At 37.0% G+C, this 72,089-nt stretch overlaps 1 protein-coding gene and 3 long non-coding RNA genes across 6 annotated transcripts; all 4 read right to left on the reverse strand.

The window, feature by feature from the left end:
• Nucleotides 1-19,772: 19,772 nt before the first annotated feature.
• Nucleotides 19,773-26,207, reverse strand: LOC133823048 (uncharacterized). Of its 3 annotated transcripts, none has more exons than XR_009888115.1 (8): nucleotides 25,877-26,207; nucleotides 25,128-25,196; nucleotides 23,106-23,162; nucleotides 21,930-22,024; nucleotides 20,864-20,989; nucleotides 20,471-20,614; nucleotides 19,895-20,062; nucleotides 19,773-19,815 (listed from the first exon to the last, which is right to left on the reverse strand). It is a non-coding gene; the product is annotated as an uncharacterized LOC133823048 (long non-coding RNA). The 3 variants fall into 3 exon arrangements; XR_009888116.1 differs by having other exon boundaries at nucleotides 20,471-20,578; nucleotides 25,155-25,196; nucleotides 25,877-26,206; XR_009888114.1 differs by having other exon boundaries at nucleotides 20,471-20,578; nucleotides 25,877-26,206.
• Nucleotides 26,208-46,172: 19,965 nt separating this feature from the next.
• LOC133821302 (uncharacterized) lies at nucleotides 46,173-46,720 on the reverse strand. Its single transcript, XR_009887457.1, has 2 exons — nucleotides 46,657-46,720; nucleotides 46,173-46,564 (listed from the first exon to the last, which is right to left on the reverse strand). It is a non-coding gene; the product is annotated as an uncharacterized LOC133821302 (long non-coding RNA).
• A 1,756-nt stretch (nucleotides 46,721-48,476) lies between these two features.
• Nucleotides 48,477-49,568, reverse strand: LOC133824909 (glycine--tRNA ligase, mitochondrial 1-like). The gene is made up of 3 exons (XM_062257927.1): nucleotides 49,288-49,568; nucleotides 49,067-49,183; nucleotides 48,477-48,695 (listed from the first exon to the last, which is right to left on the reverse strand). Exons 1-3 carry the CDS (start codon nucleotides 49,566-49,568, stop codon nucleotides 48,629-48,631), a joined length of 465 nt encoding a protein of 154 aa, XP_062113911.1. The 3' UTR covers nucleotides 48,477-48,628.
• Nucleotides 49,569-52,466: 2,898 nt separating this feature from the next.
• Nucleotides 52,467-53,398, reverse strand: LOC133821303 (uncharacterized). Its single transcript, XR_009887458.1, has 3 exons — nucleotides 53,057-53,398; nucleotides 52,857-52,961; nucleotides 52,467-52,502 (listed from the first exon to the last, which is right to left on the reverse strand). It is a non-coding gene; the product is annotated as an uncharacterized LOC133821303 (long non-coding RNA).
• Nucleotides 53,399-72,089: the final 18,691 nt, after the last annotated feature.

The raw sequence follows: 72,089 nt of genomic DNA on the forward strand, positions 1-72,089 counted from the left end.
ACTGCTAAAATGGATCTACACATGCTGAAATCCACAATAAAATCCACATAATAAAGTGGTCTCAAGCGCATAAAACATGATAATTACAAACATACCCTCAACATGTCAAAATTAGGAAAATGGCCCTTTCTAAGAAAACTGGGTATTTAAACACATTTAATACACATAATCATGCATACTGAATCATATAAAAATATGAATAAATTAATTCACATAATTTTACACGTGTCCTCCCGGCACGTGAATCAAAGTAATTAATCCTATTAGAAGTTTCAGGACATTATAGTGACAATAAAGGTACTATAGCGAATTCAAAAGAACCTCGAAGCCATAAAAGAGGAAAATGTGGCCAGGGGTGACATCAACGTGATGAAGGTAGCGTCAGAAGATATTGTGGCAGACCTTTTTACCAAGACTTTGGGAGAGAATATTTTCAGGAGGCGTATAGAGGGAATGGTTTTGCATGTCCCATTTGTTTTAAAAGGGAAAGTGGGAGGTTGTTTGGTTTTATGCCCTTAATAAAACCATATTTCTCATGTAACACGTTTTTGTTATCAATAAAAGAAGAATCACTTTGTTCATTCAATTGCATTGTTCACTTGTTTTATTACATGTTTATTATTAATACAAACATTCATAAAATCCTGAACATATGGATAGTTTTAATTATAGTGACTAGGTCACATTGGATTATAGTTGTAATTATATGTTCAAAAGAACGAGTCCCAAGATTAAATTAGTGTAGTGGATTTTCACTTATTTGGTAGTCTACGATATGATCTACTTATACATTCGGGGTGTGCTGTATTGTCCAAGGCATTGACCAAGTAGATAAGATTGGATGTATTTGGTTACATCGAAATAGGACCGATATTGATTATTGATGGATAAATAAGTGTTGTACCCTAAAAACACAAGCTCAATTATCTTGCTCAGAGTACAGCTGGAACGAAACAAATAAAGGAGGCAAGACTTCAGCGATATCTTGCAAGCTCCAGGACAAACCGATCGAGGCTATTTCACTTAATCCGGGATGGCCCAGGATCCTTCAGATCATTTGAAGCGTGGATGACATGAACAAGTATCCACTGTTCAGTGTCCAAATCGCCTTCACTAAGCCTGAGTATTATCTAAGTCAATCCGTCCTGATCTAGTTACATCCAGTTCAAGGATGGCATTTAGCTCGAGGTACTTCAACATCGCACATGGGAAAATCCCTACAGATTCAAATGCCCAATATGCGCAATAAATGCACACAATCGTTATATACATTTATTGACTGTTGTAAATGGCAATAGGCTTAATTAGGACATTTACATATCAATTCATTTGGGAAGTTACCCAATATTGTATGTTGCAATTTATAGTATGGTTACCCAAAACTTTCCATCATAATTCCCTATAAATATGAGCGAAATTGACAGTAAAAGAGACTGACATCTTGTATGCCAAAGCTCTGCTAAAATTTTCATAAGAAATTTCTTCAAGAGTTCCAAAGCAAGAATAAGAGTGACTCGTGGACTAAGTAGATTTTAACCATTGAACCATGTAAAAGAATTGTGAGCTTATATTTATGGCTTATTATCAAGCTTAATCTCTCTAATTGGATTTCTTCATGCCCTAATGGAAAAAAACCACGTCAATAGAATGGTGCTTTCATTGAGAGTAGATTAAGTTTGAAATTCGTCAGAAAATATTCGTCACAATATTGAGGGCTTCGTATCGGTTTGTTCTCTCCCATGGCGAAGAAGAAGAAGCTGATACGTAAGTCAGTTTCTCGGGTAGGTGAGCCAGATTTACAGCTGAATCCAGAAGAGAAGACTCTTATTCGTTCTTTGGACAAGGATCGGGTGCCTGAAGATCATGAGATTGCTGTAACTGTTGAAGAAGATGAGGTTAGTGCTGCAGATCTGATTCACAAAATCGAAGAGGTCCGTGGGTCGGGGGAAAAAGGATCTCAGGATTTTAACACTGTAGGAAATGGAAATGTTGCTTCGACTTCTACGATGGCCTCCTGGGAAGATAAGGTGGATGACAGAGATTTTCAAGCTTCAGCTCAGAGACAATGGCAAAATTTCTCGACTAGTAAAGTTTCTTTCTTTGACCAGAAACTTGAATTCACAAAACTGTTATGTAGGGAGGGACAGAAATTTGCTAGGATAGATGTAGAAGAGGTCAAATTACAATCAGCAAATTGGAGCTCGGCAGTCATTTGCATGGTGCTAGGTGCTAACCCCCCGATGGCTGTTTTTGAAGGGTTTATCAAAAGAGTTTGGGGTCATCTAGGGATTGCTCAGATAGCAAGAATGACAATGGGTCTGACTATGGTCAAACTCAATGATGATGCAACAAGGGATCATGTTCTAGAAAATGGCATTCTCCATTTTGATAGGAAGCCTGTAATCATTCGCCCATGGACAACGGATCTGAGTGTTATCCAACTTGTGCGATCAGTTCCTCTTTGGATTCGTCTACAAGATTTGGGGCTTCTGTATTGGGGAAGCAAGTGTCTCAATGCCCTAGTGAGTATAATTGGTAAACCAATAATGGTGGACAAATTCACAAGGGAGCGTTCTCAAATTCAGTATGCAAGGATTCTTGTAGAAATGGAGGTAACCGATAACCCCCGAAGAAGTATACCATATATCAATGAGCATGGCCAAATCATGGAGCAGGGGGTTGAGTATGAATGGTTACCTGTTAAGTGTAAGACTTGTGCTGGTTTTGGTCACTCCATGTCAGAATGCAGGAAAGACCAGAAAGCTCAATGGGTCATGAAGGAGTCTATAGCTAAAACAGAGAGGAAGGACCAGAGGAATGAAGGAATAAAAGATCTAGAGCTGGAGGAGCCTACAGTTCAGGCTAGTTCAGAGGTAGGAAAGGTTCAGGTCAGGCCAGTAGAGACTTCACAGCCAAACAGTGAGGAAATAGCTGCTAATGACAAAGGTGCTCAGGCAAGCCAACCTTGGCTTACCCCTAAACGGGTTGCTACTCAAGCCAAGCAAGGACAGAGTTCAACAATTATTGCAAAAAATTCAGGGCAAAAGCTTAATAAATCAAATAAGTTTGTGATGCTTCAAGAGCAAGTGACATGTGGTAAAGAAGGTAACACAACTCTATTGACTGTCGTAATTGCTTAGCGGAACTCTACGCCGACAGTTAAAAACTGTTGGCATAGAGACCAACGCCGATAGCTAATAACTGTCACTGTTGCTTTTGAGTGTCGCTATTGACCCCAACGCCAACAGTTAATTCAAGAGCAATGCCGACATCTAAAATATGTCGCTATTGACACCAATGCCGACAGTTAAAATATGTCGCTATTGACCCCAACGGCCACAGTTAATTCGAGACCAATGCCAACAATTAAAATGTGTCGTTATTGACCCCAACACCGACAATTAATTCAAAACCAATGCCGACAGTTAAAAATTGTCGTTATTGACCTCAACGCCGATAGTTAATAAAAGCCAAATACCGACAGTTATAAAACGTCGTCGAAGTTCAAATAAGAAAATCTAAAAATATAATTAATAAATAATTTAATTTTGAAACTAAACTAAACTTTTTTAAATATATATTTATTAAAAACTTTTAAAACTATTTTTTTTATAAATTTTTCATATTATTAACTTTTGTATTAATAATAATTTTTATATTAAAATTTAAATTTAATTATATAATGAGATAATAGATGGATTTATGTCTCAAATTATGTATTATTTATTGAAATGATTAATAAGTGACATTAAAATTTAGAAATGGAGAATAGATTGAATTTAAAATTTTTTACTTTTGTTAAATGAATAATTACATTTTTTTAAAAAAAACTAAATTATGTAAATATATATTTATAAAAATTATGTATTTATTAAAAACTTTTAAAACTAGATTTTTTTTTGTTTCTAAATTTTTCATATTATTAACTTTTGTATTTTAAATTAATAGTTTTTATATTAGAATTTAAATTAGCTATGATATAAAGAATAATATACTTAAATTTAATTTAACTACATAATTCTTTATCATATTTATAAAATTAGTGTAATATTGAAAATGAGTTGTTCTATTTATTGGTTAAATATTGAAAATAATTTTAAAATTTTATATTATACAAATATATTCATAAAAAAGTATTAATTATTAATTTGCAACATAGAGTAGTTATTAGTTAAAAATAAGTTTTCATTAATTGTCTAATTTTTTTAATTATTAATTCAATTAGTTATTATATATTTAATAAAAGAAGTTTTTTAAATAAAATTTTATTAATAATACTTATTATGGAATAATTTTTTTCGTGTAAAAGTAATTAAAATTATTTTTTATATAATAATGGCCAATTTAATAATATATTATAAAAAAATACAAAGATTATTCAAATCTCATTTAGTTGTTTACAACCAATATAATATCCCCACCCATAATTGATTTCTCGCGAAACCAATAAAAAAACCCCTCCAAATTTTTTATTTCCCTCTATACAAGTCTCTCTCCCTTCACTTTCAGCAAACAAATTTCATTCCCAAACCTCAAAACCCCATATGCATTTCAGACACAAACCCCAAATGCAAAGATTGAAACCCGAACCGTAGAGACTGATACCGAATCGGAAACCCCAAACTCAGAAACCAAATCGAAAACCCTCTCTCAGCTAACGTATAAGGTATATTTCCCTCTTTCAGGTCTTGTCTTTATTTTGTTTTTTGCACTGTTTACCTCTTCTTCTTCTTCTTCTTCTTCCTTAGTCTATGCGTTTTTATTCTTGGGTAGCTGGGTCATTTGGTTCGACCATCTGTGGCTCCTCCAAGCTCCATCGAAGATGGTTCCTCCAAGCTCCATCGAAGACGGTTCTAGAAATTAGATGTGAAATTTTTTCCAAGCTATCATTATTTGTAGGCTGTGTAGCAGCTTTTAGTTTCTAAAGGTTGCTTCAGGTATATGGTTTCATTTAACTTGACTACATTCAGGTCTTACATACAGAATTTATTCTACCCCATAAAAATTAATCAGGCCTGGTCAGTCTATACAGAACGGTTTGTGCATATCTAATGCCCTATATCTCTTCCATCATATTTTTGTTGATTCACTCAACTCTGCCCATTTTGTTTTTTCATGTTAGGAAACAAAAGTTGTTAACAGGGTTTGGTCAAGGGTTGAATTTCTTTATGCGAAGTATATTTTACTGATTACAATGTTTTCTTGCATCATTGGAACCTTTTGTATGTTATTTTCCAATAACACTGTTTCTGACTGATAGAACATTTATCATCCTAATTTTTTTCTTTACTGTGAAATGCTGGTCTCCACCCCACCATTTCTTTTCTCCATGTGTTTTGAAATGGAAATGTATTAAGGCATTTAGTTGAGAGAATTACCTATCATTGACATTAATCTTAAAAAATGTATTGATTTTTGTTTGCAGGTTTTCCATTTCGTCTATACTTATTCTCTTGTCATTGATATCTGCCCATTCACCCTTGATGAGTTTGCTCAAGCATTTCATGACAAGGTTTTATTTCATCTTTAATTTGACTTTACTTTTCGTCTGTGTAACATTTTGTTTTCTCTTTTTGATCTTACCTCCTTTGATTTGAGTTCTTTCAGTGCTATAATATGTTCTCCAACATGCCTTTCAGGATTCCTTGTTGCTTGGGAAAATTCATGTGGCCCTTTTGAAGCATCTTCAATCTGATATTGAAGTGGAGCACAACAACGAATCTTTGCCTCATCAGAGTAAATCTTGCAATTATCTTGCATTGCTTCACATGGTAAGTTAAAAAACACACACACTCACACTCATACTCACATTAGAGGGTTGTAAACTTTAGAAGTGAACTTTTTGCAGTGAGATTGGAAGCTTAGTGTTATTTGATTTGAGTGCTTGTTGACATTGTCAGCATTGGAATCTAAGTATTTACTTTGAAATCCACATGTATATATATATGCTCAAATTATGTCCAACGGCAGCAGAACTTTACACTCTAAAAGATGTGGTTCATTGCCAAGACTACAAAAAACTTTTCATATGAATATTCATGCAAGTTTATTGTTTATCTTTGTTTATGATAAAACCAAATGGAAGCAATCAATATTTAGGCTTCTTGATCAATGATTTTGCAGGTGGAAAATCAAGATTTTTCTTTGGAGTTATGGGGGAGATCAATAAATCCTCTAACCTGGACAGAAATACTACGCCAAATATTGTTTGCTTCTGGTTTTGGTTCAAAACAAAGTTCTATTTGAAGGGAAACCAATGACAAAGTATTCAAACATTTAATGATAGTGGCACTAATAAATCTTCATGATGGATCTAGTAGACTGATATGCATACTTCTATTATTTTTTTATGCTTGCAAATCGATTTTACATGGCATCCCTCATATGCATTATGTGGTATTTTCTCTGTGAATCTAATACTTTGAAAACATAATTTTTCTCCAGTTGACCTAAAGTGTAACTGATTTAGAATCAGTTAATTCTACAATGTTTGATAGATTAATGTTAACTGATTTAGAATCTAATTCTACAATCTAATACTTTTTACATCTAACAATTGCTGTAATGGTGTTTAGATGAGTTCGTTATCTGACTAGACAGTTTTGTACATATAGCAATTGTTATAATTTCTTGGTATAGTGAGAGAGGGAGTCTAGTTTACTGAAAAGAAAACACTAACAAGTATCATATGACACCAATCACAATCCAATTCATATGTCAAAATGGCAGAGGTAAAACCATTCGACAGCAGAGGACTTCAATTCGAATCAAATATGGTGAGTAGTTTTATTGTAAGAGAAGTAAGTAAAGGGACAACAGAAAAAACTATTCAGACCAGCATTTTTTTTAGTAACATTTCAGCTAAAATCCTAGAGCTTATGGTGGTCAAGTTCTCTTTTTTTTTAAGCCTATGATGATGATGATCAAGTTAAACTTAACTATTCCAGTGAATAAATATATATAATTGACAAAAAAAGGGATTGAAACTCATTCTATTCGGAAATCCCACGAGAATATTGATAAGACTCTAAATTCTGCAGAAGTTATATTGGCACAATTTGATCTTGCTCGTCAGGTTGGTACTTAAGTTTTATCTATGTTTTACTTTTCTGTACCTTTGATTATTAAGATCATTTTCTATACCTCTGTACTAACCTGAATCCATTGACTATATACAAATTTTTATTAGTGATTTTGAGGTGTTTGCTTTTTTATTTATTCTGTGTTTGAAATTCAAGTCATGTTGTAGATGTATGGTACATATATACATAAATTTCCCTAAAAAAACACACACACACATATATGTACATATATTTTCTCCCATAATAACCAATTGAATTGGGTATATGAAGTTCATATATATGAGCTCAAGAATTATTAGTTCGTCTTATAGAGATGGCAAGCTTATTAATATTGGGAAGGAATTTATGAATTTTTAATTAATTGATGTTTTTGCATACAAATAGGATATTTGATGTTATTTAGAACTAAAAAAAGAGCCGATTAAGTGTTCACACTGTTAAATGTGTTGACTTTGGAGTTTAATCATATCAAACCACGATTAACATATGCAACTGAATTTTAAGAATTTTGCACAAGCTTCTACAGTACAAATAACAAAAAACTCAAGAATTTTTGGGTTATTAGTAAAGTGGCGATTGGTAGTGTGCTAGTTTACCAAGCAATGTTGGTGTATTAATTAGTAATGAAGTCTTTTTAATAGACATCTCCAACTAAACAATAAGCTCAATCAAATTTAAGTCTTGTTTAAACATGCATAGGACCATTGTAGGATAAATGCTTTACTTCCTCGTGTCTTATTAGGAAAGATGTCAAGTTTTAATTTATTTTTTTTGTGAAGGGATTCTTGTTATTTACTTCTGTTGGTTCCAAATCCCTCTTTTGTTACTGATATTCATCATGTTAATAAAAAAAGAAATGAAATAGGCTTATCAAGGAGATGATCCATATTTGATGCGTATACATTGATAGATGATATCTAAATGCAAGAATGTGACACTGTAGCTTTAATGTGAAGTATATGCCTAAGTTGTACATTAAATGAATGGAAAATAGACAAATTAGTGCAAACATGAAATATGTTAATTAACTTGTTCAATAATGGAATGGAAAATGAACAAATCAGTGCTATATGTTAATTTAGTATATTTATTCATGGATATTAAACACTTAAATGGAAAAATAAATCTTAATTTGTTCAATAGCAAAGGTATTCAAACACTTAATCTTAGTATAATATTATTTTAGCTCATATTTCCTCTTTATTCTCTATTGGTTTATTCTTCTCTGAATTCTTATCTCTATTTCTGATCATCGTGAAATTCTAGTAAGATTATTTCAGAGAAATAACACATAACTAAAGTAATGTGTACATGGTGACTACTTTTAATCCATTATATATTATCTGGATTGTCTTTTGACTACATGACCTGTTACTTGCTTAATATATTATTTTTTTTGTATATATATTTATAGAGTTTGTACTCAAATATTAATTTTCTATTTTATTTAGTATGTGGACATGGTAAATCAAGTTGCAAAATGGTCTTCTGTGTAGGTACCAAGGCAAATGCAAAACCTTAATGTACGATGTTACAAAAATAATTTATGCACTCAAAGGGAAACGTGGAGACCATCGTGCATTTAGGTTGGCTGAAAACTTGTGCATGAACCTTATTTTGTCAGTGAGGGAATTTTTCTGGGTGAAAAGGGAAGGGAAGGTGCTCTCTTTGAACTTGAACTCTCTGTTTCTGTTATGTTTCTGCTATTTGTTTTTTCCCAATTAGATACACTGACAATAGTGTTTTATTACCATTTGGCAGGGTCAAACTGAATTTACAGAAACATTGAAACGAATAACTGTCATTACTTATGCTATTATGATTAAAACACATGGAATTGGTGATGTTGATCACCTGCTTTATCTTCAAACCATGGTAGAACAAATAATGGGAGCTAGTCAGCATACATGGTCTGAGAAAACACTGTGCCATTTCTCATATGTCCTACGTGATGTTGTGATTGGCCGCTTAGATAAGAGGATTCTTGCAATTCAAGCATGGCAACAGGTTCTTTCCCTTCCTTAAAACTCTTACCCACTTAAAAATTGTTCCCTTGTTGCTTGAAAAAGATGGTGTTTTTGTTTTCAAATCAATTTTAAGCTGTAATTTCCTTTTCCTCTAGCTACAATTATTTTCTATTTATAAAAAACTTGAAACTTGGTCATAGTGCTGGAGAGTGTTGATACATTGTTGTAATTTGAAAAGAAATTGGTAGAAGGATTTTAGTGAACTCAAGATTACAACAAAGACCTAAGGAACCTAATCCAATCAATTTTTATCTGGTTTTTTTGTTAAAAAAAAGAAATTCAAAACTAACTAGATAGCTAGGATAAAATCCTCACAGTGTCTATTCTTTATTTAAATATAAAAATAACCAAATTTTGTTTTCCACTCCTTTTAAGCTAGTGCAAAGATGTCCATCAAATACTGTAATTCACAACATCTTTGGTCTCCCAACCTTCTCAAATCTTGTCAATGTCAGTTTTTGTTTAATAATCTCTAAGAGGGATTAATCAACTAATTTTACATATTTATATTGTTGGTGTTCTCAATCATTCTTTAATATATTATGGTAAGATATACTATTTAGTTATAATTTGAAGTCTTTAATTCATTGGTGCAGGGAACATGGAATATCACAGGACTGACTTTTAGGTAGATGTCTAGATTTATTAGGAAGAATATTGAGAAAAGAAACATGATTGAGTTTGTAGTGATTTGGAGAAGAGAATTATGTTGTCTTGTTGAGATTTGTTGTATTAGATATTTTGAAGTTTATGAATTTATAATATTATAATAAATTTGTATTGAGAATTATTTAGTCTCATGGTGATTTGATGTATTATTTACATTTCAATTGTATGAATAAATGTTGTATTTATATGAATTTTTATTATGATAAATATAATTTTTTTTTACAAGTTATGGTAATAATAATTAATTATGTAAGTAATTTTTTATTAGAATTTATATCAAACTTCAATTGTTAAAAATATAATTAAAAGTTTTAAAAAATATCTATCGAAAAATTATTTTTTATATATATAAATTTAATGTTACGGTGAAACGTATTAACTGTCAGCGTTGCCAGCAACGGTGACACGTATTAACTGTCGGCGTTGCCAGCAACAGCGACACGTATTAACTATCGGCGTTGCCAGCAACAGCGACATGTATTAACTGTCGGCGTTGTCAGGAATGGTGACACTTATTAACTGTCGGCGTAGGTACTCCTACGCCGGCATAGGCAAATACGACAGTTAGTCGACTGTCGTCATTGCTCAATAGCGACAGTTAAAAACTGTCGGGAAAGCCCGTTTTTGTAGTAGTGTAATGGGAACGTCACGCCTAACCAAGCTCCAACTTGGAGGGACGATAACCCACATAACGCACAGGATAGGAAGGGAACTAGTAACTAGTACCCAAATAACCTAGAAACAAAGAATCCAACCCTTGAACGACTGGCCTTGATGGAGGAAAAAATGAAGAGACTTTTGTCTGGGAAAAACGTCGACGATTATGATTCTAACGAGGAGCTTGAACCATTTTCCCCTCACATCGCATCCGCTCCCTATCCCATTGGCTTCAAAATGCCAAACAGACCCTCGTACGATGAAACCACCGATCCGTCGAACCTTGTCGAGACCATCAACGTTTTGATTAGAGCCCACAACGTTGGTATTAACTTGTACTAGGTGGATTATGCTTACTGGATTTTGTTAACTCTCAATTGGTAATAATTTGTAAATTAATTGGTAAGAAGGCAAGCTATGACTTAAAATACATATTTAAAAACCAAGACAAGAAACAAAAGTGATTTTCGTAAGTTAATTAAGTATTTTCTTCAATCAAATGCATGCAATTTTTTTATAAAGTTGTGAAAGAAACTATACAATTTTAGTGCTTACAAATTTGATTATTTAAAAAAATTATATAATAAAATGCTTGCTGGAATTTTTGGTTTATTACGAGAAAATGTCTATTAAATAAAGTAAATAAAGCATGTTCTCAAATAAATTAAACCTTAAGTAATTTTCATAAAAATATAAGCTTTGATTCTCTCAGAGAGTTTTCTCTGGAGCCATGGCAAAGAGAACCAAAGCTCAGCGGCAAACCAAGAAATCAGGAAGCAAAATTAAGAAGAAGACTGGTCCGAAATCTTCCGATCTTGCGAAGAAAACCAAAGTGATTGATGAAATACTAGGAGTTTAGGCCATAGAATTCTCTGATGACGAAGGCGAACTTGTTTTGGGTGAGAAGGAATCCTCTAGAACATTCTCATGTCTGAAAACGACAATGCTCTCTAAGCGAGATGCTGAGGCAAACGCAGTAATTTCAGCATTTGTGCATCAGTCGCAGATATGTGAGCAAAAGATACAATCAGGTAAGGAAAAGACTACTCCTCCCATTCTCAATTCCAGCATCAATAGGAATTTAAATGGAAAATTTGGGGACACGAATACTGGAAGGTCAGGTGAGGAAGTAATCAAAATAGAGATGGAAGATATAGAGGATGAGATTTCCTATTGGAACTCTGCAATGGTTTGCTATGTCTTAGGGGTTAACCCTCCACTAGGTGTTTTTGAAGGTTTTGTCAAAAGAATGTGGAAAGAGCAGGTGGATAAGGTGGGGCTGATCAACCACGGCATATTCATTGTTAGATTTCATGATGTGGAGAGTCGAGATCAAGTCATTTCAGGGGGTTTCATGTTTTTTGACAAGAAGCCTATCATTATGAAGCCTTGGGTTGCATCTGTGGATTTTAAAAAAGAGAATGTGGAGTATGCACCTATTTGGATACAGCTCAAAGGTCTAGATCTCAAATATTGGGGGGAGAAGGCATTGTTTAAGATACTTAGCCAATTAGGAACTCTGGTGATGGTGGACCAGATCACTCAGAGGAAAGAACGGCTTAATTTCCCAAGAGTTATGATGGAGGTTCACTTAAAACAGGAGTTTCCTGATCTCCTTTATTACATAAATGAAAGAGATGAGGAAGTCTCGGTTTTTGTTGAGTATGAATGGAAGCCAACGCTTTGTAGAAACTGCCAAGGTTTAGGCCATGAGACAGGGGTGTGTAGGAAACAATCGACACAGAAGAAAACTTGGGTTGTGAAACAGAGTTTAGAGAAGGATACAAGGGAGACTTCTGACAAGGCGTAGGATGAAGATGGGTTTCAAGAAGTGTGGAAAGGTGGGAAAGTCCGGGTTCAGGAAGAAACTGTAACTCCTATTGGAAATAATTTTCAGGACTTGAGGAAGCAAGGGCGAGTAGTTGAGAATGTAGATGAGAATGGAGGTGGGGGAGAGCCACCTCTTGGTAACGGATAGAATTATGGCATGGAACGTCCGAGGCCTCAACAATCCAAACAAACAAAATGAGATTAAACATTTAATCTCGAACAAGAAGATTGGATTGGTTGGGCTCTTGGAAACAAGGGTGAAAAACCAAAAGCTTGGTGAAGTCTATATAAGAATGTTTGCAGGATGGTGTTTTTCTTCGAATAATGCATGGCACAAGGGAGGAAGAATAATAATTAGCTAGAATCCAACTATGTTTCAGGTTGATATTAGGATGTGTTCATGTCAAATGATACATTTGGAGGTTAAGACAGGTGACAGTCAGGAAGGGTTCTTGGTTACTTTTGTCTACGCTTTTAATGATGCAAATGGTCGAGATTTACTATGGAGGGACCTCAAAAGCTTAGCAAGTAGAATTAGTCAACCATGGGTGGTCTTAGGCAACTTTAATGATATTCTAAATGCAGAAGAAAGAGTGGGAAACCGGTCACAGGGAGCTAGGACTTTGGCATTTAAAGATTGTATAGAAGAGTGTAAACTTGAAGATGTGAAATATTTGGGCTGTTTTTTCACTTGGAATAATAAGCAAGACAAAAATAGCAGAATTTACTCCAAGCTTGATCGAGTAATGGCTAATCAAGAGTGGTTCATCAAGTATGAATTGGCGGAAGTGATGTTTTTACCTGAAGGAAATTTGGATCACTCTCCAGTTGTGCTAACAGTATACCCATAATTCAGAGGGGGGAAATGGCCATTTAAGTACTTTCGAATGTGGCATCACGCATCAGACTACAAGCAAAAAGTCCAAGATAGTTGGGACCAGCCATGTCAAGGTACTGCCATGTTTACTTTGGTTCAGAAATTAAAAAGGCTCAGAGTTATTCTTAGGGATATTAATAAGAAGGGGTTGGACAATATCTCAGTTGCTGATACTTTAGCCTTTCAAAAGTTAATCAGGAAGCAACAGTGCTTGCAGGAAGATCCTTTGAATGAGAAACTGATAGAGCAAGACAAATTGGCAAGGCAGGAGTATATGCATGTTCATAAAAGCTATATCTCTTTTCTGCATCAGAAATCAAAAATGGATTGGATTAAAAAAGGAGATGAAAACACTCAGCTCTTTCATTCAAGTATAAGAGCAAGGAGAGTAAGGAATAGAGTCTATACAATACAAGACATGGCTGGACATTGGGTAGAAAACCCTGGAGAGGTAGTCACAGCGTTCTTGAATTATTATCAGCAGCTTTTGGGCTCACAGTTGGTAGGAAGAAGAAAAGTGTGACTTAACATAGTAGGAGCTGGCCCTGTGTTAACTGATGAGAAGGCTAAACTTTTGGTGTCCGACTATACAAGTGAAGAAGTTAAAAGAGCCATGTTTGATATTCCAAGTATTAAAGCCTCTGGACCAGATGGTTACCCAAGCTGTTTTTTTCATGATAATTGGGGGATAGTTGGTGAGGATGTTAGTGCAGCTGTGCTGGATCTTCTTCATTCAAGGCATCTGTTAAAAGAGTTGAATACTACAAGCTTAACTTTGATACCAAAAACAAACTGTCCATCTGGGGTTAGTGATTTTAGACCGATTGCATGTTGCAATGTGTTTTATAAAGTAGCTGCTAAGATGATTTGCTCAAGGCTGCGAAATATTTTACCTGAGTTGATAGCTGAAAATCATGGTGGGTTTATCAAAGGGAGATATATTGCTCACAATATTATGGTTTGTCAGGACCTAGTAAGGCATTATGGTAGGAAGAGATCAAGGCCTAGTTGTATGATTAAGCTAGATCTGAGAAAGGCTTATGATACGGTGGAATGGGATTTTATTGAGGAGATGTTAAGTGCTTTGAGGTTTCCAGATCATTTGGTTAAGCTTGTCATGACCTGTGTACGTACACCCAGATATTCTATAATGCTAAATGGCTCAATGCATGGATATTTTCCAGCAAAAAGAGGTCTCAGGCAAGGAGACCCCATGTCACCTCTACTTTTCGTGCTAGGTATGGAATACCTCACACGTATCCTGAGGAAAGTAGGTAACAAAATAGGTTTTCAATATCATGATAGTTGTGCCCAGCTCAAGTTAAATCACTTATGCTTTGCGGATGATGTTCTCTTATTTTGCCATGGTGATTTTAAATCAATATATTTGTTATTACAAGACCTCAAATTATTCTCTCAGTCATCTGGACTGCACCCAAATGAAGCCAAATCGGCTATCTACTGCTGCGGAATGAGTACCATGGACGTCCAAAGAGTCATGGATGTTTCGGGGTTTGGAAGAAGAACTCTACCATTCAGATATCTAGGTATTCCAATCAGTTCAAAAAAAAATATCAGCTGAAGATTGTGCACTGTTAGTGGAGAAAATGGCTCTTCGAATTAAAACTTGGAGTTCTAGGAATATCTCATATGCTGGTAGAGCAACTCTAATCAACTCAGTCCTGATCACAATTCATTCATACCGGTCCCAGATTATGATATTGCCCAAAGGAATATTGCAGAAGATAAGTGCTATCTGCCGAGCCTTCTTATGGAAAGCAGCACCTAAGTACTCAGAGGCTGGTTTTGTGTGTTGGGAAACACTATGTAAATAAAAAAAGGAGGGGGATTAGGATTCAGAAATGTGTTAGAATGGAATAAGGCAGCTATAGGGAAATATATATGGGTTGTGGCAACAAAACAAGACAATCTTTGGATCAAGTGGGTCCATCATGTTTACTTGGGAACAGCTGATTGGTGGAGTTATGATGCTCCATCAACAAGTAGCTGGTACTGGAAGACAATTGTCAATGTCAAAAACAGCTTCAAGCAGATTTTGGACACCCAGAAATTTGAGTATGAGAAATATCAGATTAAACAGGGGTATCGGCTACTATGTCCAATACAGAATGTGGTTATCTGGCATCATCTGGTGTGGGAAAAATTAACTATACCAAAGCATAGATTCTTGGTTTGGCTAATCATGGTGGGAAGACTACCTATTAGAGAGAGGCTTCAGAGATTTCACATCTGTCAAGAGACAGACTGTTTAGTGTGTGGATCTGGTTTAGAAAATATACAGCACCTGTTCTTTGAGTGCTTGTATAGCAGCAGAGTTTTACAAGAAGTGAAGAATTGGTTACAGTGGAGGACACCAGCTACTTCGATCCATGGTTTAATGAGTAACATCAGACACAGCAAGCACATCAACTTTAAAAAAGGAGTTTTTATTGTCACATTGGCTGCTTTGAGCTATCAGCTTTGGCTCAACAGAAATGAGGTTTTATGGCAATTTAGATGTAAACAAGCAGGTTCAATTATACAAAATATTAAAAATGTGGTCAGATATAAGATTACTGGAATTAAGTACAGGGGTCTAACACCTAGAGATATGACTTGGTTTGATCAATTGTAATTAGAACAGTAAAGAAGCAGGCCTTTTGTGGTGCTGCAGGTTGTAAATTTGTTGGTCTAATATACTACTTTCTGATTTACCAAAAAAAATAAATTAAACCTTAGATTATGTATATGGAAAATGTAATTTTTCACACTCTAAACATTTATTTTACTCATTTATACTTGTGTAGTTTTTTTATTTTATTTACGAAACAATTGAGTAAATTATTTTAAAGGAGATCAAAGAATTTATTTAATTATTTATCAGTAACTACAAAATGTTGTCACTTTATATTAATAGATAATAAATAATAAACCAGAGTATTATTTTATGCAAATTAAATATAAGGAATTATTTTAGTAAATTAAATTTTTGTAATAAAATTTATGAATGGAAATGTGTGATTTAAAGAAATAACGTGGTATTAACTAATGTGATCAATTATTTATGTTTGCTGATTTATTTTTAGAAAGTGGCAATAAAATGAACAAGTATAATCATCAACTTTAACGTTAATTTTAAGAACAGTCTCACGTATGCATGTTACATACAAGTGTATTTTTATGTTCAAGCATATGCCTATTTTTCAAACATATGATTTTTTATATGTAACCATGAAGGACTAATTGGTATTATTCTTTATGATTTGATGTGACGTTGTTGTTTGAATAGAGTTGTAGTGCAACTTGTGCCACATGTGCATGACCCATGCACACATGGGTTATGTATGTTGGTCATGTGTATTCTTACGTGATTTTAAAATGAACGTTTGATTATAATTATAGGCTTATTGTGACGTACCCGCACTTTACTTTTGCTTGGACATTAGGTAAGGAAGTTAGCAAGAATTTTCAATGAATTATGTTACGAAAGATATGAATCGTTATGTTACAAAAGATTAAAGTGTTATGGAAAGCATATGTTATGGTAAGCCAAGTGTTATGAAAAGTATGAGTGCTTATATCATGTTATGAATTTTTGTTATGCTTGCTTGTTGTATGTAAATAAGTAGGTTGTTAGCGTACTGAACGCGACACAACAAATGATTTACTAAGGATATGACATAACTCATAGGGCGGATGCCCAGAGGTTATTCGAGGACCTGAGATCCTGTTTACCTCATAGGGGAGGTCTTACTGGTTTATGCTTTTGCTAGTAACCCCACGACGTGACATGGAGAATAGGGGTGTCATGCTTACATGAAGTATGAAGTATGAATATATGATCATGAATGTGATTTAATATGGTCATGAATATGATATGGATACGAAATGGTTATGTTATATAGTTTTCCTTGTTTTCTTGAATCGGTTGTATTTGTTTCTACTTCCTTATTAGGCTTTTAGCTCAAGCCCTTTACTTTCCCCCCTTTAAGGTAGGCAATGTGATTTCTCTCCTTGGCAGGCATAGTGGTGTGGGAGGTACTGACGTCTAGGCATGTGTGACGTGGGGTGTCCTATGAATGAATAACGATCAAGATGAGCGCCAAGAATAATTTAGAACTTATATAATGGTTTATGTTTCAAACTACGCCAGTGAGACTTACTATTTTATTTTATTTCCAAATACTGCATAAAGACACAACATTTTTATTTTATACTATTGGACCCAAATTGCATGTTTTATCAAGGTTCCACTAAAATTTTCCTTAAAATGGTATTTCTTCTAAAAACATGTGAGTTGAGCGACGTTTTTATAAAGTAATAGAATAGGATGCTCTGTACAAATGGTATCTGAAACAGTGGTTCATGTTTTCTAATGGACCCTACACATACATGCTAAAGATTGTAAAATCTCACCTCACTGTGTCGTAAGTATTTGCTTTAATTGTTATTTACTCTCCTTGTTTTAAAATATTTTGTTTTGTAATTGCAGTATAGAAAATATGCCTCTTACGATTAGGACAACTAAGTAACAGTTACTTAAAGAGATCCACGCTATACCTGAAGTGCAACTCTATTAGGTTAACGAAGATCGGAGGATCCTCTTACTGAAGACGACTGCAGCAGTTTTTTAGCGTATTCAGGGAATGATTAACAATAGAGGATCCTGCTTTGCCCCATTTAGTAATACTGGGTGTTGAGGGAATCATTGTCAATATACCCTGAGGCTCTCCTTCAGTTGACCATAGCGTGGCATGATGTCATCCAGAATGACTTGGATTTCGATACTATCGAGTACACCATTTATGACCATGTGGACAATTATGAATTTAATCGTTTGTAGGCAGTCCTAATTAAGAATGATGGCAGAGAGATGGAGTAACATTTTGAGATGATACACAAAATGGAAGGGGAAATGGCGCTTCAGGAAGCAGTATGGGCCATACCAAAAGTAAGCATTAGGATGAATGCGATGGCTAGCGCCCCTGACTACTTCTACGTCTCAGAAAACATCTTCGATTACAATTCAGGGGACGAGTCCACGATCGAGGACTAGAGTTCATCTCAAATTTCCATCAATAAATTCTACTTAAATAAAATGGGACTTCCCTACATTTTTTTTTTGTATATCATGTTTTCATTTGTGATCTTAGGAGTATGGTAGGTTATGCTCTGGATTTTGGAAAAAAATAAGAGATAGGACCATGCTATGGGTTTCGGCCTAGGCGTTTAAAATGAATAATGAAAATTTTGGTTGCTCCTTGATGTTATTTTAAAAATTCATTTACTATGATGTGTTTATTTGTAATATTTTTTAGGATAAGGCTATGTGGGTTTCAACCTTGTGAGTATAGTAGGATTTAGAGAGGATTCATTTTGTGTTGATTAATTTGCATGCTAAATTATCATATTAAAATGCATAAAGTGTAGAACCATTTTAAGTTAATTTGTTAAATTGTTCTAAGAAATTTTAAGTAATTGTTATTAATCTAGGTGAATTATGCTTGCTGAATTTTGTTAACTCTCAAATTGGTAATTTGCAAATTAATTGGTAAGAATGCAAGTTATGACTTAAAATTCATATTTAAAAACCAAGACAAGAAACAAAAGTGATTTTCATAAGTTAATTAAGTATTTTCTTCAATCAAATGCATGCAAATTTTTTTTTTATAAAGTTGTGAAAGAAACTATAAAATTTTATTCCTTACCAATTTGATTATTTAAAAAAATTATATAATAAAATGCTTGCTGGAATTTTTGGTTTATTAGGAGAAAATGTCTATTAAATAAAGTAAATAAAGCATGTGCTCAAATAAATTAAACCTTAGATTATGTATATGGAAAATGTAATTTTTCACACTGTAAACATTTATTTTTCTCATTTATACGTGTAGTTTTTTTATTTTTATTTACGAAATAATTGAGTAAATTATTTTAAAAGAGATAAAAGAATTTATTTATTTATTATAAGTAACTACAAAATGTTGTCACATTTTATTACACTACTACAAAATTGACATGGGACGATGGTTTTAAACCATCGTATGGACTCTCATAAGTCGGTTATAATACCGTCATCCCATGCAATGTCATGCCATGTAAAGCATAAAACGAAGGTTGAAATAAAAGTGTCATCTCCTGTCGTACATGAGACGATGGTTCCTATACAAACGTTGCCTCTTGTGGAATATGAGACGACAATTTATGTGCAAGCGTCATCCACTGCAGTAAATGAGACAACAGTTCCTACTCAAACGTCTTCCTCCTGCAGTACATGAGATGACAATTTATGTGCAAGCATCGTCCCATGCAATACATAAAGACATTTTTGTGGAGACCGACGTCCCATGTAGAATATGAGAATTTTTTCATTTCTTTATTTTCAACCACTATATTCATTCATAATTTCTGTAAGTACAACATAGTTCAGACAAAATCAATAGGCAGATTAAATCAATAGGACTCAGTATGTTCCAAATTTAAAAATTACAAAATCAAAATATACACTTAGAATAACTATGTAAGTGCTAACTAAATACTGCAATTAGTATATTTTTTAATTCAGATTTAAAAAATTACTCTTGCTATGACTCATCCGCTCAAGAAGCTTGGTTGCCCATTCATTTCGAGTTTCATTAATTTCGCCTAGTGTATATGTATTCTTCCCACCACACTACAAAACACAAAATAAAAAACTAAGTCAGAAATTAAATCTAATAGAATTGTAGTTCAATAATAATAAATATACTTACATTACTAGTTAGCCATCGCATGTGTATCTCATTCAAGCAATAGTCTTTCATCATCCTTATGATATAAAAGCCGCACTCTACTGACGATGTTTGACGAGGGCAATTGACTATTTTCCACTTGAAATTTTTTCATTCCTTTCGGTCTTTCGCTTAATGTGTGAAGAGACACTATATATACACCAATATGAAGAGCATATTAATTTTTTATTTCCATATCAAACCATATTATATTCTAAAATGAGTTTCAAATGTATTACCTGTTCATAAGGTTCTTCAAATCATTTGGAGGAGATTCTTTAAGATAAATTAATTTATAGACAGGCAATAATTACTAAAAACACAACTTACTCTGAGAACTTCAAATAAAATCAGATACTAACTAAAGATAACAGTAATTTTTAGGATAATATTATATCCATATTCATCTACATAGTATTGAAATAACTTTAACAACATACTTGAGACCGAGAATAGAACTCAGCTCCGAACAGTTTCAAAAAGAATGAAAAGAGCACACATAATTGTTCTACTGAAAACGTTGATTTAAAAATAAAGGTTAAGAGAGAAAAGGGAGACCTTGTCATTTGTATCTTAAGTTTCAGGTACACTGCTTTCACCGGCCTGGCGATAATGTGCTCTGTCCTCTAGCTCCCCTGCCTCAGCACAATCTAATGTCCACTCATCCTGAATGTATCCCAATTCGAATATATTGAACTAACACTAGCACCATTAAACAAAGAATAAATGAAGATGGACATGCTTCCTCAATTTCACCAATGAAATTCAAGTTCTTATCAAGAAAATAAATAAAATTGCAATTTCCTGACATTTTGTTTTTTATTTCAATAGTTATGTTGGAAAATGAGTTCTAAATTTCTTCAAAATTCTTCAAGCAAATGTCTAGCTTTGACATTAGTTTTAAGAAGCGATAAATATCATACTAGAATCTCTGGTTTAATAAAACTTTACCTGATCTTGCAAGTGCAAAGAACCTACATTTTCTATGTTTCGTTCATTAATAATAGAGATGCATTCATCATCACCAGTTCCTTCACCAGTATCAGTATTATTCTCCTCTACACCTTCTTCGATGAACTGTAAATTGAAGTATTTATATTTAAGAACACTTTAAAGGCACAAATGGTATAACCAAAAATAATAAATTAGAGTAGACCATACATTCTCATTCAAACTATGAATAAACTGAAAGAAGGATGTAAAAGAGCAAATTCATCATAGAAAAGGCATAAATTGAAAGAAGGATGTAAAAGAGCACATTCATCATAGAAAAGGCACCTTGTCTGAAGTAATACAGTAAATCTTCTACCCAAGCTAGCATACAAAACAGGACAAATGAGAAACATAGAAGATTGCTTAATTGAGAGCGAGGTTATTTCCTCCTAATCCATGCCTTTCAAACTTACAGTAGTGTTTTTGTCATCTTCATTTTTATTTCTGACTTGTTTCTATTTTAGTAACATTTAATATAATACAATTTGTAAAGCACCAATGAAGTACAATATGGGATTTAATTTCCAATGCATACAATGAAAATTGATTACATGATTTGTTAGTTCATATATATATATTTGTTGATACTCTCCCTACTTATTTATATTTTCCCTTTTTCTTTAATTGTCTAATTTTATATTTGTTTGTCACTTGTGCAAAAGTTGCCCTTTATTATATGATACTCACTTCTAATCTAATTTTAGTCTCTTAAAGATGTCATTACAAAAGGATATTCATGCATATACAAACATGGGGTATATACAAATAAATTCATTTCCATACATATAAAATGTAGTTATAATTGATATAGAGGCAAATAAAAGTTCAGAAGACAATGCTCTTGAAAGAAACGACACATTCAGGAGATTGTGGCATGTCTTTAATCATCAGTTACCCATCCAACTTTTTGTTACCCACTAGTGATAGAAGGTTAGATAACTCTTTTCCATTAGGGGTATGGGGAAAGAAATGAAAGCAAGAAAACAATAACAATTTAATTGGGGATGAGATTCGAGTAATGTACCAAAATTTGATGAGGTTGTTCCTCTAATTTATAGATCACTTATACTTTTTGCTATTTTTCTGTGTTTCCGTTTCCTCTGATTTTCCTCGTTATGTCTTTTGATACAGAAAAGAAAAGAGATAAATAAATAAAAACAAGCACATTATCTATTAAAAAATGCCTAACATTGATTTCACACCATAATTGAAAAAAGGGCCTGATCTAGATAATTTCATATTTTCACAAAATTAGCTGAAACTGTGAGCTAGAATAAAAGTTTAAAGACAAGAATATTAGAATTTGTGAGGCATCTTTGTAATACGAAGGTGCTTGTATATGCTTGGACCATAAAAAGACAAGATGAAAATCTTATCACGTCTAGAACAAATGTATCTATAAATATGGTAGCAATAGTGAGTATGAGCAAAAGAGAAAGAAGCCATGGCAAGTTGTAAGCTAAAATTTGGTTAAGAGAATAAGCATATTTTGTTTTCAAATTATTGGCCATATTAAGATATTCTAAAGAATTTGCACCTAGAAATAATCACAAGATTCTGAGAACAGCAGCAGCATACTATGCGTATAAACTCCACTTCGTAATAAACATTTATCTAAAAGAATTTAATGAATCGAGTTTAAATTAGTAATAACAATGTATCTATGCATCATCCACATGTTGGATTCTCAATAGGGAGGTACTAATGAATGTGATAACACATACAGACACACAAGTTCATGACCCTACAAAATATGATGTTTTAAACACATATGTTAGTTTTCAGTGCTCTAAATGAAATACATCAAGGTCTTAGCATGAATAACATCATAAAGATCAGCTAACAGTGCTAAAAGCTGTAGCCCATGTCTAAAAGTGAAGTACTAGGCAGTTCTGGTAGGAATAAAAAACAATAAGCATTATCTTTTCTTCTTATTTTTTGGTTCAAAATACATTACATGATATAAGAGCAACAAAGACTCGTTTTCTCCTTTGTTACTCTTTAATAATCCCATTTGTAAGCCTGGAACCTCACAAGCCAAACTAAAGTAGTAATCAAGTGAGATTCACTGACCTATTTCCATGTCTCTTTCTCGATTTAACAACTATACAATTTAATACCTCCTCGCTATCCAAAATATTTTCAACATCACATTTTAATAGATTACAAGAATCAAAGAATGCAACAGATTCTCCCAAACCTGCAACCAGTGACTTCTCCTTAACCTTCTCTTTGACATATTCCATCATAATTAACCCTGCACAAGTACTCAACAAGAACATACATGTGAGACAATTTCTAATATGTACAAGTACAGATAATAAAATGATAGCATGCTGATGAAGAAATAAGAACTTGAGTAAAATTCACGGCCTGGTCAAAGATAAATCGAAAGTCAAACATTAGGACCCAAATAAGTTCACACACAACCTAGAGAACACAACCAATGCACAAGTTCACAGAATAGAGGACTTCTGTATATTGCAAAACCAGTAGGCAATTGTTAGGCCTTTGATACGCTTAACATACTGAATGCGGAAAAAGGCAGCAAGTGTAGAACAATAAATAGACTTAAGTCCGATGTGATGACATGGCTATTGAGTGTTTAATTAGTTGTCCTAGTCAGCTAATGTTTTATTGGTAGAGTTTATTGTTGTAAGCCTGAGTGACCGAAGAGAATAGCTATACATAGGTGGTAGGCAGGTCTCGGGGGATCTATCTGATTATTTGTATTGTTTTATAAAGTGAATTCTCCGTGGAGAAATCTAAGGTCTCTAAGTCTTGAAACCCCTTGTAATCTAGTTTTGGTATCAATAAAGATCCATTCTAGTTATTCAACATACTAGTGTGCATCAGCAATACAAAGACCCACGTACAGATTAATGGTGTATTCAAGAGACCACTTTTCTCGCCAAGAGCAACAACTCCTAATCCAAATTCACTCGATACATACCCCCTTTCAATCTCTCTTACACTATTTAAATGTACCCATTATTTCTAGATAGTCTATTGCACTTCCCCAAGACCACTGACACTCTTTAACAACAAAATATAACTCACCTTCAAGAAAATCTTTTACACTACCCACAACTTCATTTATTCATTTTTTTTACCTTTTATTGGGTGCCTAACATCTAGCTAAAAATTACAACCAATTACTAAGTAGAAAATTGTGGTAAATAATGCAAAATTCATATATTCTTAAGTTAATAAACAAATTATGAACCCTAAGACAAGGCTTTACACTCAGAGGATTCCTCTCTTCAGCAACAAGAAATTAAGAATGATTTTCGTACTCTGGTCCATCTATCGAACCCTACAATCTTTGAAAAGCATAATACTCTAGCATCTTACAGGTAAATCCCATGAGAAAAATAATTCTCTGTAAATTTACGACCTTTGGATTGCAAACCAACAAGGAATATAATACGTTAAACAAATATTATAATACTTTAACATCTTGCTGCGCTGGTCCCATGGGACCGCTAAACCCTATAGTTTTTGGATTGTAGAATAATCTACCATATTGCTAGGGAGGTCACACGAGAATCAGACCACTCAAACCATGCTTAAGTAACAATTCAATATATTACAAAAAAAAAAAACCAATATTAAACTCATACTATATTAATTTGATGCTTGATCAATTTTTAAGAGTTAAAAATATCTATATGTATATAGACACACACATAAATGCAAAAGTTTGAAGTACTAACAAGCTCAGATTAAGATAAAGAACAAAGCCAACTAACGTCTTCAACACTGTTATTCCTGAAAATATATTCCATCTCAGAATATATTCCGTCTCAGAATATGTCTTCAAAAGCCAAGTTTTTATTACTGATGCATGTTTGTGGTGAGGCTTTTATTATGTTCAAAAATTCAAAGAAAGCGTAAATATTCCATGTAGAGAAAATGGTTAAAGAAAACAGCTCAAATAATAAAATAATTAAAAACCTTAAGCATGTGGCTGCCCCAATATTATAAGATTACAAATTCTTGGTAATGATTTGATTCCAATAAACGAATCGTGATCCTGATCTGTTTTCATTGGCCCTAATGATACAAAGTATTAGGTGATACTTATTATACTAATATGTGTACATACTTGCTGATTTTTAATTGAGAGACTAACAAAATAATTGAAATAATTTATGAATAGCACTTGAATAAATAAAAAAAAACAGAGTTCTTTCATCAATTTATTAACACTGTCATATACCTCCTTTAGAACAAGATATTAACTAACCCATATGCAGGAAACCATCTATAAGCATTGTGGTAGAAGAATCTGCATAACAGAAGCAAATATAGCATAAGAACACATAAGAATAAATCTATTAATTAACTAATACAACATGCAACAACCAATGTGATGATCAAAAACACATATTTTTATCGTTTTATTATTGAATTATATGTTAAATCTTCAAAACTCAAAACACAAAACACATCAAACCAAAGTAATTGAACCAAGTTGAACAAACCCAAAAAAGAAATAAATATCTACTTCACAATCTCATACCCAAATTACGCACAGAAAATGAACAGTTCCAAAACAATCTAAACAACACAAAGAAGAAAAAAAATCAATCTTGGTGTTGTCAAGACAACTCTCAGCTATAATGCACCTTGAACACCGAAAAATAATTCCTACACAATATCAAGATCCTATAATGACACCTTAACACCAATAATAAACATTTATGCACTCCAACTCAGGAAAAACAATGAAACAAACAGCTGGTATGCACAGAAAAGAATTAAGAACAACAACTCTTCAAACAAGTTCTTTAAAACTCAACAAGAACCAGCACTTCAATCTTTTATGTACACCCGCTCGATCAACAAGAACCATTCAACAAGAACCAGAGTGTATTCTCTTAATTAAAAATAATTCCAACAAAAAAAAATATTGACTATATTTAAAGTATTTTCTCCATATTAAATTGAATCTGAAAAAAAAAATACCTCATAAACAATTGGAGATCTGCCTAGTTTACCCCATGGTGGCCTGGTTCTTGCATCGGCGGAGTCGCCTGGTTCTTGTCGAGGCTGGGTGGGAAGGAGAGCAACTCGACGTTATGGAGAGAAAGACGAGAGCTGAGTTCTTGGAGAGGCTGAGTTCTTGCAGAGGCTGAGTGAGAGAACGGATCAAGGGGGCTGAGTGTGAGAGAGAATAGATCGAGCGGGTGAGCGTGAGCGTGAGAGAAAAACGATTGAGAGGCTGAGTTTGAGTGAGATCCAGAGAAGCCAACTGGTAGAGACTAGAGAATTAAAAGATTAGGGCTTTTTCTTCTTTTGTTAATTTCATTTGGGGCTAAGTGGCTGTGTATTTCAATTTCAATTTTTTTTTGCTAAAGTTTCATTATTTTATTAGACTTATTAAACATGTCATACACAATTAATTTATGTCACTCATTACTTTCAAAAAAAAAAATTATATCACTTATTAAACATGTAAACTTTTTTTTGCAATATTAAATTTTTTTTAGTTTCAAAAAAATAAGAAACATGCATGAGTAACATATCTTAATATTAGACATATAATGTTTTTATTTGATTTAAGTTTTAAGTATTATTAATATAATATAATTAATTAAAAGTATAATATTATATATAAAAATTTTAACAACTAATTAAAGTATTAATAGATATGTCTAGACAATATTTTTTATAAATATTAAAATATATACGTGATCCAATAATATTAAGTATATTTAATATTAAGACCCTTTAAAAAAGGCTTATTAGGATTTTTTTTCCCCCGGACTATTACCACTACCAAATCGTGCCTCCTGAATTTTTTGGCCTGTTAAAAATTCTCCCTGAACTATTCATGTTATTGAAATGTGGGACTTCCGTCCACTTTTGCTAACCGAATAGTGATATGGCGACACTGGAGTGCTGATGTGGATTGCTACGTGTATAATTTAAAAAATAGATAGGATTTTACCCCCCAAACTATTACCGTTACCAAATTATGCCCCTCGAATTCTAAAATTTAAAATTTAAACAATATTTTGAAAATTCATAAGAAAATATAAAAAGCATTTAACTAAGAAACCATTTAAATTAAATTAAATCATACAAAATAAACACTTAAGGCAACACCAAAGCTGAATGTCGCAAGGGACCCATATGAGCCCAGTCTGTCGACGATGTCACTACCCTCATTTTGACGCATGCCCAACACCCAAGCCAATTTTTTGTCACCATCAATTTTTTTTTAATTTTAATGATTTTTTCCTTTTTTTAATATTCAAAAGTTGTTTAATTTTAAATTTTTAAAAATCAGGGGGCACAATTTGGTAATGGTTATAGTTCGGGGGGCAAGAATCATATTTATTATTTATATTATAAACGAAGCATTGACGTGGCAATACCATATTGGCCACCAAACTACCACATCACCATTCCATTAGCGAAATTGGACGGAAGTCCCACATTTTAGTATCGTGAATAATTCAGGGGGAATTTTTAACAAGTTAAAAAATTCGGGGGCACGATTTAGATTGGTAATAGTTCAGGGGAAAAAAATCCTAATAAGCCTTAAATAAAATAATAATAATAAGACGACGCACATGAGACAACAATCTGAGTAGAACTGTCTAATTATGTTAAAAATAAACATGTGATGACATTCTTCTAAGAACTGTTGTCTAATATAAGTTGTGTTGTGCATGGCACGACGATTATAGAGAGTCAGTCGTCATATGTTTATTTTTAACATGAGAAGACATGTCTACTAAAAACGTCGTCTCATGTGTGTCATCTAAGTACAGTTTTGTAGTAGTGTTAATTGTTATTAAATAATAAATAGGAGTATTATTTTATGCAATTTAAAGCTAAGGAATTATTTTATTAAATTAAATTTTTGTATTAAAATTTATGAATTGGAATTTGTGATTTAAAGAAATAACGTGGTATTAACTAATGTGGCAAATTATTTATGTTTGCAGAATTTTTTTTAGAAAGTGGCAATAAAATGAACAAGTATAATTATCAACTTGAATGCTAATTTTAAGAACACTATCACGTATGCATGTTACATGCAAGTATATTTTTATGTTCAAACATATTCCTATTATTCAACCCTGTGATTTTTGTTTTGTAACTATGAATGATTAATTGGTACAATTGGCATTATTCTTTATGATTTGATGTGACGTTTTTGTTTGAATAGAGTTGTAGTACAACTGGTGCCACGTTTGCATGGCCCGTGCACACGTGGGGTATATATGTTAGGCTTGTATATTCTTACGTGATTTTAAAACAAACATTTGATTATGATTATAGGCTCGTTGCGAAGTACCCGCACTTTACAAAGCTTGGACTTGCGGTAAGGAAGTTAGCTAGAATTTTCTATGAATTATGTTACGAAAGGTATGAATCGTTATGTTGCAAAAGATTAAAGTTTTATGGAAATCATATGTTATGGTAAGACAAGTGTTATCAAAATTATGACTGCTTATATTATGTTACGAATTTGTGTTATCCTTGCTTGTATGTTGTATGTAAATCAGTAGGTTGTTAGAGTACTAAATGCGACAAAACAAAGGAGATACTAAGGATATGACGTAACTCATAGAGCAGATGCACCGAGGTTATTCGAGGACCTGAGATCTTGTTTACCTCATAGAGGAGGTTTTACTGGTTTATTCTTTTGCTGGTAACCTCACAATGTGTCATGGAAAATAGGGGTGCCATGCTCACATGATGTATGAAGTATGAATATGATTATGAGTGTGATTCAATATGGTTATGAATATGATATGGATACGATATGGTTATTTTATATAGATTTCCTTGTTTTCTTGAATTTGATGTATTTGTTTCTACTTCCTTACTGGGATTTTAGCTCAGCCCCCTTACTTTCCCCCATTTCAGGTAGGTAATAGGGTTTCTCCTTGGCACACACAGTTATGTGGGAGGTTCTGACGTCTAGGCATGTGTGACACGGGGTCTCCTATTAATGAATAACAATTAAGATGAGCGCCAAGAATAATTTAGAACTTTTGTTAGTGTTTATGTTTCAAACTACATTAGTGAGACTTATTATTTTATTTTATTTCCAAATATTGCATAGCGACACAACATTTTTATTTCAAACTATTGGGCCCAAATTGCATGTTTTATCCAGGCTCCACTGAACTTTTCCTTAAAATGGTTTTTTTTCGAAGACATGTTAGTGCAATGACATTTTTATATAGTTATAGATTAGGTTGCTCTTTACATTCAACAAGTTTAAAAGGCACTTAATCACTTCCTAGAAAAAATTATCAACCCAGTTCGAAAAGTAGTTTTGAGTTGCGAAAGAAGTTCGAATAGATGCCAACTCCCTGGCCAATGTAAAATAACAACTAGGTGAATCCTTGAAGGCATATCACCACCGATTCACTAACATAGCGACACAAGCTAGAGATGCCGATGATAGCGTCAAGCTTATGGCATTGAGGACAGGGATCATAGTGGGAGGTGAACTATGGAAGGAACTCTAAAGGAAATGAGTAAAGAGTACCGACAAGTTCTTGGCTCAAGCTCATGAATGGATCAATATGGAAGAAGCAGAGTCTACAATCGCAGGAACTAGCCAGACCTCTATTCAGCCCACTGGAGTAGCGACGGATGCTGTAGCTATGGCTCAGCCTATGGTCCATAACAACCAGGCAAGGAATAACAAAAGAAAAGGGAATGGTGAGGGCAACCAGACTAGGTCCAAGAAAAATAAGCATGGTGAGAAGTACACTTCTATCATCACCACTCATATCAACCTAATAGATACACATAACATATTTATCCATATAATTTAGCCTGTCTTCCATGGAAGAAGCCTGAGCCCATGAAGCATCAGCGAACAAAGAGAGATTCGGCCAAATTCTATCATCCACCAGCTATCCTGACTCTTGGCAACCAGATCATCCCTCCTATTATTGAAGGAAGAGATGTAGTCACCATTGCAAACATACCTCACCCAACAAGTGCAAGCAATGGAGCTCAAAAAAAGATATATCCAAGAGCTGAAGATTCATGAGGGTGCGATATTTACTCCAAAGTAGAGGTTATCTAAGCAAAATTGATTGGATAAACAAGCAATCATTTTTACAAAAGAAGACAGTAGCCATGTTCAATTACCTCATAATGATCTGCTAGTGATAACCATTCAGATCGCTAGTCAGAGGGTGAGAATAATCTTGATTGATAATGGGAGCTCAGTGAATTTGCTATTCAAGTCCACTCTTGAGAAGATGGGACTTTCTGTAATCGACCTTAAGACGACCTCCATGGCTCTTTATGGGTTTTCAGGAGAAGGAATGATAGTAATAGGAACGATCAAGATCATTGTAACCTTGGGAGAAGAAGTACGGTTTGTCGCTAAAATGCTAGAGTTTGTTGTAATTGAGTGCCCATTTGCTTACAATGCAATCTTGGGAAGACCAGCGTTGATGGCGTTTGAGGCCATAACTTATGTTCACCACTTGGCCATGAAGTTCCCTTCATCTTTGGGCATATATACTATAAGAGGGGATCAAATCACTGCCAGGGAATGCTACAACATTGCCATGAAGGGAAAGTTACAACTCGGGCAGCAGGCCATGGTTATAATGCCCTAATAAACTAGGACCGTTACACTATGTTTAAAATTATGCTCAACTCGTTAAGCGAGTTAGTTGGATTAAAATGTGTAATTAGGGTTAATTAAAAATTTGGTATAAAATTTTGTGGCCAAACGAATGCTACTTATCATTAAAATATTTAGTATGTACACGGGATCCCAAAAAATAAAAGGTTTACAACTGATACAAGTGAAAATGAGCAAGGTACACAATAGTCGTCCTAAGCAGCAAAGCCATTAAACCCAAGATCCAAAACAAGTCTCGACCGTGGCGGTCGAGCAGGCTGCCTATGTACACGCTGCCCCTGAAGCTCTCTGTAATGCCCTACTACCTTAGAGCCGTTACTAAGTGAGTTTAAAACAGAAATTGTGCGTTTAATTGACTCAAAGTGGTTTCTAAAACCAAAAGTGTGATTAAACCAGAGTTTAAGGCTGTACTCTTTTAAAAATGATTAACTTCATTAAAAGCGTTAGGTATAAAACATCTGGGATCCCAAAATAAGGTTAACAAATAGTTTACAACTCAAAAATAGATTTACACCCGGCTATCTTTCAAAAGAATGGATTAATACAGCCATTTACAAAAATGCCCCCAACCAAAGCAGTCGGGCAGGACGAACATGTACGCGCCGCTCCCACGCTCTCCATACTCATGGCCGGTTGACTGACTCCTTGCTTTTACCTGCCACATGGAGCACCTGTGAGCCGAAGCCCAGTAAGAAAACCCAAATAGCACATAACATATGCAAATAATATCGCTGGCATAATTCACTGATAAATAAGAAAATCATCAATTTAAACAAGCACGGCCATGCCGTCCCAGAGGCCTTACCAAAGCTTGGGGTCTCAGTCATTACCGCAGGATAACTCATGTATCCCTTGGGTCCCACCCTCGCTTTAGCATCCCATGTGCTGAGCGTTGCTTCCGGCCCCACTGCCGTACCCGGCCCTTGCCGCTCTCGGCCTTGCCGTTCATTCAATTACAATCACACATATCATACATTATGAAATAACCATTCAAACATACAATAGTTTATCTAAGATTACACATTTGCACACAATACAAGCTAGGGCCGTGCCCAACAATCACACAGTGGGCCCATGCCCTAACCTCGGGTTTTACGGTTTTCTTACCTTTAGATTCAGTAGCCTTGATCAACCGGACTCCTTGAGCACGATCCTACCCGAGCCCTAGTGCTTACCTAAGCAAAATCCACAAGTCAAAGTTATCATCAATCCTCAAGTCCAAAACCTAGCCTCGGGACTAATCCCGAGCCCCCGGGAAGTCCTAGATCCCCAAAACAAAGTGGCAGAATCGAGCCCCGAACCCTAGGTCAAAATCCCTTCACAAAAGCCCAAAAATCCCCTCTGTGAACAGTGCAGCGCTACAACGCTCAAAAGGTAGTGTTGTAGCACTACAAGCAGAACCACCCTCACCAGACAGGGGCTAGCACTACAGCGCCCCCTGCCTAGCGCTGTAGCGCTAGCTGCAGCAGACCAAAACCAAAAATCGCATCTTGCGATTTTCTTCCCCCATTTCGACCCCAAACTTGCCCAACTCTTTCTCAAGCCCAAAAACAAACTTATACACACCACACATTCATCCCAAGCACCCCATGAACTCAATCCCAAGCTCAAGCAACCCACAATTCAAAATCTAACCCAATGAACCCAAAAACCAGAAAATCATTCAAACAACAAGGATAGGGTCTTAGAAATCATACCGTGGGTGGAATTTCGACCTTGAATTGAACCCTAGGCCTCCTTGGCTTGCACCCTCACAAACTTAACCTGTTTTCCCCAAAACCCCATCCATTTAGCTCAAAAACACAACTAAAAACCAGCAAAACCCTAAAACCGAAAACCTCAAGAACTTACCTCAAATCTCTGATGTGATCTTGCTAATCCCTTGCCAATCCACAACCCTAGCTTACCACTGAGCTTCACCTCAAGAAAAATCAAAGAAAAAGGTTGGGAGAACCACAATCCGAATCTTCAAAGCCAACACTTCAGCTTTCCCTCTCTTTCTTTTCTCTTCTTTCTTTCTTTCTTTTCAGCCTATAATTTTCTCTACTAAAACCACTAAGTATAAAGGCCTTCTTTATTTTATCTCTTGCAAGCCTAATGACCAAAATACCCACTCTTACTAATTCTAAACCTTTATGTCCATAAAGGGGCATTTTAGTCATATTACCCAAATTCCCACTAATTCCTCAAGTGTTCCTAATAATTCCCGCTCGCTACCCAATATCGGATTAATCATCAAATATTTTCCTAGATTCTCAATTAAACTCCCCAGGCTAAACCCAAGCCTGGTACAGGTTCCCGCTTTGACTTTCCGCTAACCCGCTCGTTCTAGGATCGTCTCGAGTCATAGATCACAGGTAACAACATAGTCATGCCCAACATGGCCAAATTACAAATATGCTCAATCAGGTCTACATGCATACTAATTCACGTTGTCATGCATCACAATTAATCACATAATCATATAACGTGCATTAAATCATGATCATGCATAAAACTCATTAAAGACACACACAGAATTCCTTTATGCCCTCCAGGCACACTACCCCAGGCCCTAAGCCTTAATACCGAATTTGGGGTCGTTACAACTATCCCCTCCTCATGAAAATTTCGTCCTCGAAATTTACCTAAACAACTCGGGATACCGCTCCCGCATATCCGACTCCAGTTCCCATGTCGCCTCTTTGACCTTGCTATTCCTCCACAGTATCTTAACCAAGGCGATGGTCTTGCTCCTCAAGACCTTGTCCTTCCTATCAAGGATCTGAACAAGCTTTTCTTCGTACGATAAATCTCGATCCAACTCCAAGTTCTCATAGCTCAACACATGAGTAGTGTCCGAAACATACTTCCGGAGCATGGATACATGAAACACGTCATGAACCCCTGATAGGGCTGGAGGCATTGCTAACCGGTAAGCCACCTCCCCAACTCGTTCCAGAACCTCAAATGGACCAACAAACCTGGGACTCAGCTTGCCCCGAACGCCAAATCGTTTTACTCCTCTCAGGGGTGAAACCCTGAAGAATACATGGTCACCAACCTGAAATTCCACGCTCCTGCGTTTCTGATCTGAATAACTCTTCTGGCGACTCTGGGAGGCGAGCATACGAGCTCTAATCTTCTCGAGTGCCTCATTGGTCTTCTGAACCATCTCAGGACCTAAATACCTTCTCTCACCTGCCTCATCCCAGTGAATCGGTGATCTGCACTTTCTCCCATACAGCATCTCATACGGAGCCACTCCGATAGTCGCCTGATAACTATTGTTGTATGAGAACTCAATCAGAGGGAGATACCTACTCCAAGATCCCTCAAAATCCAACACACAAGCTCGTAACATATCCTCCAGTATCTGAATTGTCCTCTCAGACTTCCCATCCGTCTGAGGATGATAAGCGGTACTAAACCGGAGCTGCGTGCCCATAGCCTTCTGCAGGCTCTTCCAAAACTTGGAAGTGAAAGTGGGGTCTCTGTCGGATACTATCGACCTCGGAGCCCCATGAAGTCGAACAATCTCCTTTACATAAAGCTCTGCATACTGATCCACAGTATAAGTCGTCTTCACAGGTAAGAAGTGGGCGGACTTCGTATACCTGTCCACAATCACCCACACCGAGTCATGCTGACCCACGGTCTTTGGCAATCCTACCACAAAGTCCATGGCAATATCTTCCCATTTCCACTCGGGAATCCCTAGAGGTTGTAATAATCCTGCTGGCCTCTGATGTTCCGCCTTAATCTGCTGACAGGTTAAGCATCTAGCCACATAGTCCACCACGTCCCTCTTCATGCCTGACCACCAATACAAAACCTTCAGGTCATGGTACATCTTCGTAGAACCTGGGTGTAAAGAGTAGGGAGTGGTATGAGACTCGTCCAGAATCTCTCGCCGAATGTCTGGATCATTCGGAACACAAATCCGTCCTTTGTACTTCAATAGGCCCATCTTAGAGATAGAGAAGTCCTTGACTGCTCCAGTTAGGACATTCTCTCTACGTTCAACTAACTGGGGGTCCTTTCCCTGTGCTTCCTTAATCCTCTCGAGGAGCGTTGACTGAAGAGTAATGTTGGCTAACCTGCCAACCACTAACTCTATACCTGCTCTGGTCATCTCTCCTGCTAGTCTGTCAGATATCTGCCTCGAACCATACAACTGTCCTGGGCCCCTCCGGCTCAATGCATCAGCCACTACATTAGCTTTCCCAGGATGGTACAGGATATCACAATCATAATCCTTTACCAGCTCTAGCCACCGTCTCTGGCACATATTCAAGTCCTTCTGGGTAAAGAAATACTTTAGACTTTTGTGATCAGTGTATATCTCGCACCTCTCTCCATACAGATAGTGTCTCCAAATCTTAAGTGCGAAAACCACCGCAGCTAACTCCAGGTCATGCGTGGGATATCTCTGCTCGTACTCCTTTAATTGCCTTGATGCGTACGCAATCACTTTCCCAGCCTGCATCAACACGCATCCCAGACCCTGTCTAGAAGCGTCACAGTAGACCACAAACTTCTCGTCGTCTGTTGGCAGGCTCAGCACTGGTGCAGTAATCAACCGCCGCTTCAACTCTTTAAAGCTATTCTCACATCGATCTGTCCACACATACTTGGTCTTCTTCCTTGTCAATTCTGTCAATGGAGTAGCAATCCTGGAGAACCCCTCTACAAATCGCCTGTAGTAACCTGCTAGTCCAAGGAAACTTCTAACTTCAGGAACATTGCTGGGTCTAGGCCAATCTCTTACTGCTTCCGTCTTGCTTGGGTCGACCAGTAACCCATCCTTACTGATAATATGGCCTAGAAATGAAACTTGCGATAACCAAAACTCGCATTTGCTAAACTTAGCATATAACTTATGCTCTCTTAACCACTGCAACACCAGGCGTAGATGATGCTCATGCTCTGTCTCTGACTGGGAGTATACCAGGATATCATCAATAAACACAATCACGAACTTGTCCAGGTAATCCTTGAAAATTCTGTTCATCAAATCCATAAATGCCGCCGGGGCATTGGTTAACCCAAAGGACATAACCAAAAATTCATAATGCCCATACCGTGTCCGAAATGCAGTCTTTGGTATGTCCTCTTCTCTGATCCTCAACTGATAGTAACCTGATCGGAGATCAATCTTCGAAAATACTATACTCCCCTGAAGCTGATCAAATAAATCGTCGATCCTAGGCAATGGATACTTGTTCTTGATGGTCAACTTATTCAACTCTCGGTAATCGATGCACATCCTGAGCGATCCATCCTTTTTCTTAACAAATAAAACTGGAGCACCCCATGGCGAGAAACTCGGTCTGACAAACCCCAAATCAAGCAGTTCCTGCAGCTGAATCTTCAATTCCTTTAATTCTGCTGGGGCCATTCTGTAAGGTGCTTTGGATACTGGCTCTGCTCCCGGAGCCAACTCTATAACGAACTCAATCTCCCGCTGCGGCGGCAACCCCGGCAGATCCGCTGGAAACAAGTCTGGGAACTCGCAGACAACTCTGGTTTCATTCGGTCCCACCGCCGCCACCTTGGAGGAATCTACTATACTCGCTAGGAATCCTATGCAACCCTCCTGCATCAGGTCCCTAGCCTTTAGTGCCGAGATCATGGGCACCCGCGGTCCATCCACCGTTCCCACGAACACAAAGGGTGCCTCGCCCTCCGGTTCAAAGGTCACCATTCGTCGCCTACAATCAATGGTTGCTCCATACCGCGTCAACCAATCCATCCCTAGTATTATATCAAAATCGTCCATCTCTAGTTCAATCAAGTCAACAAACAATTCTCTACCGTCTACCACTACTGGTAAGGCTCTAACCCACTTCCTAGAGACTACCAGCTCTCCTGTAGGCAATATAGTCTGAAAACCCCTAGCATACAAAATACTAGGTCTACACAGCTGATCAATCACCCTAGCAGAAACAAATGAGTGCGTAGCACCAGAATCAATCAATGCAGTAAACAAGGATCCAGCGCTAAAAATCTGACCTGTGACCACTGAAGGACTGGCCTCAGCCTCAGTCTGAGTCAAGGTGAAAACCCTAGCAGGTGCGAGGCTGTCTCCCTGCCTAGGCTCCTCCTTCTTAGCCTGCGGGCAATCTTTCTTCAAGTGACTAGTGCTCCCACAAACAAAGCATGCCCTGGTCCGGCACTCGCCCTGATGGCGTCGCCTGCATCGAGGACACATCGGAAGGCTTCTCCAGCTGTCATTTCCGCCTTGGCGGCCACCCATAGAACCGCGAACTCTCCTGTCAGAACCATAAGGAGTAAATGAGTCTGGTACTCTCCTCTTCTGCTCACTGGGGCCGCTGTCCCGACTAGGCCCAGAAGAAGAAGGCACTACCCTCCTGGTATCACGCCTAGCAGCGCCATCCTTCCAGATCTGATCCTCAGCCCTCTCAGCAGTAAGGGCCTTATCTACCACTTGTGCATAGGTAGGCTCTGGAGTCATTGTGATACTCACGTCACGGGCAATCATTACATTTAATCCCCGTATAAATCTGTCCCTTCTGGCCGCATCAGTCAGCACTAGCTCTGGCGCAAACTTCGCCAATCTGTCGAACACCAGGGCGTACTCGGTGACGGATAACCTGCACTGAGTCAGGTTGTTGAACTCATCCGCCTTCGCAGCTCGGACGGCTACGCTGTAGTATTTCTCGTTGAAAATGCCCTTGAATTCTTCCCAAGTCATAGTTGCAGTATCTCTCCGCTGCCCAACTACCTCCCACCAAATTCGTGCATCATTTCTAAGCATGTAACTGGCACAATCAACCCTATCCCTTCCTTCAACCCTCATGAAGTCCAGGATCACAGACATCGTACCCATCCACTGCTCAGCTTGCAGTGGGTCTGTTCCGCCCTCAAAGGTAGGGGGTTGCTGTTTTCTAAATCTTTCATACAGAGGTTCCAACCTGTTCCCAGTCACAGGTTGAACCGGAGCTGGTACCACGCTAGGCGGTGGTGGTATCACAGTGGCTGGTGGAGGAGCTGGTTTCCTCAACTGACTAAGCTCTTCCTCTGTTTTCCTTAACCTAGCCTCCATCTCTGCTAAAATCTGTTGCCAGTTCTGAGGAGCAGGTGGAGGGTCCTGCCCCTGGTTATCATCCTCGGCCTGAATGCCGCGGAGTCTCGATGATTGGCGAGGCATTGCACTAAATGCCTGCAATCAGTGACACCGCTCATTAGGCATGATAACAAGGTCCAATTTCCACCTCTCAATCTCCACAACAACCAAGATCAACCGACCACAATGTCATGCAAATATCATACAGCATACAACGGGCCTTGCCCTGGCATCATGCATATGTTATTTCAATCATCATGCTCCTAATAACTTAAGCAGGCACACAAAGAATTAAACATATATTCCGGAATACATCAATCGACCATACCAATCAACCCTGAGTCGAGCTTTTCAATGGCAGCGTGCGTACATGTTCGGTCGATCTCCAGAACCAACAAACCTTGGCTCGCTCTGATACCAAGTTGTAACGCCCTACTACCTTAGAGACGTTACTAAGTGAGTTTAAAACAGAAATTGTGCGTTTAATTGACTCAAAGTGGTTTCTAAAACCAAAAGTGTGATTAAACCAGAGTTTAAGGCTGTACTCGTTTAATCATTACCGCAGGATAACTCATGTATCCCTTGGGTCCCACCCTCGCTTTAGCATCCCATGTGCTGAGCGTTGCTTCCGGCCCCACTGTCGTACCCGGCCCTTGCCGCTCTCGGCCTTGCCGTTCATTCAATTACAATCACACATATCATACATTATGAAATAACCATTCAAACATACAATAGTTTATCTAAGATTACACATTTGCACACAATACAAGCTAGGGCCGTGCCCAACAATCACACAGTGGGCCCATGCCCTAACCTCGGGTGTTACGGTTTTCTTACCTTTAGATTCAGTAGCCTTGATCAACCGGACTCCTTGAGCACGATCCTACCCGAGCCCTAGCGCTTACCTAAGCAAAATCCACAAGTCAAAGTTATCATCAATCCTCAAGTCAAAAACCTAGCCTCGGGACTAATCCCGAGCCCCCGGGAAGTCCTAGATCCCCAAAACAAAGTGGCGGAATCGAGCCCCGAACCCTAGGTCAAAATCCCTTCACAAAAGCCCAAAAATCCCCTCTGTGAACAGTGCAGCGCTACAACGCTCAAAAGGTAGCGCTGTAGCGCTACAAGCAGAACCACCCTCACCAGACAGGGGCTAGCACTACAGCGCCCCCTGCCTAGCGCTGTAGCGCTAGCTGCAGCAGACCAAAACCAAAAATCGCATCTTGCGATTTTCTTCCCCCATTTCGACCCCAAACTTGCCCAAATCTTTCTCAAGCCCAAAAACAAACTTATACACACCACACACTCATCCCAAGCACCCCATGAACTCAATCCCAAGCTCAGGCAACCCACAATTCAAAATCTAACCCAATGAACCCAAAAACCAGAAAATCATTCAAACAACAAGGATAGGGTCTTAGAAATCATACCGTGGGTGGAATTTCGACCTTGAATTGAACCCTAGGCCTCCTTGGCTTGCACCCTCACAAACTTAACCTGTTTTACCCAAAACCCCATCCATTTAGCTCAAAAACACAACTAAAAACCAGCAAAACCCTAAAACCGAAAACCTCAAGAACTTACCTCAAATCTCTGATGTGATCTTGCTAATTCCTTGCAAATCCACAACCCTAGCTTACCACTGAGCTTCACCTCAAGAAAAATCAAATAAAAAGGTTGGGAGAACCACAATCCGAATCTTCAAAGCCAACACTTCAGCTTTCCCTCTCTTTCTTTTCTCTTCTTTCTTTCTTTCTTTTCAGCCTATAATTTTCTCTACTAAATCCACTAAGTATAAAGGCCTTCTTTATTTTATCTCTTGCAAGCCTAATGACCAAAATACCCACTCTTACTAATTCTAAACCTTTATGTCCATAAAGGGGCATTTTAGTCATATTACCCAAATTCCCACTAATTCCTCAAGTGTTCCTAATAATTCCCGCTCGCTACCCAATATCGGATTAATCATCAAATATTTTCCCAGATTCTCAATTAAACTCCCCAGGCTTAACCCAAGCCTGGTACAGGTTCCCGCTTTGACTTTCCGCTAACCCGCTCGTTCTAGGATCGTCTCGAGTCATAGATCACAGGTAACAACATAGTCATGCCCAACATGGCCAAATTACAAATATGCTCAATCAGGTCTACATGCATACTAATTCACGTAGTCATGCATCACAATTAATCACATAATCATATAACGTGCATTAAATCATGATCATGCATAAAACTCATTAAAGACACACACATAATTCCTTTATGCCCTCCAGGCACACTACCCCAGGCCCTAAGCCTTAATACCGAATTTGGGGTCGTTACACTCTCCAACTCCTAGCTGGTCTTGTTTACCCTTACCTTTACCTGCACCACGTAGCACCCGTGAGCCAAGGCCCAGCAAGAAAACTCAATTAAGTATATAGCAATCAACATATTACAATTATAAATAGCTTGCTTAATAATTATAAACAACGCTCAGTAATATTCAATCTATTTATGCAACCATAGGGCCACCCAAGTGCGTACCGCACTTGCTTCATTTGGACAGATATATAGCCGAACAAGAAACTCACACTCTTGTATCTTTTTAAGCGGCCATGGGGTCGTACCATTGCGTACATCACTTCCAGATATAAAAAGACATACATTACATACATAACTCAACTACGTAAAGCTCATTTATTCATACTCAAATTACCATTTCAAAACAATGTTATAGCCATGTTCAATCACAGGGTCTCAAGCCCTAATTTCAATATAGGTGACGTTTTCTTACCTCACGTTTTGTGTAAATGACGAAACGGCCTCAAGTGTAATCCTGATCCTGGGTCTTGTGGAAATCTAGTCACAACATAAACATATTCCTATTAAGGATTGAGTCCAAATCTAGAGGCTCACTCTGAACCCCAGCTCATAGAGTTACTACTCCCAGTTGCCAGGATGTTGGAAACATCCCCTGAGCCCCAAAATGGGCCCCCAAATGGATTCCAAACCTTCCAAGCCCTAATCCTAAAATCATTAAAACCCCTTTTCAGGGCACCTAGCGCGATCGCACCTGCCCCTGGCTCGGTCGCACCCACAGAAAGTTTGAAGTTTCTAAGGCACTGGCATGGTCGCACCTCAAACCTCGAAACCCCAAATCAAAACCCAATTCCTATGTTTCTGGGACCCAAGCACGGTCACGCCACAACCTACCACGGTCACGTTAGGTCGGTATAAATAAAAAATTACCCAGAAACTCAAGTGTATAATCCCAATCTAAATGTTACGATTTCCCCTACATTCACAGACCCAGAAATTGAACAAAAGCTGACTTTCTAAAAAGTTTATGACCACAATAACACCTCATATAACCTAAAAAACCTACTACAACCATTAACATACCACCAAAAACTCACTAAAACTCATCAAAACACTAAAATTGGACAAGTTTGAACCAAAGGTTGAGAAGCCTACACAAATCCAAAAATTTAAGTCTGAAGTGCGAATTTTAATCTCAGTACAAGCTTAGGTTATCCACCAAAATGTGCCTCTACAACACTAACAACCCCAAATCACCTAGAAGCTTCAAACCAACACAATTTAACTCAAATATTCATAAACCTCAAGAACATGGTGAACACCTAGAAAACTTGAGAATTTTTCACTTCAGCTGTGCAAATCTAAAAATCCAGTTAAATCCTTAGCTGGTTGTTGCTTCAAATCTCCTCGCCTTCCCACTTCAAATCTCCTCGCCTTCCCACTATGCAACCAAATTCCTCAAGGTTAGCTTCCAATTTCACAAATTCTCCACTAATTCAAAGGTCTTTCCTTGGAAAAATGAGAGAAACAAATAGAGGGAAAGAGAGAGAGAGAGAGAGTGTAACATGAGAAGAGGCTGCAACTATCTTAGGCCTAAGGCATGGTCAATTGACCATTCTACCCCCAACCAATAATTCCTCTCCAAAGAATCCACAAGGGTAAGTTGGTCATTTTTCCACTAATTCCACTAAACTTTGATTAGCACCATAAATTCCCAATTAATTTACTAATCCCCCAAGTACTAATATTTCCTCCAATAATGTTATGAAAATTCCCAACATACGCAAAATTACCAAAATACCCCTAGGCCTACCCCAAGCCAGGTATAAGTCCCTATTGTGAGTTTTCTGCTAAATCGCTCCAAAGGGTCGACTCAGGCCGAATATCGCAAATATATCCACATAATAATTTGTTCTCAATCATATAACACATGCAATTACAATTATACCCTTAACGGATCAAAATTACAAAAATGCCATTTTTAACGAAAACGGGCCCACTAGCTTATTTAATAAACACAAGCATGCATAAGCAATCATATTATAATATAACTCATATATTTCACATAATTAAACATATAAAACCAATTATGCCATCTCGGCACGCTAATCAAGGCACTAAGCGTTATTAGCAAATTTGGGACGTTACCATAGGGGTAACTGATGAAAACGAGGAGTCTCAAGCAACAGAAATTGTTAAAGAGGCAGAAGAACATCAGGAGACTAATAAAAAGGTCGCCCAATTGGATGAAATAGACCCAAGGATAAGTGAAGACTGATCTGAACTCCACGCTCTAAAGGAGCTCGAAGAAATAATTCTTTACCTAGAGACACCTTCGAGGGTGGTAAGGATTGGGAAGAATCTAGGAGTTAAACTAAAAAAAGAGTTTGTTTGGTATTTGAGGAAAAATCTCGACGTCTTTCCTGGTCACACGAAGATATGGTGGGAATTAGACTAGGTGTGATTATGCACACCCTAAACTTAGGCAAAAATGTGCCTACGAAACACCAAAAACGAAGGATTTTGGGGAAGGAGCGAGGAGAAGCTTTATAAGAAGAAATGGCTCGCCTAATGAATCCCGGGTTCATCAAGGAGGCAAAATGTAACCCCCTACTACCTTAAAGTCGTTACCATGTGATTTTAAAATGTGTCATTAGCTCCCTAATCAAGGTATTAGACCCAAAAGTGTGATTAAATTAAAAGAAAGACTCGTTTAATGGAATTTAAATTTAAAATGTTGGACATTCATCTAAATCATAAAAGTGTTACATTGAGATCTCAAAATATTTGTTTAAATGTGTTTACAACTCAAAAGCCTTTATACGGTCGATCTAGGTGACAAAATCGGTCATTTATACCACATTCCTCAAAACCACCCACTCGTGGCGGCCAGTTAGGGAAAACATCTACGCACCACTCCATGCCCTCCAACTCATGCTTGGTCATGTAATGCCCCAAATTCTCCGATGTGGTTTAGTGGCAGTTTAGTTGGCCGGGAGGGCCGTAATTGTTTAATTACACCATTAAATGAATACATGCATGTTTATGTGAATTATATTATAATATGATGATATATGCATGCATGTGGGTCCACATTTGAAATATGATGCTGTTTTGATAATTTGGCCCATTGCGGGTAATTTGTGTATTTGGGTGCATGATGTGATATGTGAATGAGATTCCATCATTATGGAGATATATTCGAGCTATTCGGCATGAGACGGTCATTTTTAGTGGATTAGCGGTTTTGTCATAACGGGGTCAATTTTGGAGTAATAGGAATGTTTATTTGATGATAAATTGGGAATATTTGAGATCAGGGTGAAATTCTGGAAGTTTTGACTATAATGTCCCTGGGGGTATTTTTGGGACCCCGAGCATTAGGTTTTATTTGAGGTTACTTTAGCTTGAAGTAGTTATTAGATAGAACATACGATTAGAAAACCTCCCATTCTCCTTCGTTAGTTCATTTTTGCCACCCGAAGCATATTTGAAGAAATCTTGAGTTCTAGGAGTTAGAATCAAGTGAGGATCGAGGCATAGCGATCCTACGAAAGATTAGAAGATTCTTGACCAAAGGATTTGATAGAAAACAACCTAATCGAAGGTAATCTAAGTTTAAAGTTTTGAGTTTTTAGAGTTTCTAAGCTTTGAATTGGACTTTGTGAATTGTTGAGTTTTCAATTCGTTTGAACCTTGGGTTTTGAGGGTTTTGGTGCATTGGGAAGCTTGGGAATCTTGTTTTGATAATTGGGGAATGTTTAGGTATAATTTTGGAGGCTTTGGAGTGTTAAAAACACGTTTTGGAATGGCCTAGAGTTGGGGGCCGCGGCACTGTTCTTGGGGTGCCGTGGCCCTGTCTTGAAGAAGCAGGTGGGGCTTTTTGTGCCTACTGGGTGCCGCAGCCCTTGATGGAGGGCGTCACGGCCCAAGGTGCTAGGGCTGCAGCCCTTGCCCAGTTTTTGCCCCGTTTGCTCGTTTTGACCCCGAGAACCTAGTTTTAGGCCTCGGGAGTGTCCCTACTACTTGGATTAGTTTGGATTGATCTCTCGGAGGCTAGATAATGGTTTGAGAACCTTTGATTATCATGTTATTGATGGTATCCTATAATGTGTTATGATTAGGTAACTGCTAAAGGACTAAAAGCTAAACCATTCTCAAGGGTCGTTCTTTTGTTCATTCTAGCTCGAAGCAGAGGTAAGAAAACTGCACCCCAAATGTGACATGCATGGTTATTCATGAGGCATGTTGGTTGTATAAATATTATGAATTGATTGTGGAATACTTAGAAAATGTTGCTCACTTGTGCATGGTACTGACTCATTAGTCAGATTTGGCAAAGGTGCTAGTATCAACTGTGAAGCTGTGACTCATTAGTCAGGTTCAGCAGTGGTACTGGGCACTGGTCACATTGCGCTGACTCATTAGTCAGGACGGCCTTAGCGTGTTCAACGCAAGACAATAAAGATTAGATCTAATCGACTTTCTGCATTGAATGACTCAAAGAGCATTAATGTCGGACCAACCTCAAGTTCGATGAATATTATAAGCGCTTGAAGGCGAGTGGCTTACCCAGTAGTTACTCTTCCATTTGAATTAGTGACCTGCTTGTCAGTCACTCAGTATGGTTTACCAGAACTTGTTGAAGGCTGGTGGCTTACCCAGCAACCACTCTTCCATTTGAATTGGTGACTTGCTTGTCAGTCACCCAGTATGGTTTACCAGAACCTCAAGTGATATTCACTCATCTGTTTGAAAGCTATGAGCTCTGTGTGATTATAATGATAATCATTTGATGATGTTTACATATAATGCAATGTTTTCTAGCTAGACTTTGGCTCATGGGTGCTATGTGGTGCAAGTAAAGGAAAAGAAAAGTTCACCCAGCCTTGAGTGGAGAGCTTATACTACAAGAAAAAATGCATTTAATAACACCAAAAAAGTGTTATCAAATCATACGATAATACTTTCTGATGTGCTAAGACCGACTATGTTATCGTAGGTCAGGGTACTTTACATAACACTTTATCAGTGCTATACAGATGTGTTATTGTACTGTCAACAATAACACAATTTCTGTATTATTTTAATATATAGATAAGTGTTTAATTATGTTATTTATAGTCGATTATATAACACTTTGTTTGTCTTATACTACACTTTAGTATAACACTTTTTTTGTGTTATACTACACTTTAGTATAACACATTTTTTGTGTTATACTACACTTTAGTATAACACGTGTTATATTAGCTTAGAGAAACATAATCTTTTTTTACTTACACAAAACTAGGAAAACAAATATGAAAGTTGAAGCCAAATAAGGTAACATAAATAGATTTTTATTAATTACTCAAATGTAATTACAATATTTAGTCTACTAGTCTAGGCTTAAGAAATCATATTACAACATAATTTATGCCCAATTCAGATTCCTTTATCACTAAATACAAAACAAGAAATGTATACAAAAATTAGTGAAATACATTCTTCCATTCTAAAGGCCTTAACTACAAATGTTGTCAAGAATCGCTCCAAAGAAATCATCTCAATATACCTGCACATTGTTAAAAAAAAAGTCCTTTTATTATTAAGAACAAAAGTTCTTGCCACCACAACAACAAACTTACAGTCTTTTCTTAAATGATACATTGAAAACTTCAAAAGAAGAAAATGGAAAACTAAGATAAATACTTATCTGTTTTAGTTCAATAAAATAAGAGAGCTATCAAGAAAGAGCTAGGGAATTTTCAGATGAACAATAAAATAAGAGAGAATCAGTAGAGAATTTCTCTATGGTGATGAGTCTGATGACTCAAAACAGTCAGTTGGGACTGTAGATACTATACTGCTATATATAAACTATCATATTTAATGATATTCTTTTATTCTTATATATAAATATATATAAATAACTATCATAACTGGTTTCTCTGCCAAAGCTAGCTAGCTCATGTTTAGAAATCATTTACATAAGAAACTATACATGACCCTGAAATTTTCATAGTATTAAAACAAAAGTGACCTTCCAATTTGAAATTCAAGTTATAAATGCTAACCCAAATGCTGAAAAACAAAATCATATTTACAAATAAAATGAAGAGAAATAGATCAATGGTGCTGAGAGAAACATGTATTCTGGTGATTCAAGCTTATAGACAAAATAATGATGGCCACATACCAGTAGTATATACAGTAGAAGAAGCCAATACAACATGCCAACTCATATATACATATATTGCAAGGGAACAATACTGTGGAATCAGTAATAGAAGAAATTGAAGAAACAACATGAAAGAAGAACTTCGAAAGATCATCAGAAAATCAACAAAAAAATGCAATACTTTATGTGTTGTCATTCCAGTTTAAGCACAGGGGCACTATCACGGTTGATACTATCAGATGATTCATTTTGGTGTTATGTGCTGTCATTTCAGTATAATCAGTTAGTAATGCCACTGATTCAGAGACTGCAGTATAGTCTAAGGAAAAGTATAATACATCAATAACTTTTCAAATAAAGTAGTTGAAAATAATAAATAGCTTCTGTAACATATAACCCACCTGTGGAGCCTTCCAAAGCAAGAGTATCAATACAGTGCTGGATAGAATCACATATGTTTGCCAAAGCCCAAGAAGCAGTTATTCGCACCTGAAACAACAAACGTACAGGAAAATATTACTCCCTTATGAACAAATTAGAGAGCAGGGTTATTATAAAAACTGAAAGTAAAAGAGAAATACCGATATTGAGGGGTCGCGGGTATTAATCTCCACTGCGTGAATCAATTTGTTCAGGATCTCTGCATTATACCATTTAAGTTTCTAGTAATTCTTCTATCTATATTTCGAGCTCAAAAAAACATGAAAGCATGAAAAAAATTTAAAATCACCTCTGGAAAACTTTAGAAAAACATGAAATGACACCAATGGCTCAACAAGAAGCTGATTTAACTGAAGGCACCTTGTCTTGTTTGGCTGCATTAATCTGAAATAACCGCTCTGTGAATATTGGGCTAACAATTTAGAGAAAACATGATGACTTTTAAGCTGCAAATGGAATTAAAAAAAATAGAGATATTATGCTACCTAAAATTTATGAAAAACTGAAAGAAAGTGAACAAGTTCCAGTTAAGATTTTAGTTAAAATGAGCCCTCAAAGAGCTCAATACTTCCCAATTAATTTAGGACAGCATGCCTGAACTATTTATCTAAACTAACTATACCAATCTTAAAAGGGAAGCAACAAACCTTTTTAAACATGGTGCTCATCTTCTGAAGTATTGATACAGATAAACTTCCAGTATCACCAGCAGCTAATTTCTCAATCAAATGCGCCATGACTAAACTGGCAAAAACCTGCATATATTTACAATATAAATTAACTTAAAATGCCAATAATGAGTAACCACATCAAAGAAGCCATCTAAAACTATATGATCTGCAAACATTTTGTTAGGCATCAGATATTGAATAGAGCTATATAGGATTAGTGTGTTGACTTGTAAATTTACTCAAGTTCTATTGGTTGGCTAGTAAGTGTTATTGTTAGTCTATAAATAGTATAAGAGAATACTTGGAAGGGATATATAGAAGAATTTGGTTACTGTTTAAAGTTTAGAATTTCTACTCTGGGAGATTTTGCTAGGTTTTCTCAAATTAACCTAGACTTTGTGCAAGATTTGGTTCTTTTCAGTACAATTCGTTTATTCTTAGAATAATGCTTACAAAATCTTTCAAATAAGCAACCTAGACGGTGTATTAATTAAAATATATTAAATGAGAAACAATGGGTCAGTTGTTCATATAAAAAAATTAATGATCAGGAAAGAAAATGCATTAACTCGAACGCGCTAAAACATCAAACGTATGGTGTTGACTTTAAAATGACTAACTAAAATTCACCCCAAACTTCATGCAAGAAAGAGCCATATATAAGTTTATACCCAAAAGTAGAAAAAAAAATGCAATATGGATTAGCGCTAGACTTGACCGCTGAAAATGGAGACAGCTAACCTCATTTTGGCATGTTGAAGTTAATATGTTAGATACTGATACAAGGCAGTACTTATAAACTGGATCCAAGGCTTTTTTACTTGCCTGAGAAAAAAAAACAGGGTAGTACTCATATATTTCAGTTTAGGAAACAAAACTAAGTAGACTAGCAAAAACAGAGGACAAATACAATTTTAAATTAGCAGGGCTTACAGAAAAAGTTTTATTGTTATATTAGCACTGCCTTTAAGACTTCCATTGAATGAGATGTTACCTACACTGCCATTTATCATAACATGAAGTTTCTGCCCTGTGCTAGAAGTTCTAAATTGTCCCAGTTCCAACCCAGTTCATATATTTATTCATACAACAGAAGAATCGTTTAGAAATTATCCTGTCTAAATCAAACTATGACACAATTAGTAAAGCAAAATTCTAGTTATGTTGCTCACAATCAAGAGATGTGATGAAACTTTTAGGTAAAATTACCCATTCAATGATCTCACTACCCAATATTACAACCTTTCCAATAACAGTTTTACACAAATGGATAAGAAAGGAAGAAACATTGCTGCTTTTTATATTTTTATAAAGCAAACCTTTTTTTTTACTTGGCAAACTTGGAAATATCTTAAGAGTAATTAATTTTGTATGAGAATAAACAAAATGCATACCATTGGCACCAAAAATAAGGCAGCTTCTGCAACACAAGAAGTTATTACTACATTAGGTTGGTGCTTTTCCAAACATTCAACAATGGGAGCTGCTCCAAGATATGTGCTAATACCCTTCATCAATCATACTAAAAAGGTAAGGTCCAACATCTCAAAAGACCACATAAAGTTGACAATACTATAAATTGCTAATGGGTCACAATCTTAATTTACAGCAAATAGATATTTCATGACCAATTTGCAAAAGGGTACCATAGACTGGTACAACTAACATTTTACAGTGAAATAAACAGGCACAATTATATCAAACTTTAGAGATGCAAATATTATTTACCAATCAAAGTTACAATTAGAGGTAGTAGAACCTTACACCTTCCATGCTATGTGATTTCTCATGAGGTGATCTCGAACCTACATAAACAACAAACTGTAAATTTTGTTAAGATACATAAGTGCTAAAGTCCAAAGATAAGAAAATTAAGAACCTCATTTCTGAAAGCCTGGCCAATTTGAGCAGCAGCAAAAGGAAGCTTGTTCCCATTGTAATAGTACAAGTCTTTGAAGTTAACAAATATGCCCTGTGCAGTTTCTGGCCGCATGAACTTACAGCAGATGAGATTTAATTACATATCATTACTGACCAAACAGGAGTCTTAATAAAAAAGAATCGCTAAGAATAATTAGTACCAAAATGTAACGTGCTCACCCAGGGCTCAAGCCAGATGGGCCTATTGATGTTTGGAACATAAGATTTAATGGATATGGATCAGAAAATGGATTCTTAGTGTCTGGAGCTGTAATGCCATACTCCTTAAGTTTGGCACCCAGCTCTTCAGCTGAAAGATCATCCAAAACAGCAAGTATGCGCTTCAGTTCTGCAGCCTCCTTGGCAGTTATGGAAATGTCTTTTTGAAGCTTTTCACTGTAGAAGTCCTTGAGCAAGTGATCGACATGATAGCAAGTCCCAGTTTTCTCATCTTTAACCATAAGGTTAGTAAATTTATCAACATGGGGAAGAAAAAATCAATTTACTCTAGCATATAAAAATAGATTTTGCCACTGTAAGAACATTTTAGAAAAGTAAATTACAAATAAAAGAATTTTAACAAGAAATCATAACTAAATCTATTTTAATAGTATTGTAAAGTATTAGAAATAAATTGTAGACTAAAACTGTCAAATCTAAGATACAAATTCCAGAGAACACATCAAAAGAAGAAAGATATAATACAATTTTACAAAGAGAAACAAAATACAATATTTACAACAAAGTTTTGAATAAAAAAAAGTACTGAAAAGAATTAAATCCATTCCTAGAAAAGTATCAATGAGAGTAGACATTAAACAACAATGTGCTACTCAATCCAACAAGTTCCTCAAGAAAACAACAATGTTGAAGCCACCTTGTAGCAAAACTTGCTAAAAATTCAATCACATCATTTAGAAGGTTAAACCATTACCACTACAACCACTGCCATTGACATTCACCAAAACCACCATAAATGCACTTCCAACAGATAATTTATTCTATCCTTTAGAGAACAACAATAATAATAAGAGTAACGATACGTTGACACAAAATATGCAGCAAATGGCCTTTGGAGGCTTATAATGAATGTTGATAATGGTGGGAGTAAAAAGATAAAACCAAACCGAAGACTCGTGTGTAAAACTAAATGTAAACAAGAATGCACTGCAAACAGGTTCAAGTTACTTGATACAAAAGCATCAAAGGCATTGTCAAGTAGTGTTCAAAAACATGCATTATAAAACAGATTAATAATAAAGGTAATCTTTAAACAATTCTTCCTCTAATCTATTAACTGGTGATAAAGCAAATAAAGCATTATAAAACAGAGAATAACAAAATTAGATATTCAAAAGCCCTCAGATCTCATAAGCTAATATGGTCATTAACAGTGTACATGAGAATATTCATTATAAGCCTTAAGAGCACTCACAATAGATTCTGTAAAATAGACTTTTTCTGGTGAAAAAGTAGAGAGAGAGAGAGAGAGAGAGAGAGAGAGAGAGAGAGAGAGAGAGCAATATATATGTATGTATGTATGTATGTATAGAGAGAGAGAGAGAGAGAGAGAGAGAGGGCTTATAATGCAAAACCATGAAACTGCTTCTGAAAATTAGATTTTCCATCACAGGGAAAATAAGCATGCAAAGAAAGTGAAAACTAACAAAAAAAAATGGCAATATCTTCATATTATTACATAAGGCAATAAAATATATATTTTGTAGCTGTAAAAAGAGACCATTTTAATATATAAATGCCCTCACAGATTAATCCTAGAAATTTCATGAACATTGAAAATTCATTAAGAACCAATCACATCTTCAAGGTTTAAACACCACCACTTCAACCATCACCTTTGGCATTCACCACCACCAACAGCAAACACAGATCATCATCACCACAGCCAACATGAGAAAATAGTAATAAATAAATAAATAAAATAAAATAATGGATCATGGTGAGTACCAAAGATGGTGAGAGCAGAAAAGATGGAGGCTCAAAATGAAATCAATGCACATATCAATACAAAAATAAAAGTTTTCATCATCAGGCACAAAGTAATCTAGAAACAAACTAAAGAACCGTGGAAACAAAGGAAAGTAATCATCAGGCCAAGGCATTGTTTCCAACATTGAGTTTTTCCATCACAGGGCAAAGGATACTACCATTTGTAAAACCCACTAACATTAAAAAGGAAAATACAGTAAAATCAACTTTACAGCTTACAAATAAAAAATCAGTACATAAGTTATATTGTAGACATCATTAGTTACTAATCATGGATTAAGTTCAGTTTGACATTACATATAATTTTTCAAGAGTATAGGAGTGAGGAAGAGAGCATAAGGAATGCGACCAGGAACCATCTTAGTGAAGATGTTGACACAGTAAAAATGTCATCACAAATCAGCAACTCAAGTTATACATGATCTAAGGATCCGTAATGAATGTGAACAACCATTGAGGAAACACAAATTCATTATAGAAGTAACAAGAGCAACCCATCAAATGTAGCCAATGTATTATTAGAGAGCCCTCAGATCTCATAGCTATATCAAATCATTAACAATATTAACCACAGATTATTTTTCAAAGCCCATTTACATCTTTACCCACCTCGTAAGATAGAGAGAGAGAGAGTAGTAGTAGTAGTAGTCATAAAGAAGGAAAGAAATAGAGATAGATAGATATGATGGTGGTGGTGGCGATGATGAGGCCGCAAAGATGTAAAGGGCAATTATGAAAAACCAAGGAGAATTTGTTTCCAACAATGAGTTTTTCCATGACAGGGCAAAAACACTATTATACATGATATAATCATCACTAGAAGTCAATTGAAAAGATCAGTGAACAATACAATGCAGAAACAAACACGAAAATGAAGTGAAAGTTCCTCCCTTTAAGTGGGTAGGTTCATATAAAGCTTTCTAGGCTGCATGTCCATCAATTAACGCAACAAAAAAACTACTCATAAACATTTTCCATCATCTATTAAAGAACCCATTAACATACCAAACCAGAACAACAAAATAAACATTGAGTGAGAAAAATGCAAAGAAAAAGCTCAAACTAGAGCCATAATCATAGAGATTGAGTTCAGTTGGAAATTAAATATGATTTTCAAGAGAATGCGAGTGAGGACGAGAGCTTAAGGATTGCAAAACATAGGTAGAGCGAGAGTATGAGAGACAATTAAATTTGCAATACAAACAACCAGAAACTAACACAAGGATTCACCATTTGTATCGGCTAAATCCAAAGAATAACAAAGAAAACTAGAGAAAATATATAGAACAAGGATCTCCCTATATGTCTCCTTGGTTTTACTAATACCATCCTTAAAGACTTCTATAATACCACTTCAGGATTGAGACCTCCACACATCCTCAACCCTGAGCCAAACACAAAAATAGAGAAGAGAGCGAAAGAAAAAAAAACAAAAGCAGAATGAGAAGAGATACACACAAAAAAAAAAAATGAGAGAGAGATTAACCTAAACACAACACACAATAAACAATAAACAATTGCAGAAATGCATTTAAATTTGATGCTTGACATTTTAACTGATATACCTCTAAAGGATTAAGCTAGGCCACTGAACCATCAATATTTCAAAACTATATATATTCAAGTTTATTCAACATATGACAATGGAATTAACTATCATTTTCCAAGAGCATAAAATAGAGCCATTTTGATAACCAAACTTATCAGATTAAAATACATGCTTCTCCTCCATACCATACCTGTTAAGAATCGACTCCAAGTGATGATGCAATAGGAGAAACGCAGGGGAACCAATATCAGCGTCTACCATCTCTATGGCCGTCATCAATCATTGCAAGACCTTCCTGTAGAATTCATTTTTAAAGGGTTCCAAGTCAGATTTTAATCACATAACAAGAATAGGGTAGGAAAATAAAGAAAAAATAGCATAAAAACTTACATCTAGCAAAGTATCAAGTGCATCGGTTGCACGACCAGTGGTCCAAGAAAGCCGCCTTTCAACTTCATCAATGGTGGGCTCGCACTGGGTCGAAGGCACGCAGAGGTGGGCTCGCACCTGGGGTCACTTGGTTCGGGGGTTGGGTTCACGGGTGCCTGAGATTTGGAGCTTGGCTCGGAGAAAAACGGGTGTGAGGATGGTGGTTAGGTGGTCGGAGCTGAGGATGATGGTGATTACGGGAGTGCGGCTAGGGCGAAGGGAAGAGAGAGACGAGAAGGAGAAGGGGAAAAAAGGTATGAGAATTGGGTCTCTCTCGGGTCTCACAAATTTTGAGGTCAGAAATGAAAAAAAAATCAAAGTGGCGCGGGATGGTGTATTATTACCGCCCTTTTTTTTTTCACAAAGTGGCCCATTATAGTACTATAGCATAACACTTTTTTATTAGTATTATATTCATGTGTTATGGAAATGGGTATTTGGTGTAGTGTTAGGTGGTGATGTGTACATATGCGGCCGCTTGACCACCACGGCCAAGGAGTTCTCAGAGGAACTAGGGGGTTTACCCTATTTTTGCTGCTTAGGTCGGCGGGGTTTGAAATTTTGGAATAGTAATGACCTTTTTGAGTTGTAAATAACTTGTAAATGTTCTTGTGGGCCCATGAACAGTTTTATGTATCAAATAAAACATATCCATTCCTTTTTATTGGTTTTCACCTTAACCTGTTAATAACACTTAGAACACGTTTTTAACCAAAGGACTCAGGCAATGAGTCAAATTTCCAGTTCACCGTTCACCGTAACTGTTCTGGGGTAACCAGGACGTTACAGGTCGCCCCATTTCTTTGTCCTTACATGCACCATTGAGCACTCGTGAGCTGAGGCCTAGCAAGAAAACTTCACGGCACAGCATATAATAATTTATTTCAACAAATGTGTATCTAATCGAACACAACTAACAACTTACACGTTTCTATCAGAATGCACAACATCACAACAGAATAACAGCATAGTAGCACAATAGCGGCCTCTGTTGACCAGGGAGCGTTAACATGTACCAAGTCCACGGTCTTAACCGAGCGGGTGAGTACAACACCCATAGAGGGTCTCACCCTGGCGACCTGCATTCAGCATGCTTAATGCCAATCCCGGCCTTTGCCATTCCTGACATTTACCGATCCTGGCCTTTAATGCTCCCGGCCTTTGTCGTTCTTTCACAAACACGTGAATGACATAATAGTTATAAACAATACACATAACATCAAGCACAATATAGCTCTACGAGCACAGATAGTTTTCTTACCTTTGCTCCAACCACAAGTCAAGAAAGAAGGACCCTCGAGCACGATCCTGTCCCGAGCCCTAGCAGTAACCTAGTCACAACCATAAATAATAATCTCGTTAAGATTCAATCCCTAAAACCAAACTCCGGGACCACTCCCACGCTCTCAGGACTTATAATCCCACCCAACGGGGTGATGGAACAATCCCCCAAGCCCCCAAGTCCTTCCAAGTTCTAAAAATGAGCTTTGCTGAAACTGGTACAGTGTTGGGACGCCCAAGGGTGCCACTGGGGCGTCAACCAAGTGAGAGACCCCCCCTTGGCTTCTCCTGCATAGCGCTAGGGCGCCCGATTCCAGCGCTGGGGAGCCAACCTACAAACACAAAATTCCTGGGATTTCCCGTGCGTTTTCCCCTTAATTCAAGCCACCAAAATCTCATCTAAACACAACCCAAACTCATAATTTAACCTCACAATCTCATCAATACAGTAACCTCAAGAAAACCCAAGTTTATACTTGATCAAAAACCCACCAAAACACAAAAATCCATGCTTGAGCTTTGAAGCTCAAGAACAACACAATAATATGAAGAACTTACAGCAAAACTCAGAGAATCCTTACCTCAAACTAATTGTCTGCAAGCCTAAGCTGCCCCTTAGCCAAACTCTGGCTTCAACCTTCGAATTTTCTGACCTTTCCTCTTCCAAAAATCCCCCAAGGTATAAGAGAGAGAGAGAGAGAGAGTTGTTTGAGAGTGATGCTCTATTTTTTGGTTTCCTCGGTGAAGGGAAAGAATGACTAAGTCACTAAATTAGCAAAAAATGACCTAAATGCCCCTAGGGCCAAATCCCCTCATGGGTAGTTTTGTCATTTCCCACATACCCCGTTAGTCATAATTAATGCCTTATAATTCTCGTTACGTTCAATATCCTCAAATAATTACCAAATAATTTCCCATTACCCGATCAATCTCGGTAATGTACTAAATTACCAAAATACCCCTAGGCTCGCCCTAGGCCGGGTATTAGACCCTATTGTAACTATTCCGCTAATCCACTCACCAGGATCGCCTCAGACCACACATCTCAAATATAACCCCATAACATTGGGGTCTCACTCATAACACATACATAATCACATTTATGCCCTTAACGGATGAAAATTGCAAACATGCCCCAATTTACAAAAATGGGCCCACATGCATATTTAATACACACAAACATGCATAACTAGTCACATTACCACACGATTCATTTATACCGCATTCTCTTACATATATTACATTAATTCCTCATATAAGCCTGATTATGCCCTCCTGGCACAGTTACCAAGGCAATCAGCCTTAAAAGCAATTTTGGGACGTTACAACTATCCCCTCCTTATTGATATTTCGTCAGCAAAATTTATTCAAACGTCTCGGGATACTAATCCCGCAACTCTGACTATAGCTTCAAAGTTTAGTCCTTTACCTTGCTGTCTCTATGTAACACCCTCACTTGATTGATAGTCTTATTCCTTAAGACTTTATCTCATTTATCTAGAATTCCATTGGCTTTCCCTTGCACAATAAATTCCATTGAAATTTTAGGCTCTTTTCACCCAATCAGGGGTAATGCTCAACACCCTTCCTTTAACATTGGCACCAGTAACACTTTATAAGCCTCAACCCTTGTTGGGGTAAGGCTAATATGTAGGCCCCTGGCTTAATCCTTATTGGGATCTCACAAGTGTATCAAATCAAGAGTCAAAACTCCCTTTTCTTTCCCAAATTGTCTTACCCCTTTTTAGTCCACAATACTCGGAGAAATACAAGGTCTCCAATCCTGGAACACCATGTTCATATGTTTGAATTTACGAGCCCTTATGTCTTTCAATAAAGCAGACACTCCTGCCCTAACAATCTTTAATAATTTTACTGGTCCTTCGATCCGATTCTAAACCAAGATACTTCCTATCTCTCATCTCATCTCCCCAGAATAGGATATTTCTCGTTCCCTATCTCACAATTTCTTACTCAGAGTCACTCTAGCCATCGAACAACATTCATCACCACGACAATCCACTCAAGAGACCGTATTTGCCTCAATCTCTTATAAACCTATGTACTCGAAGTAAAATACTTAGAGTCTGAGTTGCTCCTTCAGACTATCAATCTGTCTGAAGGTAACCAATAATTCCAAATCCAGATCATGTGCTCATCGCCCTCTATGACCCTTTTAAGAACTTGGGAACTAAAGGGTCTCAATCCGAGACTATCGACTTCAGTGTCCCACGGAGACATACGGTCACCCTTCGTGCATACACATAATAACTTACTCACATAAACTCGAGTGTGCTAATCTAATATGTCAAGTCACCACTTCTCGTATTCGCTCGCCTCACCTACAATCTGAGGTGATCCATCCTTATGATCCATAATTATATACCTCCATGCTAACTCCATGATGCCCTAGAGTAATAATAGCCTTTCCGACTTCTGAGTATCATCTCTCACTTACTAAAATATTAGGTAGTGTGCTTCCAAGTATAAGGGGCAGCCTAAGTGTTGTCCTTAACCTCCCCCTCGATGCCAGCATCCATCGAATCACTCATTCGATTTGCATATCTTAACCTATCCATGCCTAAGTGGTAGGATTCTTAACCATTCCTACATGATATTCTTTCTGTGTTTCATCGTTATTCGTAGAAGTATATCTGCCAATTATCAAGCACAGGTTCCATACCGATTCCGGTCATTACCTCACCCTAACTATGCCTAACCGGCATCACTATCAACTTAAAGTCCCATGTAGAGCACCTTTGTCCTTATTCTTCTTACCATTGCGAAGCACGAACAATCTGTTTTTTATTCTACACACGAGCACACCCTAATTCATAACTATAATACCACACTTTAAGAAAAGACAGTGTCCTTCGCATTGTTCTCCTGTACCATTCCATCACATGCATATTCTAATACCATGGAATGTGAATCAACCCTTTCTTCAACTTTTGAAAATCTGACAGACAACTATCAATTCAGACAAACTCTAAGTTTCCATGTTGCTTCAGTCAAGTTATGGCTGTCCTCGATGATGCTTCAAATAGTAGCTAATGTGTCTTGCCGGTATCACTGTGCTTCTGACCCCTAAGGTATTCTTTTAACAATTTCCTTAAGGTTTCCATCTTAATTCCATCATACATGATCTCATCACTTCCCATAACATGACCTTGAATATCCTTTGGGGAAATCAAAACTTATCTCTTCCAGAACGCTACCTGCAATCCCTGCTTCCTTTGCCTTGGTAGTATCCACATGGATATTACTCATATTCTATTCTTAATCAAAAGTAGTCCAAGACATTCTCGATCAAGCAAGATATGACTTGTCCAAATCATCCCTATATTCTCTACTTGATGAATTTACGTGGCCCGCTAAAGAATCGGTCAATTCAAGAGCCTTCACTGATAACCCATCACATCAAACTTGGTGCGAGCGGCAAATCTTAAAATTTCTCTTTCCTTGATCCTCTGCTGTTAATAACCAGATCGATGGTCAATCCCTAAGAGCGCTGTCCTACTTTGTAACTAGGCAATTAAATCCTTCATTCTTCGCAATGGATATATGTTCTTAAGAATTACTTTATTTTGCTATCCATATGCAGTACACATCCTCACACACTTGGCCTTCTTCTTGATAAATGATAATGACGTGTCCCTTGATGAGATGCTCCGTCAGATCAACCCTCAGGTTGAATAACTTCTTCAATTGAACATTTAATTCTTCCTAGTCTGCTAATGTCATTCTTCATGGTGTCCTTGATACCGATTCCATCCCTTCCTTAATCCCGTAGCATACTCAATTCCTTGACACAACAATGATCCCAACGAATCCTTGTGAACCCATCTGAAACCTTACTAGTCGATCAAGTTTTCATTTGGTCTACTTATATAACCATAGTTGTACTTTACACAATTATAGGCATCCCGTAAATGCAACCAAGTCCTTTCCTTTTAAACCCAGAAGTCACCATCCTTTCTTACCGTCCATGGTTGTCCCTTATTTGGCAAACTAATCCATACTTAGGATCATACCAAGAACCTCATATAACCATCTCAATCAATTATTACTGCTAACTTTCTACCCATAATACTCTAACCCATCTCTTGGAAATTACCAACTTTCCTTAGCAGATACAAGATCTTAAGCCCCATAGCGTAATAACCATATAGTATGTACCACATATCTGTATTTCCACTAAGAGATACGTAGCACCAGACTCAATCAGTACAATATAAAGGAACGAGAACTAGGAAGCCCACAAGTCATCTTTGAGGAAACAACCTCGGGCTCTGACTACATTAAGGTGGATACTCAAGCCGAAGTCGGGCAATCAGCAATCCTTGGTTCCCCCTCTTCGATATCGGGCAATCCCTCTTGACGTGCCCAACTATTCCACATAGAAGACATGCCTCTGCTCGACATTCTCCTAGATGGCGTCTCCTGCACCTGGCGCACACTGGATAACTCCTTCAGACCTCGTTGCCACTCTAGCGGTCGCCTTGCATACTATGACCCTTCTTGGCACAGTAACCAAGAGTAGTAGAACTATCAGGGGTCTTTCTTTTCTAGTTACTGAGGCCTCCACCCCTACTTGATCATGCAAATGGGGGTACCATTGTCTAAGCTTCTTGCCCCATTACACCCAACGCTCCATATCTCACCTCATATGTTCTCTATAACAAGGGCCCTACCTATCGCTTGAGCGTAGGTAGAGATCCCATGGAATGGAGCGATCCTAACCCTCTGGGCTATCCTAGGGTTCAGGCCTTGAATGAATCATTCCTTCCAGACCACATTCGTTGGTACTAAATCAAAAGTGAATTTGGCCAACCCATAAAATTCATTGACATACTCTGCCACTTTCTCACTACCTTGAACCAAATTCATGTCTTCTCAATTCGAATTGTGTCACTGTAGTACCTCTTATTGAACAATTGTCTAAATTCCTCTGAAACCATCATAACAACATTCTGGGTCTGGGATATAACTTCCCACCACGTTCGGGCATCCTCCAGCAGCATGTACGTGACACAAGCCACTCTATCATTGCCTGCCACCCCTATATAGTCAAGGATGGAGCTAATCATGCCCTTCCACTGTTCAGCTCTGAACGGATCCAAGCCTCCCTCAAAGACTAGAGGATAAAGCTTCTAGAAGCCTTCATACATTAATTCCCATCTGTTCCTAACCTACCGATGAAAAAAAACGGTTGCCATTGTTGCCAAAACACACGGGGCAGCGTTTTGTGACAGAACCTGCTGTCTCAACCACCTAATCTCTTCCTCTTACTTTTGCGGTCTTGTTTTCATGCCAGAAACATCTGCTGCCAATCCCAGGGGGCATATGGAGGATTCTGGCCTCGATTGTCAACTTGCAACCCCACTATTACCAATGCTTGGTCCAGTTGTCTGCCTTAGATACATAGCTCCTAAATCTGATCGTAGTCAATGACTTAACCTATCAGGTATGATGATTATATCCAAAGCTACTCTCTAAGCAAGGCCAAACAACACAATAGCCACATATAATAAGCATACCAAGATATGAGTCTATATTGTTCATGCTCTGTATATTAACAAGCAAATAAGGCAATTCAGATAAGCAATTAGACAAATATTTCACTTAATACCAACCAACCTCGAGTCGAGCATGTCTCAGGCAACGAGCGTACATGTTCGGTCAATCTCCAAGAACCATAAACCTTAGCATGCTCTGATACCAAGTTGTAACGCCATACTACCTTAGAGTCGTTACCATGTGAATTTAAAATGTGCCATTTGCTTGCTAATCGAGGTTTTAGAACAAAAAGTGCAATTAAATAAAAATATAAGACTCGTTTAATGGAATTTAAATAAAAAATGTTTGACATTCATCGAAATCATAAAAATGTTACATTGGGATCACAAAATATTGGTTTAAACGTATTTACAACTCAAAAGTATTTATACGGTCGACCTAGGAAACAAAATTGGTCATTTATAACATATTCCTCAGCCAGATAGGCCAAACATGTATGGGTCGCTCCATGCCCTCCAACTCATGCTTGGTCGACCCTTTCTTTGCCCTTACCTGCACCATAAAGCACCTGTGAGCTGAGGCCTAGCAAGAAAACTTCACAGCATAGCATATAATAATATATTTAACCAAATGCATATCTAATCGAACACAACAAACAAGCTACACATTTCTATCAGAACGCACAACAGCACAACAATATAACAACATAGCAGCATAACAGCATAGTAACAAAACAGCGACCTCCACCAATCAAGGTGCGTTACCAGGCACCAAGTCCACGGTCTTAATCAAGCGAGTGAGTACAGCACCCACAGAGGGTCTCGCCCTGGCGACCTACATTCAATAGGCTTAATGTCGATCCTGACCTTTGCTGCTCCATGCCTTTGCCATTCCTGGCCTTTGCCGTTCAGGGTCCGTATAAATCTCACACCATTCTCTGTAAAGATAGTGGCGCTAGATTTTCAATGCGAAGACCACCACTGCCTACTCCATATTGTGTGTTGGATAGCGTTGCTCGTATTCCTTCAGTTGCCTTGAGGCGTAGGCTATCACTTTATCATTTTGCATTTGTACACAACCCAAACCTTGCTTCGACGCATCACAATATACTACAAACTTGTCATTGGGTGTTGGTACACAAAGTATTGGTGTTGATCATAATTTATCTTTGAGCAACTAAAAGCTATCTTGACATTTATCCGTCCATTTGAACTTTTGATGTTTTCGAGTCAGGTTGGTAAGCAGAGTGGCTATCTTAGAAAAGCCTTCTACAAATCTTTGTTAATAGCCTGCTAGCCCGAGAAAACTTCTGACTTCTGATGCATTCTTAGGTCTTTGCCAATCCTTCACAGCCTCTACCTTAGTTGGGTCTACTGCGACTCCATCTTTGGATACTATGTGGACGAGGAACCCTGCTTGCGATAGCCAAAATTCACACTTCTTAAACTTGGCATAAAGTTGATGCTCCTTTAGTCACAGCATGGTCAATCTTAAATGTTCTTCATGCTTGACTTCATCCTTGGAGTACACCAGAATTCATCAATGAATACTATGATGAATGTGGCTAGAGCATTGGTAAGACCAAAATACATAACTAGAAACTCATAATTCCCATATTGAGCTCTAAAAGTTGTCTTTGGTATATCCTCTTCCTATACCTTGAGCTGGTGATAACCAGACCATAGATCAATCTTTGAAAATATGGTCACTCCTTGGAGTTGATCAAATAAGTCATCAATTCGAGGTATTGGGTACTTGTTATTAATTGTCACCTTATTCAGCTCGCAGTAATTAATTCACATCTGCATGCTTCCATCCTTCTTCTTCACAAATAGAACTGGTGCTCCCCATGGAGAATGGCTTGGTCTAATGAAACCCAAGTCTAAGATTTTTTGCAACTACGTTTTCAACTCCTTGATTTCTATAGGTTCCATCTAGTATGGTGCCTTTGAGATAGGCTCGGTTCTCGGTACTATGATTGTGAAGTCAATTTCCCGAGTAGGCGGTAACCCTGGTAAGTCGTTAGGAAATATCTCTGGAAATTCCTTTATATTGCGGATGTCTCCAACCTTTAACGGTGTTTCATGTCCCACATCCATGACGCTTTATAAGAATGTATGACATCCTTTCTCTATCATCCTCTGAGCTTTGAGAGATGAGATAAGCAGTGTCTGTAGTCCTGAAACCTTTCCCATAAAACATAGTTTCTGACTGTTAGAAGTTTCGAACGTCACTTACTTACATCTACAGTCGATGGTTGCGCCATTCCTTGCTATCCATTCCATGCCCAGTATTATGTGGAAGTCCTTGATTTCTAGCTCTATCATGTCTCCTTCTAGTTTCTTGCCCTCGATTTTGATCGGTACCCCTCGTACTATACGTGATGATAGAATTACTTTTCCAGAAGGAAATTCCGTAACAAACCTAGTTCAAAATATTTCACAAGGTTTGTCTAATTTTTCTATCATTCCTAAAGAGATATACGAGTGTGTTGCTCCAGAATCAAACAGTATTGAACATATATTATCGAGGATAGGAAGTTGACCTATGACCACTTTGTTACTAACTTCAGCTTCTCCCTAGGTCAAGGCAAAGACTCTGGCTAGAACCATCTTGTTGTCCTTCTTTTCTTCTTGTTTGAGATGCAGACACTCCTTTTTCCGATGACCTTCTTGGCCACAATTGAAACAACCTTTGGTATTTGCACGACACTCCCCAGGATGTCTTTTCTGGCACTTGGTGCACTGAGGGTGTTGACAGTGAGAACTCATCAATGATATCGGATCAGAAAACTCAAATTGTATTGTAAAAAATATGTAGGAAGAAGATAGAAAGAACTTGAAGGAGAAAAATGCAAAACTACAATGGAGCAAAAATCGTATATTCCTTAATTGTCTAAGCATACAAAGATTTTTCCAACCCCTTAGCCTGAGGGGTCGAAGCCTATTTATAGATGGGCTCTGTTGGCTCCTGATACAAGGTGATCCCCAGGGACAAAATCATACGTAGGTACATTGTCAGGGTAGTGGTGCAGTACGTAGTAGTGTCGGCTCTCGTACTTAGTCAGAGGCATGCAGAACGTGCCACCACTTCACGTACTCATTCGTGTTTCCACTACATGTCGGACACAGATGTCAGAATCATACCTTCTCCACCTTCATAGTTGTATATTCAGTACTCATATGCACACCTTGTACCTGATGGTCCATCTTTCATCTTCAAGGTACAATTTCCCTCCAATCTTCCTTATATTCTACCGAGGGTTAGAGAATAGTGTGGGCTCTTCGTTAACGAAGGGGGAACTTCCATTACCAAGTTTCCACGTTGAGGCACTTCTAAGAGGTGGGCTTCAGGTAGTGAGCCCCTATTGCGTATCGACCTCACGTCATGGGGTGCGGAGAATGGAACCTCGCACAATGAGGCATTTAGGCATGTGGTTCCAGCAATGATGGAGTTTAGCATTTGGGCATGCAGGGCCTCTCAGAGTGAGGTGCCTCCTTCACTTACTCGGCCTCACAACTCGAAGCATCTTCCTCCCCACGGGCCTCGCGACAAGTCAAACAAGGCCAAAGCCTCGCACGGCAGCCCCTCGCGCAACGACCCCTTGCGCGGCAACCCCTCGCGCAGCGGCCCCTTGTGCAGTGACCCTCGTGCCTCGCACAGCAATCCCTTGCGCAATGAGGGACTATCCTCCTTACAGGCCTCGCGCCATGTCGAATGAAATTCTAGGCCTCGCGTGATGACGCATTGCCAGGTGTCGCCCTATGTCTATTCAACGGCGCAACGGCGTTGCACTCTTCTCTACATGGGCCTCGCATAGCAAGGGTGACTTCTCAAGGGACCCGTACGTGGGTCCTTAGGAACGCACGGGAGGCTCATCGAGGTGGCTTGGTCTAGAGACCTCTCTACATGACGCACGGGAAACCTTATAAGGGTCGCGCTTCGGGTCTTCTCAGCAAGGCGTCCTTTGAAGAACGACTCCGCGTGTAGGTGTTCAAGTGTACTCGATCCTTGCACCTTCACATTTTAGGCAGGTCAAGCCTCACAGTGCAAGGCCCTCTTTAACGTTGGCCTCACTTGGCGGCGTCTAGGCATGTAGCTTTTCGCATAGCATGACACCTCCATGCACAAGGGCTTCTAGGATGAACTCTGCTTTAAATATTTCTTGGGAAATCATCCCACATTCACAGAGGGTATTCTACATAACCTGACCTATTACTTCCATTGTTAGTCTGTGCTCTTTTGTCACTATCGACTTGCTTATTATCAGGATGCTTTCTTTTTTACCCATTATTGTTGTGCTGGAAGTTGTTGTTGTGGTTCCGACCATTTTACGTCTGACTCTGCTGCTTGAGTTCAGACTTGCTTGCCTTCGCCTTATTAACATTTACTTTGAGTCTTTCCACCTCTATAGTCATTTTTAGAGCATCGGTGTAAGAAGTGGTTCTAGGATTTGCAAGCTTGACTCCTAGTTCAATCTTGGGTCTGAGTCCCCTGGTGAACTTGGTAACCCTCATAAAAATGGTTGGGACCAACTCTAGTGCGAACTTGGCTAAACGATCAAATTGTTGACCGTACTTGAATACTGTCAAATTTTCCTACTTCAGACTGACAAACTCTTCCACCCTCGTAGCGATAACAACCGAGTTGTAATAGTTTTTGTGAAACAGCTCCACAAATCTGGTCCAAGTCATGATGGAAATGTCATGAATCTGCTGTACCAAATCCCAATAGATTCTAGCATCCTTTTTCAGAAGAGAAGAAATGCAGGATATGTAATCCGCATTGTTGAGGTTCATGTGTGCTAGAATAGGCTCTACATTCCTAAGCCATTCTTTTGCCTTGAAGGGGTCGGTTGTCCCTTTATTGTTTGGAGCGTGCTGCTTATAAAAACGCTCGTAGATTGGCTCTACATACTGAGCTGGATAAGGCGTGTAGTTCACCATCGGCCATCCCCCATATGGATATCCTACTTGCTGAGGTGCTTGAGCCACTAGCTGAAGCTGCGGCTATTGTCGTTGTTGTTGTAACAGTTCTTCCACTTGTTACCATAACCGGATAATCTTAGCAGTGTTGTCAACCGAAGGTGGTGCATTTCTATTGGCAGTAGCAGTAGTAGCACGCGTTCCCCTTCTTCGAACTGGAAGGGCTTCATGAGTCTCATTGCCGGTGCTGGGAGCATTGTCGTTAGTGCATGCAGACCTTCGTAGTGACATCTTCATCAAAGTTCTAACAGTTGAGAAAACACATTTGAACTTACCCTAATAGGTTCTAAGGAAAAACTTAGTCTAAGCAAACATAACTCGGATCTATCAGTTATGATTTCTTATGAAAAATTATGTAAACCTTACGTTGACCCTGATTTTGGCCAACTGACACGGAGTCGAATATGCTTGATTTGGACAAACACGTTGGAAAGAATATGATGACAAAACAATAAAGAACACAAGAGTTTATAGTGGTTCGGCCCCAGAATCTGGTAATAACCTACGTCCACTTGGATTGTTATTGATATTGGATTCAATGGAGTGATCAAAGAACTAGGGTTCAATGAGTTTCACAAACCTCTCAAATAGAATAACTCTAATCTCAAGTGATCAAAAAGCGGAAAAAAGATCCTTTCCCTTGAGCTATCTTTCTCTATTTATAGGCTCAAGGAGGATTTACATTAATTTGTTACAGATATTATTTCCTAAATAATCGGATACCCAGGAAATCATGGTAGATAATTTTGGATTCTATCATAACTGCATGAGATTCTCTCCGTGTATAGCATGCATACGACTAGGCTGGAAGTATGAAGAGATCGAACGTTGCGACAATAGATGTCTTCCTGGTCGATAGTCGAGCACGAATTCTGCCAGATGTCAACCACGTGTACTAAATGTTTGCCATGTCATTCATGCCTATTTTTTGGATAACACCTTATTTATAAATTAGGGTGTGTTTCTATACTTAAAACATTAAGCCATCTCTATAATCTTATAAGTTTGTTTCTAACCATCCTATATGACTTAATTCTCAGGCTCAAAACTCGTCGTTGTTCCAAAGTTAACCATATTTAGGGAGGGCTGGGATCAGTAAAATCGTTCCCACTACTATAGGCCCCTAAACTCTCAATACAGAACCTGATACATTGATTTGTATCCACCCTCACTGAACTCAGTCATTATTTATTGAATTTATTCTAAATTTATTATGATTTTAGAAAAAATCAAACTCATTCATGCCATTCAAAAATAACAACTTTATTCATTTGGAAAAATATGTTCACTAGTTACAATCATAAATTCAAAATTAAATAAAATAAAGAAACTATACTAATAATAATCTAGGGTAAAATTTCTAAAAATCAGGATCTTCTACATCTGAACCTTCATCTAACATATCATTATCTATTTCCTCATAATCATCATTATTATGAGCCTCGAAACTACCTCGGGGAATATTCATTAAAATATTATGCTTTTGTTCATTCGTGAATTGAAACTCAAACTTAGAGGTAAACCTAAATATAAGAAAATAATATCTCATGGCTACCGGTAAATAATCTTCATCATCCATAGTCTCCCATATTTCTTCAAATTTTGAAACTACAAAAGGAAAATCCTTGAAAAGCCTAATTACTAGGACATATTGTTTCATTGCTCTCATCATAATTTGCTTAGTGGTTTGAAGGTGAACTATCCCCTTATGAAATAGGATCAGTATTTGAGTGATTCTTTCTAGCGCTCCTATTGTATTCCTTGGTTCTCTAATCCCTTTGAATGCCTTAATGACTCAGATATCATGATAGGTCAAAGCTCCACTCATTTTGACTGAAAACATAATGATTAAAACATTAGCTATTGACATATACATACTATTCATAATATAAACATTTACATTGGCCGTTAGATCTAGAGCTTGTGCATGTGTATCAAGGAGAACTTCATGCATATGAACTGTGGGCTCTGATACCAACTGTAATGCCCCACTAATTCTAAGACCTCGGACCATTTAAAACTACTAAGACATAGCTACTATTTTGGAATACATACATAAAATAATAGAACTTTATAAAAAATCCAAAATACGGGATCCCATTGTTGTTACATAAAAACATAAAGAAAACATAAACCTTTAATTATTTGTTCAAATACTAACTGCGGAAAAATAAATACAGAAATTGAAAAGACTTAAAAATATAAACTTCATCCTCGATCTTCCAACAATCCATTCATTCCGTCCTCTCCCAATACACATGCCAAAGCTGCCATGAATCTGTCCTGCCTTCCAAACTTATTTTCCTACTCCATCTAAAATAAAAAGGAATGAGTCTAATGCACAACAAGGAAAATCTACTAAAACATACTATAAAACATAAGACTAAAAAACATATATCATAAAAACATATGACGTTAAAACGTATATCATATTAACATAGGACTACAATATTAATGTCCATTAACTCATTACCGTAGTATGTGATAAAACCATCTAAGTCCCAATCTAATAATCGAGGTAGGTTAGATCACAAAATAGTATATGATAACCCATCCAGGTCTTCTGTCTACTAATCGAGGTAGGGTAAATCATAACTCTAGTCTACGATAATGATAAAAATCTTGGGATTTGATTTGCTACCTAAGCAACTATAATACCCAAGTGACTATAACATAAAACATATTTATATATACATATTCATAAAATAGCATATAAACATAACATAACACATAATCTAACCTATTTTCCTTACCAAAAATTGGGATACTGGTGACAAGAGCGGGATTGGAAAACTCCTAAACCAATAGTAAAAATCATAAGTTTCTAAAGAAATGGAGATGAAAAGGAGATCTAAACCATTAAGATAGAAACTTACCAAAAACCTTAAGTTTCAAGAAACTCAAACACCTAACCAAAACGATAATAACAAGTTAGGATGTGAAAGAAAATGAAAGAAAATAAAAGAACTATAATGAACTAAACCTGAGTATAAGAATACCTTTAATAGACTAGAACTTCGATCTACACCTCAATACCGAAATGTCACTCTATCTTACTTCTCAAGTGTTTAGAAAAACATAGATTGAAAAGCTTTTAAATCCCAAAACCCTAGTGTTTTATCTCTAGAATAAACTTAGCATCTTGGAGCCTTTGAAGAATGCTTGAATAATGAATGAAATGGCTGAGTACTAGGTCCTATTTAAAGAGTTCAGGAACTGAAACTAACCCTTTTTAAAAAGAATAAGTAAATGAATAAAATTTGAAATATTCTAGATCAACAGATGCCCATAACTCGGTCAAAAACGTTCATGAGCAAATCTAGGTTGTTGAGGGTTGTTTCTAATTCGGTTCCACAAAGTTTCAAAAACATCACAAAGGGTCGATATATCGCCCCTATAGGCGATATATCGCCTGCCCCTATGTTCTAAGTCTTCGTGGTTTCATTCATCCAAAGTCAATGTGTTTTCCGTATCAACCTTAGGCAACATATTGACCCCTATAGCTGCGATATGTCGGCATACGCTGATATTTTAAACACATTTTGCCACACTTTCTAGGGGTTTTATATCTATCTTTTATTAGTTTGTTCATCAAAAATCCTTAAATCCTTAAATAACATGGATGTGACAAGTGTCACGTTCTGAATAATTCTATCTAAACCTTAGGTTATAATAAATAATATTTCTAAGACCAGCTATATTAATCAAACATTATGTTAAAATTAATATTTCTAAACTATAGGTTAAACTTATTAAATCCATAACTATTTCTATGAGTTTCCAACTAAATCCCTGTTTGAACCAATAATCACGAAAACTAAAATACGCGACAAATGTTTTGTGTAGATTTATGCTTTTTGTTTCTTGTTTCAAGATTTATTGGTAAATATATGAGTTGGAGAGAAATGAGAATAAACAAACTAGAAAATGATAAAATTGGCGAATTTGAAGTGACCACAGTTCATGGAGGAGCTTAAGAGTGTTTAGGACAAAATTGGAGCACTTTTGGAAATAAAATAGAGAATTCAGCAAAAGTGAATTTGCACTGCAACACCCATTAATAGCACTACATTGCTATTACAAACAGTGAGGAAACATCACCAAATTAATGCTCCAGCGCTATCGAAGTCAGAAAGCAGATTTTCAGAAGAAGAAAAAAATGCATTAGCGCCCCATCTCTATGAGGTAGCACTACGGTCTGTACATTTTTGTAGAGAGCAAGAAAATGGTATTTTGTGTGTGGGATAAAAGGTATTTTCACATAGAATTGCTAGAGTTTCTATTTAAACACATTTAGTGAGATTTTAAAAATATTTTGTGGCTTCTAAACATTGAGAGACATATTTAGAGAGAATTCTTCTATTATTCTTCTTTTAATGTTTTCTTATTTATATCTTATAGATATTACTGCTATGACTGTGAACTAATTTTAGTTTCTAGGGTTTTAATGTGGTCTCTTGATACTCTATTATTAGTTAATTTAATTATTTTATGATTTCTTTTTCTTTATTGTGATCTATTCAATTTATGGTTAATGCGTGTAATTTATTGGCCATCTTTTGCATCAGACATAATTTTAATTTGAGATCTGAGAAGGGAGAGTTAAATATGGTATAGTTGAATAGACATAATTTACATATTAGATTAGAGTACTTGTATTGTTTGTGTAGCTTTTAGAATTTTTGTTCTTAATCTGCTATATATTAGAATTTATCACAGAGATGTAGACAGTTCACATATAGGTTGAGATCTTATATCTTGAGAAAGAATATGATTCATTTTAATAAATGCGCTACCCTAACAGGAAGAAAAACATTAAAAATTGGATTAATGATATAGTAGAGTGGATAGTTGACGAAATTAAATACCCTAGGTTTTAATTCATTGAATTTCGTTTGCAATTGCAATTTGTTTCTATTCTTTAATTATTTGAATCTTAAACCATATTTGACTGGTTTTTTAGCCAACTGACGTGGAGTCAAAATAATTAATTCGAGAGCTTTCAATTAGACAATCAATGAACAATAAATGAGCCAAGAACCTAGTAAGGATGAGCAATAAATGATAAAAAAAAAACACCAGAATTATAGAGGCTCAGCCCCAAGAAATGATAATGACCTACTTCCTCTTAGATTTGTATTTATCTTAAGGGTTTACACAAGATAACCAGTGAATACAGGTAGATTTCTAGGTGTTAAGGGTAATACAGAATGGCATAATTACTGATAAGTACCAAGCCAGGTTGCTCGGTATGTTTCTGGTGATAGTTGCTAGGCTAATTTCGTGAACACCCTCCACTGTGGTGGAGAGTTTGTATTTATACTATCCCTCTTGTCCGAGGCTTGTGATTGAGCGTAACTGACTGAGAAAGAATCCCTACATTCTCGCAAATGGTTGTTGCCCTATTCTTCAGGAGCCTTGACCAAGTTTTATGGTTGTTAGGCACCCTTTACGGATGGTGGAGCGATTCCTACGGAAAGCTAATGATGAGTGTAACTCCTTTCATTTGACAGGCATATATGTCTTTCATATCGACCAGCAGCCATGTTGACAGTCCTGCCGAGCAGTGAGGGAAAGACTTCCCTTCAATCCTGACAAAGGTATAAGTATTTTCTATTTGTAAACTGCTTACCCCACCAAGCAATAACTCATCATATACCCCGCAGGTATATACCGACCAACATGTCGGGGGGTCTGCCCAGCCTACTCCACGTGTCCCATTTTGATGCCACGTCAGATATGTCAATTTTTGGGACAACAAACCCTAATATTATTTAACAAACATAAGTGAAATTTAAATTAATTGGTAATCAATAATCAGACTTCGTGGGATTGAACTTTACTTTCATTATTTGTAACGTCTCAATTTCTCTAATAAGGCTTAGTGCCTTGATTACGTGGCCAGGGCGGCAGTAATTGAATTAGTTATGTATTTATGTGTTATGAGTACATTATTATGTGACTTGTGAGAATTGTATTATGATATGATCATTTTTGTATGTGTTAAGTGTATAAAATATGCATGTGGGCCCGTTTCTAATAAGAAAGGCATTTTTGTAATTTTGATCCGTTGAGGGTATAATTGAAAATATATGTGATTTATGATTGAGACTACATTATTATGTGGATATCTTTGGGTTATTTGGCACAAGGTGATCCTAGTGAGCAGATTAGCAAAAAAGTCACAATGGGGTAAAATACCCGGCTCGAGGTGAGCTTAGGGGTATTTTGGTAATTACTGGGATTTATTGAGTAATGGAAATTAACTTGGTAAACATTTGGTTTAATAAATTTTTTTGGGAATATGTGGGTAATTTAAGATTAACATGAATTATGACAAAGGACTAATTTGCCCTTGGGGGATACTTTGAATATGAGTATAGAGTGAGGGTATTATGGTCATTTGAGCAAGGGAGTTAGAGAAGTTCCAATAAGTGGCTGGGCAGTCAAAGACTCGCGTTTTTCTTAAGCTCTCTCTCGATTTTTCTCAATTCATTATAGGAAGAACAAGTGGAAGGGAATTCTTGGAGCTTTGGAGTAATCATTGAGCAATTGAGCAACAAGGGAGAGATTAAGAGTTGTTGAAGACGCATTCAACAAATATTTTCTTGTAATTTTAAGGTGATTTGTGGCTTATGTTTTCTTTTCACTTGTTGGAGTACTCTTGATAAGTTTTTGGGAACTTTTGTGTATAATTTTCGGAATTGGTAAGTTTGCTATTTTTAAGGGAATTGTATAACGCCCTACTACCTTAGAGTCATTACCTTGTGATTTTAAAATGTACCAATAGCTCGCTAATCTAGATTTTAGATTGAAAAGTGTGATTAAATCAGAATAAAAACTCAATTAATGAAAATTATGTATAAAAGGTTTGGATATCCTTCAAAATTATAAAAGTGAACTTTGGGATCCCAAAATATTGTTTCAAAATATATTTACAACTCAAAAGTTAGAGTACAGTCGACCTAAGCGACAAAATCAAACATTCACAACGTGTCCCTCAAAACAACCCCAGCCGTGGTGGCCAGGTAGTCGAAACATGTATGCACTGCTCAATGCCCTCCAACTCATGCTTGGTCGGCCTTTCCTTTGCCCTTACCTGCACCATAGATCACCCATGAGCCAAGGCCCAACAAGAAAACTCACGCACATGGCATATAAAAATTCATTCCAGTAAATGCATAACTTTAAACAAATAACATACTATT

This window comes from Humulus lupulus, chromosome 3, assembly GCF_963169125.1.
Source record: "Humulus lupulus chromosome 3, drHumLupu1.1, whole genome shotgun sequence".
Taxonomy (NCBI): domain Eukaryota; kingdom Viridiplantae; phylum Streptophyta; class Magnoliopsida; order Rosales; family Cannabaceae; genus Humulus; species Humulus lupulus.

What these genes read in the sequence shown, in the direction of transcription:
- LOC133824909 (XM_062257927.1), bottom strand. Translation starts at nt 49,568, where the DNA reads ATGGTTAAAGATGAGAAAACTGGGACTTGCTATCATGTCGATCACTTG. An exon ending in CCATCTGGCTTGAGCCCTGG is followed by an intron (nt 49,184 to 49,287) that starts GTGAGCACGTTA and finishes ATCTGCTGTAAG; the next exon opens with TTCATGCGGCCAGAAACTGC. An exon ending in GCCAGGCTTTCAGAAATGAG is followed by an intron (nt 48,696 to 49,066) that starts GTTCTTAATTTT and finishes TGATTGATGAAG; the next exon opens with GGTATTAGCACATATCTTGG.